The 72,089-nt window shown below is 38.6% G+C and overlaps 1 protein-coding gene and 1 pseudogene across 7 annotated transcripts in view; both read left to right on the top strand.

Annotated features, from left to right (window-relative positions):
* The window catches only part of LOC137032007 (NACHT, LRR and PYD domains-containing protein 12-like), a 34,199-nt gene extending 6,729 nt beyond the window's left edge, over nt 1–27,470 (top strand). For 4 of the 7 annotated variants that reach the window (XM_067403444.1, XM_067403445.1, XM_067403446.1 and 1 more), the window contains 14 exons: nt 1,574–1,678; nt 1,913–3,772; nt 9,011–9,184; nt 9,268–9,441; nt 9,527–9,700; nt 12,288–12,461; nt 12,554–12,721; nt 14,690–14,736; nt 14,820–15,396; nt 16,166–16,212; nt 16,295–16,871; nt 20,238–21,151; nt 24,113–24,280; nt 26,502–27,468. In XM_067403444.1, the coding sequence (XP_067259545.1) occupies nt 1,574–1,678; nt 1,913–3,772; nt 9,011–9,184; nt 9,268–9,441; nt 9,527–9,700; nt 12,288–12,461; nt 12,554–12,721; nt 14,690–14,736; nt 14,820–15,396; nt 16,166–16,212; nt 16,295–16,871; nt 20,238–21,151; nt 24,113–24,280; nt 26,502–26,521 (5,179 nt within the window). In that variant the 3' untranslated portion in view covers nt 26,522–27,468. Of the gene's footprint in view, nt 1–1,573; nt 1,679–1,912; nt 3,773–9,010; nt 9,185–9,267; nt 9,442–9,526; nt 9,701–12,287; nt 12,462–12,553; nt 12,722–14,689; nt 14,737–14,819; nt 15,397–16,165; nt 16,213–16,294; nt 16,872–20,237; nt 21,152–24,112; nt 24,281–26,501 lie in introns of those variants that run through there. The other 3 variants (XM_067403449.1, XM_067403450.1, XM_067403451.1) reach the window with 3 other exon arrangements.
* A 1,972-nt stretch (nt 27,471–29,442) lies between these two features.
* On the top strand, nt 29,443–50,367 carry LOC137032496 (NLR family CARD domain-containing protein 3-like; annotated as a pseudogene).
* The last annotated feature ends 21,722 nt before the right edge of the window (nt 50,368–72,089 follow it).

The following is a 72,089-nucleotide window of genomic DNA, read 5'->3' as shown; positions in this document are numbered from 1 at the left end:
AATTTTTACATAATTTTGAAGCAAAAACTCTAGCCTACAACCTCCAATACCCAGAAGTCTTGTAAACACAGATTTACTATACTTTTTTTAGCCTTATTTCAGTGACTTAAGTTTTTTGTTTTTTCAATAACCATGCATAAACGTTATTCCTTCAAAAACACAAACATGTGCATACATGTGCAATACATATTATTGTAGCCTAGTTTGTGCTGAATACAGTGTAATGACACCTTTTTCATTAATATGTATATGAACAACTGAAAAAAGCACAAATGTCAGGGCATGTCAAAACTTCTCCAGGCCCCAAATCAGCCTCAGACTCCAGAGGGTTAATTGTCATTGTCAACTGTCATTGATAATAACAGATAAAGTTTAAATAGTCATTTATTAGGTTGTACAACTTTAAGAAGTCTACCCACAATGAATGCAGCTTGTGTGGGCGGAGCCGGCAAGTGACTTGCTCAGAATTTCTGCATTTTTAACAAACTCCAGTGAAAATAAGCTCTTTCAGAGGGAAGTCATAAGGAAGAACATCATGTCATATTCCAGCGGAGCTGTAATCAGCTGAGCTCTGAAGGCGCCGCTGAGCTGCTCTTGTTGTGAGAGCACTCGTCCTCAATGAATGCTTCTTGTGGGGTGGACCCAGCAAGCGACATGCTCAGATGTGCTGCGTTTTGAAAAGAATGATGGCTAAAAGATGCTCTTTTAGAGAATTAAGCTCTGCTATACTCACCAGATACTAGCAGGAGCATATTCTCAGCTGCAGAGTCGGCGGAGAGCCCAGAAAATCACTATAGTGATCACTGGATATCCACAGGGAAACAAGAGACCTCTGTGCAGCACTGAGACAGCTCGATGGGAGAGCTGATAAGCAGGCTGCTGGAGCCAGACTGCTTGCTTGCAGGAATCGCTCGTTCCACTGCAGGGCTCGTTCGACATTGAGAAGCTTCATCAAAGAGTATCAAGTGAAGAAGATTGTCGCTGAAGGAGATGAAATCTGATTTCTATTGCAGATATAGCTGGAATGTATGGTGGGAAGTGGGTGTGGGTGTTAAGCTTTCTAAAGACATATCTCTCATGTCTGTGGGGCAAGTATTCACTGAGTTTCAGTTTTAACCGTGTTTTAAACGTTTCAGAAAGTTCACAGAGACTGAGATGGCAGAAAGCTCACCCTGATTGTTTTCTTTATTATAAAAAAGCACAAAGTTTTGTTATTGTCAGTGTACACACATAAAAGTAGACCACTTACAGTTTTGAATGATGTATTACTTATTTCTGAATGACAAAAAAATAGTATTTTAATTTCTTTTCACCATTATCAGGAAAAAAATGCAAGTGATGGCACCTCTGCTGATCCCAGGGGGTAAAAACTGCATCATGTGCTGTCATATGCATCATTATCACTAATAATGCCAGCACCAACTATAGTTCAGTGCATGTGCCTGATGAGTTTCTGTTCACGTCTTTAAAGTCGAAAGGGTTTAGTTCACAACATCAAGGACCTTTTTTTTCCTGCTACGACTGCATATCAAAGCACTCAAGTGACTGTTGTATGTTTTCTTTGTATCTCCAGCAGAGGGAGTCAGAGAGCTTCATCTCCAGAGCCCAGCTGTGTGTTCCTGAAGAGTGACAAATCACTGCATCATTCTCCTGATGAACCAGTGACCTCTGACCCAATGTGAGTGTGAACATGTAGCTAGTGGATGATTAAATTATAGCTACCTCAAATCTATGGACAAAATTTCAATGATGAAAAATGAACTTTGATCTCTAAATCAAGATATAAGACATCAAATATATGAAAAATACTGTAATGATTTACACTTTAATTAACTTTACACTTTAAGTTTATATTTTAAATTCTTTGTTTTCTAAGATTTTTACCATCTGTTTTTTTTTTTTTTTTCCTCAGCACTGTGTATGGAGATGATCAGACTGGAGACCATGATTCTCCTCAAAGACCGACACAAAGAGTCAAAGACCGACACAAAACCAGCATGAAGAACAAGTATGAGAGATTATTTGAAGGACTGAAACTCCAGGAGAATGAAACCCTCCTGAACAGGATCTACACACAGCTCTACATCATAGAGGGAGAGAGTGAAGGAGTGAATGAAGAACATGAGGTTTTACAGATGGAGAAAAAAGCCAGAACACAACACTCACAAGAAACTCCAATCTACTGCAATGACATCTTTAAAGCCTCACCTGAACCAGGATGTGAGGAGAAAGACCAAATCAAGACTGTTCTAACTAAAGGCATCGCTGGAATCGGAAAAACCGTCTCTGTGCAGAAGTTCATTCTGGACTGGGCTGAGGGAAAAGCCAATCAGGATGTAGATTTCATGTTTGTGCTTCCATTTCGAGAGCTGAACTTGATCCAAGATCATCAGTACAGTCTTCACAGACTTCTTCTGGACTTTCATCCTGAACTTCAAGATCTGGACTCAAAGATTTATGAGGAGTGTAAAGTTGTGTTCATCTTTGATGGTCTGGATGAAAGCAGAATCACAGAGTTTTCAGATGAATTTTCAGATGCTCAGAAAGTTTCTGATGTGACTGAGACTTCATCAGTGGGTGTGTTGATGTCAAACCTCATGAAAGGAGAGCTGCTTCCCTCTGCTCTCATCTGGATCACCTCCAGACCAGCAGCAGCCAATCAGATCCCCTCCAAATACATCAACCGTCTGACAGAGATTCAGGGATTCAATGAATCTCAGAAGGAGGAATATTTCAGGAAGAGAATCAGTGACGAGCATCAAGCCAGCAGAATCATCTCACACATCAGAAGAGCAAGAAGCCTCCACATCATGTGCCACATACCCGTCTTCTGCTGGATCTCATCCACTGTGCTTCAAAAGCTTCTGAAAGAAGATCTGAGTACAGAAATCCCTCAAACTCTGACTGAAATGTACATTCACTTCCTGCTGATTCAGATCAACATGAGGAATCAGAAGTATGAAGAAAGAGATTCAGAGAAACTGCTGCAGTCCAACAGAGAAGTGATTGTGAAACTTGCTGAAGTGGCTTTCAAACAGCTGATGAAGGGCAATGTGATGTTCTATGAGGAGGACCTGAAAGAGAGCGGCATAGACGTCACTGATGCCTCAGTGTATTCTGGGATTTGCACTGAGATCTTTAAGGAGGAATCTTTGATTCTTCAGAGGAAAATCTACAGCTTCATTCATCTGAGTGTCCAGGAGTTTCTCGCTGCTTTCTATGTGTTTTACTCACATGTGGTCAAGAAAAAAATGCCACTGCATGAATTCAGATATTATATATTGAATCAAGCCTCTCTGGATGATCTACTAAGATCAGCAGTAGATGAAGCCCTCTGGCGTAAGAATGGACACCTGGATCTGTTTCTGCGGTTCCTGCTGGGCATCTCACTGGAGTCAAATCAGAGACTCTTACGGGATCTACTGACACACACAGAGAACAGCTCAGAGAGCATCAGGAAAACCACACAATACATTAAGGGCAAGATCAAAGATAAATTGAATCGTTATCATCTATCAGCCGATACATCCATGAATCTGTTTCTCTGTCTGCTGGAAATGAAAGATCAGACTCTGTCCAGAGACATTCAGGAGTTTGTGAAATTAGACAAATATTCAGAGGAGAAACTCTCTCCTGCTCAGTGCTCAACAATCTCCTACATGATTCAGATGTCAGAGGAGGTTCTGGATGAACTGGACGCCACGAAATACAACACATCAGATGAGGGTAGAAGAAGACTGATACCAGCTCTGATCAACTGCAGAAAAGCTCTGTGAGTGTTAATTATTAACAACTGACAAATCATGATTAATAATGAATCTAATATCTTTTTCAATAATATATATATATATATATATAATTTCTATCATGTGTGTGTGTGTGTGTGTGTATATATATATATATATATAATTTCTATCATGACAACTTTTGGTTGTATCCATGATAATGGATATAACAATGTTAATGTGTTTGGTCTTGACGGAATAGATTCGCCACGCTGCTGCTGAATTGTTGCTGCTGTTGATTATTGCTGCTGCTGCTGCTGTACAGGAACTTGGTTAATTGAACATTTTACCTCTGACGATTAATGAATGATTATTTTGTTTCTTTCCTTTTTTTTGCCCTCATAGTTCACTTACAAGGTTTGTTCTGTAAATATGCTTGACTATTAAAGGTGGGATATTTTTTTCCTATTGAAAGAGTAATCTGACATAACAGCTCACTTTCAGCTGTTATTTTATCTGTGGTTCGTAACATTTCTTACCGATTTCTACTTGTTGTAAATCAGATAGTGATAAATTAGCACAGTATCAGTATGTAATGAGAGCGATTGCATGTGAGAATTAGTCATACCATCTCTCTATTAATTTTGAAGCTGAGGGTTGTAAATAGTTACTTCAAAAGTAGAAAAATATATGCTAAAATACCTTTTGAGTTTCTAAGCTACTTTAATGATAAATCACAGGACAGTTTGACAATGAGTTTGTGCTCCTCTCAGTTAGGGCTGTGCCGATAAACGGTATAGTATCGAATCGCGATATAATATGTTGATGATGATAAGCTCTAGGCATTTTTACTGAATATGGATTAATATAACAGCCAATCATACAGCAGAAATATGCGACAACAGCCAATCAGCCTGCAGCTTTTAACGTTCACGTCAAAAAACAGGGTCAATTTCCTACGGGACTTTGCAAAGCAAACTCGACACAAAGAATGATAAAAATTAGTGGAAGCAGTGACAAAAGTTATTATCCAAAAATTAAATTGTCAACTAAAAAGGTAGCAGAAATTCAGTTATATGGAAGTGGTTTGGTTATTGGAAAAGTGACCAGGCACAGATTAAAACGATCTGAAAAATATGTCACTGGACGATGAAAAACAAGACTGGCAACACAACCAACCTATTCACAGTGTTCCCCACACATACCCTGCGTCACAATCTACTCCCTAGCTTCCTAGGTTGTGAATCATTTATCATGTAAATGAATGTTGCCGACTCCCTGATCAGTGCCTTGACTACTGAACTAGGGATCTGATTGACTGTACTTGGGCTGGCCACCCAGGTATATTAACACTCTCGGGTCGGCGGTCACGCCGGCGTGATCACCGTGTTTTTTTTCTAACCAGTGTGAAAGAGACTCAAAATACTCTGTCAATGTTGCACATACAATAAAGAGTTATCCACCATTTTAATCTGTGGAATATTTTCTTTTATTTGTGTTCACTCAGAGTAAAAACAAAATGTTGTGCTTTTTGTAAAATAAAGAAAACTAACATGATGCGTGATCTCTCGTCTCCCTCTGAACAAAGTCCAATCTGATAGTTCTCAGAAAATGGACTGTAACTTATGAATACTAATGACAAAAAAATTAGACTTATGTCTAAAAAAAAAAACATTGAAATGTCAAGTTTTAAATCGTGTAAGTCAAATCGAAAACAAATATTCTGTGTTTATGTAATCTGTATGAAAAGAGAGCCATGACAGAAGTCTGTGATTCAGCTCATTACCCGCTAATGCGGCCACGCCCACAGAGTCAGTGCTATTTAGACGCAAATTCAGTCAATACATGCATTCATCGTCTCAATAGTGTATTTATTGTCTTGAAAAGTGTTTTGAATAGCCATAGTTAGCGATCTCTGGCCTCTGTTAGTTCGGTTAGTTCCTTGATTGCCTATTCTTCTTTAGTGCTCAGGCATTTGTGGACTAAAGGTGTACAGAGTGCCCTCCGGCTGCAAGTATGAATTCAAAACACAGTATCCAGCACTCACAGTGATGACAATAAATCCTGAATAAATATTACTCTTCTGTATAGAAAATTGATAAACATATGAGAATCCATCAGTATTTCTCCAAATGTGCATGCTTTTAACCCTCTGGAGTCTGAGGCTGATTTGGGGCCTGGAGAAGTTTTGACATGCCCTGACATTTGTGCTTTTTTCAGTTGTTCATAAACATATTAATGGAAAAAGTGTCATTACACTGTATTCAGCACAAACTAGGCTACAATGATATGTGAGGAACATGTATGTACATGTTTGTGTTTTTGAAGGAATAACATTTATGCGTGGTTGTTGAAAAAACAAAAAACTTAAGTCACTGAAATAAGGCCAAAAAAAGTATAGTAAATCTGTGTTCACAAGACTTTAGGGTATTGGAGGTTGTAAATTAGAGTTTTTGCTTCAAAATTATGTAAAAATTATGCTGCTTACTCCTTCATTTAAAACAATATATTGATTTAGTTTTTGTAAGACACTTTTTGCCAAGAAACACAGTATGCGAGGAGGCGTGAATCACCACTGAAAATGGGCCATTCTCACCTGAGAAGACAAAAGAATTGGATAGTAATGAGCTGAAATGACTTGCATATTAATGAGGCATTTCAGTCAGGTAGGCTGTGAAAAAAAACCTTCTGTGATGTCTCAAGCTCATTATGATGTATGAAACATACAGAAAAATATTATTACAATATAAAGTAATGGTTTTATATTATACTTTAAAATATTATGTATTTCTGTGATGCAAAGAGTCTGAATATCGGCTTTTAGTTTAAAAGCATGCACATTTGGAGAAATATTGGATTCTCAAATGCTTATGTCAATTTTCTATACAGAGGAGTTATATTAATTTAATATTCATTGGCATTACTATGAGCGCTGGTGTTTTCAATTCATCCTTGAAGTCGGAGGGCACTCTGTGCATTTTTAGTCCACAAATTCATCTAAAAGAAGAAGAGGCTATTCCATGAATGGAGTTTCCAATTCATACTGCAGCCGGAGGGCGCTAAAGAAAAAAAAACTCATCTAAAATTCATCTATAGAAGAAAAGAAAACAGGAACTAACTGCATGTCTTCTAGAGCTCCCTAACCATGACTTTTACATCCAGATAAACACTTTTCAAGACAATAAATACACGATTGAGACGATGAATGCATGTATTGCCTCTGAATTTCCGTCTGAATAGCGCTCCCTCCGTGGGCGTGGCTGCATTAGCGGATAATGAGCTGAATCACGGATTTCTGACATGGCTTTTCATACAGATTACATAAACACAGAAGGTTTGTTTTCGATTTGACTTACATGATTTAAAACCTGACATCTTAACGTTTGGTGAAACGTTTGTTTAGACATAAGTGTAATTTTTTTGTCATTAGTATTCACTAAGTTATAGTTCATTTTCTGAGAACTATCAGATTGGAGTTTGTTCAGAGGGAGATGAGAGATCACGCATCATGTTAGTTTTCTTTATTTTACAAAAAGCACAACATTGTGTTTTTACTCTGTGGAATATCTTCTTTCATTTGTGTGCACTCAGATTAAAATGGTGTATAACTCTTAATTGTATGTGCAACATTGACGGAGTATTTTGAGTCTCTTTCACACTGATAAGAAAAAAAACACGGTGGTATCACCGGCGATACCATCAGACCTCAGAGTGTTAAGCTAAAAGCCTATATGAAATGCCATAGAGGTAACATAATTGTTCAGACACTTTGCATCACAGAAATACATTATATTTTAAAGAATATAATAGAATACCATTATTTTAAATTGTAATAATATTTCACAGTATTGCTATTTTTTCTGTATGTTTGATTTACATTATGATGAGATTTGAGACATGATCAACAGAGTGTTTTTTCACAGCCTACCTGACTGAAAGAGCTCATTATTTATGCAGGTCATTAGAGCTCTTTATGCAATTCTTTTGTCTTCTCAGGTGAGAATCACCCATTATTCATGATTATTCACGCCTCCACGCACACTGTGTTTCTTGACCAAAGATATTTTAGAAAATTTAAATCTCTCTATTGTTTTATATGAACAAGCAGGCAGCATAATTTTTACCTCATTTTGAAGCAAAAACTCTAGTCTACAACCTCAAATACCCAGAAGTCTTGTGAACAAAGATTTAATATATATTTTTTTGGCCTTATTTCAGTGACTTAAGTTTTTTGTTTTTTCAATAACCACGCATAAACATTATTCCTTCAAAAACACAAACATGTACATACATGTTCCTCACATATTATTGTAGCCTAGTTTTTGCTGAACCCCTGAGGGTTAACAGCCGCCCAAATATATTTGGAGACACATCTTCAAATACTTTTGTATCCACCAAAGATAATGAAATCATCTGCAATCAAATCACTATTGGAAAATCTCCCCTCGCCCTACGTGTTTCGTACCTGCTCGTTATGTGTGCGTCAGAACTGTTTACTCCTGTTAACATTCCTACGTGCTTTGCAGAGATGCGGTGGATATTTCACAAAGTGTGCTGCATGTTACAAAGTCACAAGGCGGCGCTGTTGCGTGTTCTACAGGCTCATGCAACAGCCCTTCAGACTGCTTCAAAGTGATTCTCAATAAATGAAGAGTGCAGATATTGAAATATATATCGTTATCGATCAATATGGAAAACATTATCGAGATTACATTTTTGCCATATCGCCCAGCCCTACTCTTAGTGCATGATATTGTCACGTGATGTGCAGCTGCTGTCTGTAAGAGTGTTTGTGCCACAATGCGGCTGTGCGAGCATGGTGGATCAATATAGTAATACACATCCGATCGTCTAATCACTTGAATGTCCATGCCCTCACTGGACGAGGCGGACTCGAGTGGCTACATACGCGGTTGTATGTTTTTAAGTGGGAAGTATTAACAGGATTAAAAAATGGAATCTACGTTTGTTAGAGGTTCTGAATTTTGGTTTAGTTTACTTTTCGATTAATCGTCCAGCCCTAATATATGGCACTGTTGAGGAATTTAAGCATTTTAGATGATTCAGTGTAGACAATTTTTGGAAAACACTAGTGTGGAGAGCATTTTTAAATGTAAACGCTAAATTGTTGATTATATGCTATTTGACCACATATTTTCACAATATTTGACCATTTTATTTTTGTATTGTCAATTATTTACTCAATTTTTAAGGGGCCACTGCTGCCCATTTAAGGAAAATCACCATTAACCCCTACTTATTGTGCTGTATTTAATCTCTTTTAGCCTTACTGGCTGTAATATCACTGGTCAGGATTGTGAAATTATGACATCAGCTCTTCAATCCTCAAACTGTGTCCTGAGAGAGCTGGATCTGAGTAACAATTACCTGCAGGATTCAGGAGTGAAGCTGCTCTCTGATGTACTGAAGAGTCCAAACTGTCAGCTGCAGTTACTGAGGTATTAAAAATATGAGAGAATTTTTACAGTCTGCCAGCCATAATGTTAATGTGTGTCTGTAGATGATCTGTGTGTGTCTGTAGGTTGTCTGGCTGTATGATGACAGAGGAAGGCTGTGGTTATGTGTCTTCAGCTCTGAGTTCAAATCCATCACGCCTGAGAGAGATTGATCTGAGTAACAATGATCTGCAGGATTCAGGAGTGAAGATTATTTCTGATGGACTGACAAGCCCAAACTGTCAGCTGCACACACTGAGGTATTAAGAACATATGAGAGATTATTTGTAATCTGTCGATTATAATGTGGATGTGTGTCTGTAAATGATCTGTGTGTGTCTGTAGGTTGTCTGGCTGTATGATGACAGAGAAAGGCTGTGGTTTTGTGTCTTCAGTTTTGATTTCAAACCCCTCATACCTGACAGAACTGGATCTGAGTAACAATGACCTGCAGGATTTAGGAGTGAAGGTTATTTCTAATGGACTGATAAGCCCAAACTGTCAGCTGCACATACTAAGGTATTAACCCTCTGGGGTCAAAAAACGCAGCAGCACATTTCTGCTGCTTTAAGTTTTATATATGTTTTGTGTTGTTTTTATCAACCCTTTAAAAAAAATGCAGACTCTGAAATATGCAGAACGGTAGCTGTCCAGGAGCAGGGTTAGACACCCCTGCTCTACATGTTAGGCAGGCCCAAACGCTTTGTTTTTAAAGCAAATCTTAAAACCTACTTTTAAACTCTGGCGTTTAACTAAGAATGAGAGCTGCTTTTATGTTTTATGATTTGGTTATTGTTTAATGTTTTTATTTTTATGTGTAAATTATTTTATTCTGATTATGCTTGTACAGCACTTTGGTAAAGAATTGTTGTTTTTATAAAGTGCTCTACAAACAGTCTTTGCATTTACATTTACATTTAGTCATTTAGCAGACGCTTTTATCCAAAGCGACTTACAAATGAGAGTAGTAGAATCAATCAAATCAACATGAGAACAACAGTATGTAAGTGCTGAGTGAAGTCACAGTTATGTCAGTAAAGTTCTCATAGCGATTTTTTTTTTTTTTTTTTTTTTTTTTTTTAAATAAATACACAGATAGGAGAAGAATATTAGTCAAGGTAAGTGCTACTACTACTGGGTCAAGTGCTGACGAAAAAGATACGTCTTTAGCATTTTTTTGAAAATGGCTAGAGACTCGGCTGCTCGGATAGAGCGTGGTAGGTCATTCCACCAGCCAGGAACAGTCCCGGAGAAGGTCCGTGAGAGTGATTTTGTGCCCCTATGTGATGGCACCACAAGGCGCCGTTCACTTGCAGAACGCAGGTTTCTGGAGGGCGCGTAAGTCTGAAGTAGTGAGTTAAGGTATAGCGGTGCAGAGCCAGCGGTCGTTCTGTAGGCAAACATCAGAGCCTTGAATTGGATGCGAGCAGCTACTGGCAGCCAGTGCAGACTGACGAAGAGAGGAGTGACGTGCGCTCTCTTTGGTTCGTTGAAGACCAGTCTTGCTGCAGCATTCTGGATCAGTTGCAGAGGCTTGATAGTGCATGCTGGAAGGCCAGCCAAGATAGCATTACAGTAGTCCAGTCTGGATAGAACAAGAGCTTGGACAAGAATTTGTGTGGAATGTTCCGATAGGAAGGGTCTAATCTTCCTCATGTTGTACAAGGCAAATCTGCAGGACCGGGTCGTTGCTGCAACATGATCTGTGAAGGTTAGACAATCATCCATCACCACTCCAAGGTTTCTGGCTGTCCTGGAAGGAGTGATGGTTGAAGACCCAAGTTGAACTGAAAGGTTGTGATGAAGTGTTGGGTTTGCACCGATCACAAGCAGTTCCGTTTTTGCAAGGTTGAGTTGGAGGTGGTGGTCCTTCATCCAGGCAGAAATGGCTGTCAGGCAGGCTGTGATGCGACCAGCAACCGTCGGATCATCTGGTTGGAATGAGAGGTAGAGTTGTGTGTCATCAGCATAACAGTGATAGGAGAAACCATGATCCTGTTTGATTTGATACTATTCTGCATTGTTGTTAAACCCTACAAAACATTAAAAAGCACCATAAAGATGTTGTGCACTAGTTTTCTGAAGGTTCACGCAAATGCTTCCCTCCGCTGTTTCTGTCAGTGATTCTCCATTAAGCATTCAAACTGCATGTCGTGTTCAGTTACAACAGTCAACATGGTGAAACTCTCTATCTAAGATGATTCAGTTTTGTTATACTTTTAACGGCCAATACTGAAACCAGTGATGTAGTCTATGTGATACACATGTATATGCCGTATATCCACTAGGAATGTTCAAGGATTTCCGTAGACCCACTTAAAGCACGAGGATACATAACCATCCAATAATATCCAAGTCTCAAGTTTCATATTTTGCACTCTTTAATTTCTGTAGTTCAAGAGAAGCGGCAACCTGAAATGCATAACTATGATGGCAGACTTTTCAACCCAACTTGGGTTGTTTTTAACCAAGCATTTTTTTAGAGGGTAAAAATAGTTGCAACGTTCACTCTTAATTGTGCATTGAATCTTGCCAGCTGATAAAATATGTTCCAGGGACCATATTCAAATGACATCTAAGGCTATCTTAAGTGGCTGAGTTAGATGGTGATTGATACTAAACAGTAGAAAACCAATCTCTTCAGCTGTAAATGCCATTGGCTATTAAAGACTTTCAAGTCTCTCAATTACATATAGCCTAGATCAGATGCATAATACATGCATTAGTGAGTGTGGAGGTGCTTATGGGGTGTCGCTCTGGGACAGGTAAGTATGAGGCTGGGAGGGAAAAGTCACAGTATACTCACTACAAAAAACTAGACTACACCACTGACTGAAACCCAGGTATCGATATCGGAGACAAAAAAGCGTCCCTAACATAACATTTTTTTTCTCCTAAATACAAACATGTACATACATGTTGCCCACATAATATTGTAGCCCAGTTTGTGCTGAATACAGTGTAATATTTTTGCCATAAAAATGATGAAAAAAGCAGAATGGGTATGTCAAATCTTTGCCAGGGCCACAAACATATGACAGATAATTTACAGTCTGCGGGTCTTAATGTTGATGTCTGTCTCTAGATGATCTGTTTGTGTCTGTAGGTTGTCTGGCTGTATGATGACAGAGGGAGGCTGTGGTTATATGTCTTCAGCTTTGAGTTCAAACCCCTCACACCTGAGAGAGCTAGACCTGAGCAGCAATGACCTGCAGGATTCAGGAGTGAAGATTATTTCTGAAGGACTGAAGAGTCCAAACTGTCAGCTGCAGAAACTGAAGTATTAAGAACACATGAGAAATTATTTACAGTCTGCAGATTATAATGTTGATATCGTTTGTTGGTGATCTGTGTGTTTGTGTGTGTCTGTAGATTGTCTGGCTGTATGGTGACAGAGGAAGGCTGTGGTTTTGTGTCTTCAGCTCTGAGTTCAAACCCCTCACACCTGAGAGAGCTGGATCTAAGCTACAATCACCCAGGAGATTCAGGAGTGAAGCTGCTCTCTGACAAATTGAAGGATTGCTCACTGCAGATACTCAAGTATGTGGGTCAATAAGAGGGCTGGTTATTAACACCTGGTATTAAGATCTGCCTCAGGTGATCTGATCATATGTTGGTTGCTCCCATTTGAATGTAGTCATTCAAAAATTCTGTTTATGTAGTCTGAATAAAAAAGAGAGTGATTAAAGTCATTTGCGAGTCAGCTCATTATCCGCTGATACGGCCAAGCCCATGGAGCTCATGCACTATTCAGACAAAAATTCTGAGGCAATACATGTATACATAATTGCAATCGTGTATTTGTTATCCTCAAAAGTGTCTATCTACATGTTATAGCCATGGTTATAGCGATCTTTGGAAGCCTCTGTTAGTTTCTGGAATGTCAAATGGTATGCCTGTTTTTCATTATGAGTCATTTGTGGACTAAATGTGCACAGAGTGCCCTCTGGCTGCAAGTATGAATTGAAAACGCAGTACATCAGTGTCCAGCGCTCATAGTGATGACAATAAATATTAAATAAATACTACTCCTCTGTATAGAAAATATATGAGACAAACATATGAGAATCCATCAATATTTCTCCAAATGTGCATGCTTTTAAACTCAAAACCCAGATGGATGTTGTTTTGTCAAAAGTAATGACTCTTGACGCATATTAACAAATTACAGTCACTATAAGATTTTAAGAGTAAAAAAGAGGTCAAAATGTGAAGCTTGAGTCTTAGATCTTTTTAATGATGTATATGAAATGCCATAGAGGTAACATGAATGTTTAGACACTTTGCATATCACAGAAATACATTATATTTTAATGTATATTAAAATAGAAAACCATTATTTTAAACTCATCATTTTTAACTTAGAACCTTAGGTTTTTAATGCATCCATCATCATTACTTACAGTGGATGCTCCCAATTGAAATGATTCCAAAATCAATTTTTGCGCAAATATAGCCATTGTTCAAAACAATCTTCTTACCTTAGCCCGATTCACAACTGTAAGCTTGTAATAATGTTTTATATTAACATTGGTACTGGTGGGTTTCTGTGGGGAATTCGAGCATGCAGCCGTTCATCTTTGCATCACTACGTCACATCTGTAAACAGAAACAGAAACAGAAAGTATGAGTCCCAGCTAGTAGGCTATATGGCATGTGAGGATGCTGCTGGTAGCAGATCATTTATAGCCTTTTCTCACAGCAGCTGGAATAATTAAACATCATTTTGATGCCGGATTGTAAACCACAATGTTCCAAATGACAATGATCAGTGACAACTGAGATTCACCCGTAGTCAAAAGCAAAAGACCTCGGACTGCGGAGTGGCTACAGAAATTGACATCCACAGGTAATGCTAATATACACTAAACAGTCACACAATGCTGATGTTGTGTGTGTGTAAATATATATATATATATATATATATATATATATATATATATATATATATATATATATATATATATATATATAAATATAGGCCAGCATGGTTTGACAAACGGTATTATATACGTGTACATGTTTGTCAGATTAGATGTAACAAGTTGCGCCTGTGTCGACTCGACCCACACATGATGATAGCATCAGCTCTGCTTATTTGTGGCCCAACTCTCATTTGTGCTGCTCTTATTAGATTGCGTTGGTCATAATGTAAATGATTCGACTGCGACTGTGTTCTATCATTTGCACGTCAACAGTAGATCACGCGCAAAACTTGCCACTCCCATCGGCGCATCGGGACAAGTGTCGCTGGTATTGATGGTATTGATGTTGAAAGAAATTGTCCATGACATTTTAACTGCAGTGTGCCATGTTAAATTTTGTTTTTAATTTTTTTTTTTTTGTCTTATATGTTCCACAAAAAAGTCAAACAGTTTTGGAACAACATCAGACTAAATGATTGATTAATTTTTTGTGAACAAAGTTTGTGTCAGAATAGATTTTGTATGTGTTTTCTTTTTTTGACTGACCTTTAGAAAATTAATATGAATCATGTTTGTTTTATAGTGTGGATCACTGTGGCGAATTCAGAATTAGAGCAGGACCACAAAAATGTAGGTCTATACTCGCAATCATATAATGTTTTGTTGTTGATTTGTCTCATTTAATGAAATATTTCTTGTCGTCTTGTGTTCAGGGGCCTGTGATCTCACACTGGATCCAAACACAGCACACACTGAGCTCATTCTCTCTGATGAGAACAGGAAGATCACAAATATGAGAACAAAGCAGCCATATCCTGATCATCCAGAGAGATTTGATGAGTATTTTCAGGTTCTGTGTGGAGAGAGTCTGCCTGGACGCTGTTACTGGGAGGTTGAATGGAGCAGAGGTGCTGTTATATCAGTGACATATAAAGGAATCAGCAGGAAAGGATTGATGGAAGACTGTATGTTTGGATACAATGACAAATCCTGGAGTCTGGAGTGCTTTAATACTAATTTCTATGTCCGTCACAATACAAACGGCACTTATATACCTGTCGACCGTTCATCTTCTACTAGAGTAGGAGTATATGTGGATGTGTCGGCCAGGACTCTGTCCTTCTACACCATCTCTGACACACACACACTCACACACTTACACACATTCAACACCACATTCACTGAACCCCTCTATGCTGGATTTAGAGTTGATTATTATAAATCCTCAGTGTCTCTGTGTGACATTAAACAGCCTCCTGTGAGAAACAACAGTGATACACACACAACCAGGTGAGTGAAATATACTGTGTCTGTGTTATGGTTATGTACTTGCTCAAAAAATTGATTTTGGATCATTTTTAACCAAAAAATGTTACAGACTGCAGCTTTAAATATATTACATTTTTGATATTACATGTGATAAAGCTTTCAATATTTATATCATTTTTTTTATACATGGGATGTTCAGAATGTTTAATATTTTTGGTATATTGGCAATTATTGCTACATTTATAATTCCCAATAGGGATTGTTCCTGCGAGAGTCTAGGTTATAGACTTCTTTGGGGAACAGGCCCTAACTAGTTTGTCCCTGATATTTCTGACACTTTTGTAAGCAATAATTTGAGAATCTTGTTACCACATATGCACCAAAAACTTTCAATATAAATGAGGTGGGGAGAAATACTGGCATATTTTACAGGATGATCCGTCTTTAAAAGATACGTATACAAGACTTGATTTTCTCTGCTCCATTTTGTGACTGTTTTGATCTCTGCATTTCACAAATGTTGCTGGTATTGTCCCAAAATTATTTAAAAGAAATTGTCCATGACATTTTAACTGTAGTGTCCCAAGTTAAATTTTGTTTTGAAAACTTTGTTTTTTTGTCTTTTATGTTTCACAGAAGAAACTTAGTTATACAGGTTTGAAACAACATCAGACTAAATGATCGACCATTTTTGTGTGAACTAAGTTTGTGTCAGAACAGTTTGTGTGTGTGTTTCTTTTTCATTTTTGTCTTTTAGAAAATTAATGTGAATTATGTTTGTGTTTTATAGTGTGGATCATTGTGGAGAGTTCAGAATTACAGCAGAACTACACAAATGTAGGTCGACACACACAGTCATTTAGTGATTTGATGTTGATTTGTCTCATTTATTGAAATGTTTCTCTCTTATTGTGTTCAGATGCCGGTGATCTCACACTGGATCCAAACACAGCAAACACTCGTCTCATTCTGTCTGAGGAGAACAGGAAGGTGACTCGTGTGTTTCAGGATCAGTCGTATCCTGATCATCCAGAGAGATTTGTTGATGTTCCTCAGGTTCTGTGTGGAGAGAGTCTGATTGGACGCTGTTACTGGGAGGCTGAATGGAGCAGAGGTGCTGAAATATCAGTGACATATAAAGGAATCAGCAGAAAAGGAGAGAGTGAAGACTCTGTGTTTGGATACAATGACAAATCCTGGAGTCTGGAGTGCTCTAATAAAAGTTTCTCTGCCCGTCACAATAAGAACAGCACTAAGATACCTGTCATCAGTTCATCCTCTAAGAGAGTAGGAGTGTATGTGGACGTATCGGCCGGCACTCTGTCCTTCTACAGCGTCTCTGACACACACACACTCACACACTTACACACATTCAACACCACATTCACTGAACCCCTCTATGCTGGATTTGGGGTTCATTATTATAAATCCTCAGTGTCTCTGTGTGACATTAAACAACCTCCTTTGAGAAACAACAGTGATACACACACAACCAGGTGAGTGAAATATACTGTCTTAGTGAAGGATTTTCCCAGACTGTGATAGCTGATAGCAGATGCCAACATCAAGTCTCTCCTGTGCAGGGGCTATAAACAAGTTAATTTTCATATTAGTTTTGAGCAAAAGCTATTTTTTCAGTTTCAGAGTTTGGAGGTCTCTGATTTACCAGTATTTCTCACAAGCTAAAATTTAATTTGCTATTAATTTTCTGTAATTTTCTAGCTGTAGTGTGATCTTATGTTCTATTAATATGCCTGCAGGTGAGGAATAAGACAAAAATAATCAAATTCACTCAGTATTACTTGATCTATTCCAGCACTCCCTCAATTACAATCAAGCACAATTAACTGTAGACAGTTGTGTTTTAAGAACTAAAACAGTCCAGTTCTTTATAGTCAAACTCATTTATTATGTTTGGATAATGAACATTTCTGTCCACCACAGACTGCTTGCTGGCCTTTATCTGTCCACCTCTGTGAAAATATCCTGCTTCACCACAGTTAAAAACACTGATTTATACAATACTTGAGACAATTTTGACTTGAGCTCATTGATGGATGTAACACCGTTCGTATATATGGGAAGAAGGGGGCGGGAACCGGCGAACATTCAACAAAACTTTAATATATAAAAAAACAAAGAACAAAACGAAAGTAATGCCGGCAGACCCTCGTGGACGTCTGCCGGCCACACAAAAATAAAATAAAGTCCAGGCCTGGTCCTCTCTCATCCTTCACTGTTGTCGCTCCTCCTTTTATGCTCCTGGAGCTCCTCCGTGAGAGACTCGAGGCCGGTGCGTCCCAGGTGAAGCTCATTAACTCTCACGCCACCGGCCTCGCATCGTTCCCTCACAGCTCTCGCCCGCCCTGGTCGCCACATACCCCCATTGCCCCTTGCAGGCCGGGGGGTACTCCCGCGACTGTGCTTACTCCCCCCCCCGGGGCCTGACTCAGTGGCCGCAGCACCTGGGGGTAAGGACAGACGAGACGAGAGAAGGAGACTGAAGCAAGGGGAGCGACAGGACGAGAGAGGAAAAAAAAAAATTCTGGGTCCGGTTCCCAGACACACTGCCGCTCGGTCCTCAGCCTGCCGAGAGGCTCTTCCTCGCGGTGCCATGCGATGGCACTGGACGCTCAGTGGACGGCCCGATCCTCGACCGCCTCCTGGCGGCCAGCGATGGCTCCTCCGGTTGAGGGCAGCTGGCAGCGAGTCCACCGTCCCCTGCTCCTCCCCTTCATGGCGGACTGTAGCAGGCTCCAGCCCACGGCAGACGACGGCACTCCTCCACTCCCTCCAGGATGGCAGCCACCCCACCTCGTCCCAGGAGCACGGCATCTGGGTCTCCGTCCCATAATAAAACATAAAATAAAGTCCAGGCCTGGTCCTCTCTCATCTTTCACTGTCGTCGCTCCTCCTTTTATGCTCCCGGAGCTCCTCCGTGAGAGACTCGAGGCCGGTGCGTCCCAGGTGGAGCTCATTAACTCTTGCGCCGTTCCCTCACGGCTCTTGCCCGCCCTGGTCGCCACAATGGAGAATATAGATTTCATGTAGACTAGTTAAACAGAGCCTACATAAAAATAACTTGCCAATGAAGTTTAGGCAAGGCAAGGCAAGGCAATTTTATTTGTATAGCATATTTCATACACAATGGTAATTCAAAGTGCTTTACATAAAGAAGAATAATAAAAATAGAGCATAAGGAATAGAAATAACAGTAAAAACAGAGAATTTTGTTATCTGGATGGATGAGCTAGGAAGTCTTAGGGTTGTTGTTGTTGTCCATCAGAGTGGATCTAAATGGATTTTCCTCACGCGACAGGACTGCTACCTGTTAAGGCACTTCAAACTGATAAACACAGTTTCAATCTCCCCTTTTGCCAAGACACCTCAAACTGCGCCACACAGCCCAAATCCACCTTCCGGAGATATCTTATCTATGCAACGCAGTTCAAATTTCCCCTTTGGAAATTTCCCCCTTTGGAAAGTGTCCTGACTGTAATCTAGAGATATCTTAACCATGCACTACACCTTAAATTTCCCCATGGTTTGTCCCCTTATCCAAATTTACCAAATTTTAACCTAATCACAAATGCCTTCTTCCTAATTCTCCCAGCTCTTTCAACCAGACAGCAATATTTAAAATGCACTAAAAGTCAGAAATAACAAGATGATACATAAAAAATATAAAATACATTAAAAATGAAACAAAAACAGGAAAAGGAATTAAAAGAATAAAAAGATAATAGGTATAAAATAAAATGCAAACAGTTCGGACATAGCACAGTGCTCAATTAGCAAAGGCATAGATAAAAAGATGTGTTTTGAGTCTGGATTTGAACGTGGCTACTGCTGGAGCACACCTGATCTCTTCTGGAAGCTGGTTCCAGCTGCAGCTGGCGTAACAGCTAGGGGACTGAGGACTGGTGTGATGTGTTCATGTTTTCGTTCTGCTCAGAATCCTGGCAGCAGCGTTCTGTACGAGCTGCAGCTGTCTAATGGTCTTTTTGGGAAGACCAGTGAGGAGCCCATTACAATAATCCACCCTGCTGGTGATGAAAGCATGAACAAGTTTCTCTAAGTCTTGACTGGAGACAAAGCATCTAATTTTTGCAATATTTTTGAGATGATAATATTCTGATTTAGTTACTGTCTTTACATGGCTACTGAAACTCAGGTCTGACTCCAAAATCACACCAAGATTCCTGACTTGATTTGTAGTTGTTTGACCCCTAGAGTGAAGGTACATGTTCACTTTGAGAACTTCATCTTTGTTTCCAAATGCAATGACTTCAGTTTTGTCTTTGTTTAACTGAAGGAAGTTTTGGTACATCCAATTTTTTAATTTCATCAATGCGTTGGCACAGGGAGTCAATGGGGCTGTAGTCGTTAGGTGATAGGGCTAGGTAAATCTGTGACAGATTTACTCTATATGTTTTTATAGTAGACTGTTAGTGTGTTGTTGATTTTGAATTGTTGATAACACTTTACAGTAAGATCCCATTAGTTAACATTCACTAATGCAGTAACTAACAATGAGCAATACCAATACACTTGTTGAGGCATTAATCTTTGTTAACATTAGTAAATAAAAAAATTGTTTATTGTTAGTACATGTTAGTTCAGGTCCATTAAATAATATTGACAGATACAACTTTTGATTTTAATAATGATTTAATAAATGTTGAAATTAACATTAATTGAGATTAATAAACACTTTAGTATTTTTCATTGTTATTTCATGCTAACTAATGTAGTTAAAGTCACCATCATTTATTAGTTTATTATTAATTTTGTACCTTGGTTGTGCATAAAAAAACCTCTCACTCTTTTTTTTTTTTTCTCCTTCATCTGGTTCTTCCCAGGTTCTCTGACTCCAAACCTTCTGGGCTCAATATTCACCCACTGCTGAACTGCCAGTCTTGTGTCCATATTGCTGATTCTGATCAGTGGGTTCAGATTGAGCCGTTGGCCTGTACAGATGAAGGAGGGTCAAAGTTTAGGGTCAGCACTGACCCAGGCCATTACGAGTGTGTCCGGACCAGAATGCGATGGGTTTGTGACTATGAAGTTACCCTTCAGTACTGTACTGTAGACGGACACTTCCTCAACAAAGAGCTGGAGAGGCTGCAGTGTAACCGGATCGGTCCAGTAATTGACGTGACGGTGATCTCAGGGAAACTGGAGGAAGTTCATCTGCCCCATTACGCCTGTTTAGGAGAGTCTGACCCCTCTCTCAAAGATGCTGTGAAAGTCCTCAGCGTAAAAGACGAGGGAATAACCACAGAACCTGTGCAGTTGACCCGATTCCATGCTAAGATTGTCCAACCATCCTTCTCTCTTAAAACATTAATAATAAGTTGGATAATGCAAGTAGATGAACACTGTGATCTTCTTCTCTACATGCATTCTAAAGTTCCTCTCATTCTACATGTCTACTTTTTCCCATTTGATGATTGTGCAAAAGAAAAAGTTGAGAAGGAGGAAAAGTCAAGTTGTCCAATCCCGCATCCCAGACCTGACAGGCCATTTCGGATGAAAACGCCACACATTCTTGACATTTCTGGTGCCTTGACTATCCATCCCAAAGAAGGGATCACACTCAGAAGAGAAACTCCTCCAAACTACTTCAAAGTCACAACACGTCTGGAGAATGATCTTCAAATGACTCTTATCAGAGAAGAGGATAAGGAGGAGGTCTGGACTGCAACAATTTTGAAAGATGAACTTGATCTGATAAATCCAAAGAGAGACGAGCCAAATTTGAATAGCGAAGCAGGTAAAGCACAATTTACTACTGGCCAGATCTCATTCAGGGGGTTAAAAATGTCCAGATAATTGCAGATAAACTGTGTCAGTTGAAACTATTTCATCAGGAACATTCATTTTTAGGTCTTAAGCCCTATTCGGATGGGATTAGTTTTACATTGGGTTGTGGAGTAAAGTAATTTTACCTCAGGACATCTGTAATATTAATTGGCCAATTCGCACGGGACAAGACATCTCAGTAAAACTAGCAGAAGTGGGAGGGGTAACGTGATTTACGCACCACCGTCACCTCACTGTCGTCATGTGGGTATGCGTTGCTTCCTGATACCATGTGCACAAACACATATAATCTAAATATATAAACTAATTATAACAGTTGGGTCCGATTTATTAATTAAATTCTGATTGGAATATGATGGTAATAGCCAATTAATATTACAGATGTCCTGAGGTAAAATTACTTTACTCCACCTCCCCATGTAAAACTAATCCAGTCCGAATAGGGCTCTAGTCTGTAATGATTACTGAGATGGCATATTTGGATGGGACTAAAATCACTGAGAAGCTCTGGTAATAATTACTTAACCCCCACCTCCCCATGTAAAACTAATCCCGTCCGAATAGGGCTATAGAGTCTCTTCTAATAAGCTGATGAGTTGATTCAGGTGTGTTTGATCAGGAATAGTTTGAAAATGTGGTGTTGGTGTGACTCCAGGAACAGGCATGGGAAACACTGCTTTTGTGTGTGTGTGTGTGTGTAACAATATAGTTTAAAAAATTAAAGTTAGACATGTACATGATATGAACAACCACAGCGCTAAACATAGTTACTGAGTGTGAGTCACAATCATGTAAATGGAAATCATACTGCATTTAGAAAAAGCCCGCTCAAGAGAATACCATACACTGTTGAAGCCTCTGATCTGATTCTTGAACGTTTAATGGTATCATGCTACTACTTTGGGTGAAAATAATTGGTTTCCAAAAGCTTTTAGAGCAAACAGTGTGGAACTGTTTTTTTGTCATTTTTTAAATGAATTCCAAAAAAAAAGGATTAGTTCACTTTCAAATGAAAAATTAGCCCAACCTTTACTCACCTTCAAGCCATCCTAGGTGTATATGACTCTCTTCTTTCTGATAAACACAGAGATATATTAATAAATATCCTGACACATCCGAGCTTTATAATGGTAGTGAACAGGGGTCACGAGTATGAATCTGAAGAAAGTGTCTCCATCAGGGGCGTTTCCTCCGAGTAGGCAAGGGAGGCAGTGTCTCCTCAAAAAAAATAGGATGGGAAAATAATCCATATTACGTATAAAACAACAGAAATATTACAAATTATGACATTAAAAAGAGCGCAAGTCACACGTATTTCTTAAGGAACACTGCCCAACAGCGACACCCGCAGATGAAGTTACACAGAGGAGTCATGCTTTACAGTCTATGGAGTCATGTCTCCCTTTCCTCTCATAGAAAATCATAGAAAACCATTTGATTCCCGGCGTGTGGTGGGTTTTGTGGGGGGTGATTGAGAATGAATGGGGGAAGGTCACGTGAGAGGAGGCAATGTCTGCATCGCGCTATGATTGGATGTAATTGGTTATGATTGGATATGATTTTATGTTTATGATTTTATGGATATGTTTGTGCTATAAATCCCGCCTCTTGTTGACGTGCACGTTCCGCGCGTCAGTTTGACTGAACAAATAATGTCGTCAATCGGAAGACTAATTGTTTACTTACTTTTCAGAGTTAGATATCACCGCTTTGTCATGTCAAAATCAAACTTGAAATGGACTGAAAGCTTTTTTTTGTTTTTTTTAGTGCAATCAGCTTGGTGAAATTAAAAATACAATTTGTGTCTGTGACAGACTGTGTTTACGGAACATGACTGATGATCCAAAATAGCCTAAATTGACAATTAAAAAGAAAAAATGCAATACACAAAATAAAATATATTGTTTAAATTATTATTGCCTTTAGTTATTATTTTGGAATGAATGTAGAAATGCTTAAAACACTAACTTGATGAGATTGACTTGGTTTTGATAAATAGAACATTACATTGTTACATTGTTCTTTTTTGATGTACTGTAAAGTAATGTTCATTTAACAAGGAAGAGTAAGAGTAATGCACATGAATTTACATTGATTCATAAAAAAAATGTGCCTCCTCATTTCAGAACACCACTGCACGCCACTGGTCTCCATCCACATCCATCCATCATAAACGTACTCCACACGGCTCCAGGGTGTTAATAAATGCCTTCTGAAGCGAAGTGATGCGATGCGTTATTGTAAAAAAATATCCATATTTAACAAGTTATAAAGTAAAACTCTTGCAGTTCAAAATGCTTACGCTACATCCTACACCTTTCCCATTCAACTCACGGAAAAAGATTTACTGACTGAAGTTGAATAGGGAAGGTGGTCTGGTGGAAACTAGATATTTAACTTCATAACTTGTTAAATATGGATTTTTTTTTTTTTACACAAACTCATTGCTTTGCTTCAGAACGCCTTTATTAACCCCCCGGAGCCGTGTGCAGTACGTTTATTATGGATGGGTGTGGATGGAGACACTTTCTTCAGCTCATACTCGTGACCTCTGTTCACTGCCATTTTAAAGCTTGGATGTGCCAGGATATTTATTAATATATCTCCGATTGTGTTTATCAGAAAGAAGAGAGTCATATACACCTAGGATGGCTTGAGGGTGAGTAAAGGTTGGGCTAATTTTTTATTAGTGAAGTAATCCTTTAAGACACTAAAATAGATAGATGTAGATTAACACGGCTGTAAAAATCCTGATCGGAGCATAAAAGCAGAGTGTGGTGAGACATTCAACTGAGGAAGATGAACTAGAACAATATTCCTGAACAGTCAGCAAACAAACACAAGGATGGTAATAAAGATGTCATGAAATCACTTTAAGAAGCTTATATATGTGCCTTTGTCTCTATTTCAGTGCAGATGAGCAATAACACTCCCACTGGAGACAGTGTTGGTGTAACAGCTGACACAGGTGCAAGTGTAAATGCTCCTGTACTCACTAGAAACACTATCACAGGCCCAGTACACATCAACTACATCTTAAACCCTGCAGTACACAATGAGGCAACAAAGATCAATGAAGGTACTGTATAATTTAAATAGGAACTTTAAATAACTGACTTTTAGCAGAATGTTTGTTTACAGCTGTCAGTATTTAAACAGGGATTCTCAGAAAGTTCTCCAGTGCTGCTAATTTTGTATGTCTCTCATCTACCACACCTGATTCAACTCCTCATCAAATTAGTAGAGACTGCAAGAGCTGAATTGGTTGTGTTAGATAAAGAAGACAAGCAGAATGTTCAGTGCTGTTGATTCACAGCTCAGCTCCAGGACAGGTTTGAGAAGCACTGCTTTAGAGAATAACTTAAGCTGCTTTTCCACCATCGAGCCAAACAGTTCTAAGGACAGTAAGGAACGGCTCCAGTTATATTAACACTTCAGCTTAGTTCTCATGATTACAAACCGTTCTCAGCCCAGAATTCTCAGCACACTTAGCCAACTGGTAGAATGCATGTAGTGACGTTCAGGATTGGTCACATGTCTGTTGCCTGGCTACCAGTTTCTCTGTAGCTGGCCAAGTATGCTATATGAGTGAAGTAAACTCAAATTATTAATAATATAAAAATAAAAAAATCTGATCATTCGCCATAATATGGTTGCTATTTACACCTTATACTATGGGCTGTTGAATGCTTGAATTTGATGAATGTTCTAAGGTGTGCAATTATTTACAGCTACAGTAGTTCCAGGAAGGTCTTGACCGCATTACAGTTCCATATCACTTCGCCAAATTATTTCAGTTCTTTCAAAGGTCCTTACAGCCGACAATAGAGTGCCTCAGGGATGACGCATTTTTGTAGGCAAAACCCGGAAGCGAGTTAGCATTTTAGGACTTCTGGTTCCAACGCCGTCAAGTCTATGGGTTTTTTGAATGGGTTTTTGCTAAATCGCCTGAAATAAGGTCTGTGGTTAACAAAGCCTCTAAATACTTTCACGTTTTGATCTATGACATAAAACACACCAGTTATAACCCACTTGTGATTTTTTTAGACTTTTACTGTGTCTTAAAATCGGCGGTTGCTAACAAATTGCTAAAAGGGACTACTTCCTTTGGCGGGGACTTTAGACGTCATCATTAAAAACGGGAAATTTGGACAGCATTTCTCATGAAAAAGTGGATAAGTATTCATAAACAGCGCAGATCATAATCAGCGAGCATGTTCATAAATAAAGTTGTTTTCTAAATAAAGTTTGAGGAAGCTTGGTGGTGACGACGTTGATCCGCGACCATGGTGTGCTGTAGTCCGTTTATAGCCTATTGTTAGCCTTTTATATCTGACGATTTTATATAGGCTTCAAAATCTATAAATGTTGTGTTAACTTGTAAAGATTATCTTGATAGACAAAACGTGTAAGTGTCATAACCCTTTGTTAAACACAGAGCTTATTTTCTGCGATTTTTCCAAAAGTCTATGGGAAAAATGCATAGGCTTTCAACCGAGGGAACCCATGCGCCGCTAACTTCCGGGTTGGCCTACAAAAACACGTCATCCCTGGGGCACTCTATAGCAAAAGAAACAAAACTCACAATGACACTGATCAAGCTAATAAATATAGTAAACAATTTTGTGGGAAAAAACATGGAAATAATTTGTCGTTTTTATCGTATTATGTTTTACTATACGGAAAGCACATACTGTCTTTCTCTCACTGAAACGCACACACTCGTACAGTACGGACACACACTCATACAGACGTGTGTTGACCACGTTGCTCTGACAAATTCATCAGTAAAATAGTTTAGCAACTTTAAAGATAGATGACATTTCTCACTAGTGAGGTAAAAACACTACTGTTTTTGAAGCAGATAAGCTTACAGTTTCACTATTAGAGAGGCTGCTGTCGAACACTGTTGAGAGACACACAGACTGAGGTCATTCACACATGCCTCTCTCCAATAACTGTACTAATAACTGCATTAGTCTTCTATCAGTGGCTCAAGCCTCTGTTACTAGCTCTGACATTTTGTAATTAGCAACGGAAGGCATTAGTCCTACACATAAGAGAGCTTTAAGGACAAAAACCTGACAAATGTCTTGAAATACAACATCTGAACAATGTCTTGTGTTGTGGGTACCGTAGAATAAGTGGAAAGATTCACTCTGGTCCATTGAATTATTAGTAAATAATGCACACCTGAGATGTAACAGCATTTCAGTCCAAACACAGTTCATAGTTCTGAATCCAGAATACGTGAGATCTCTTACTCTTTGACCTATTATCGCTTTTCCTCTTTCTCAAAGACTCAGCTACAGAAAACTGAAAACTGAAACCATCCTCCGTCACATCAGGAAATCCAGGAGTACATCATGTGCCACATCCCCATCTTCTGCTGGATCTCTCTCACTGTTCTTCAGCCTCTGCTGGCTCGAGAGACCAACAACTCTCACAGAGATGTACACAAACTTCTTGTGTCCAGTGGCACAACACTTTTTAGAGTTAAGACTTGACTTTGCAGTACATTGGTGTTGAAGATGTTAAACTTCCTCGAAGAGGGGTGATATATATATAAAAAAATATTTTAAAACGTGAAGCATATTGGATTTACACTTTGAATCCATTATAATCTAATGGTCTCAATGAAGAATTTGATATTCAGCCTTTTCTTTAATTATGTTATTGATCTGTATGTGTGGATTTATTGCATTATGTTCGTTATGTTGTTGGTATTTTCTTTTGTTTTCTTGCAGTCAGTCATTTTCTGATTGAAATTTTTTGATTGATTCATATTTTCAGGTATTTCTTGATATGTATATGTTTGTTTTCAGCTAATTGATGTTTTCACTTTTATTCTAGTTATGTGATTTGTTTGTTCCCCTTTTTTTTGTCATGTGGGATCATGTGATACAGGTTTGTGTGTATAAGGGCGTATATTCATATATCCTCTCCCATGGCCTCATGGGATAGGAAAGTGTCCATCATTTGCAAACTTCAGAATCTCGCCAGATGTAGCAGGTCATCCGTGTACATTTTGATATTGTTTTATGAGTACAGTGAATTCAGACACACTTCTTTTGTCTCAGTGTTTTTCACCTACTCAATAGTAGGGAAGCATGTGATTTTAGATGCAGCTCTTGTGTTCATTGACTGATGAAGAGCCATTAGGCTCGAAGCATCACCTGTAGTGAGAACATAAAATAAATATTTTTCTATTTTTGGTGAGCCAACTTTTCTGTTTCATTTTGTACATAAATTATGAAATGAAGAATTTTACTATAAAGTATAGTTGTGGCAAATATAATCCAGCTTTTTTTTTTTCTCATATAATTATGTTCCTCTGCAAACACACAGAGTTTGATGAAATACAATGTTCTGTCATGAAACTCTAATGGGCAGGCTAATAGGTCCTTTAACTCAACCTGCTTGTAATCACATCATTATCTATAGGACACAGATGATTGGTTCCTGCTGTATTAGTAGCCAATGAGCTTGCATGCTCAAACTTCAAATACATGAGTAGCATTTGCCTTAGCAGTGCAGCAAGCTTCAGAATACCTCCCTTCCCCAGCTCCACCTGTATAGAGTCACATGTCTTGCAAGTCCTACACTTGCTCTGCAGCAGCAACAGCAATAATCAAGAACAGCAGCAGCGTAGCAGATCTATTCTGCCAAGACCAAACATATCAACATTGTCATACCCATTACCATGCCAAAAACTCAGAGAGTTGTGACAGAACTGCAATGAGGGAACATTTAATATATTCTTTATCAAATGAAAGTTCTTTTTTGTAAACTTTATTTTGTTGTCTCAGTATTTAATTTTAGAATAATTTAGATATTTGCAATGATATTTCATGGCAAATATTCTGAATGGTAGACATTCTGAATAATGTGCTGTAAAGTAAGACTGTCATGGGATAATGCACAAAAACTAATATTCTATTTTTTTTTAAATTCAAATTCCCCATACATACTTTAGCCATAAAGGATTAGTCCACTTTCAAATAAAATTTTCCTGATAATTTACTCATCCCCATGTCATCCAAGATGTTCATGTCTTTCTTTCTTCAGTCGAAAAGAAATGAAGGTTTTTGATGAAATCATTCCAGGATTTTTCTCCTTATAGTGGACTTCAATGGCCTCCAAACGGTTGAAGGTCAAAATTACAGTTTCAGTGCAGATATAAAATAGTTCAAGTTCAAGTTCAAGTTTATTTGTATAGCACATTTCCAACAGCCCCCAGGCTGACCAAAGTGCTTTACAGAAGAGAAAGAATATCACACATACAACAAAATAAACCAGAAGAAAAAAGAAAAAATATATATATATAAAACCACCTATTAAAAGTTAACATATCATGGAGATCAGTACACTAAAGAAAATAAAAACGTTTTTAGCAAGGACTTAAAAATAGGCAAGGAAGGGGCCAGTCTGATCTCTAAAGGTAGAGTATTCCAGAGTCGTGGCCCTGCTACCGCAAATGCACGCTCACCTCTACGCTTCAGTCTAGTGCGTGGAACGACCAACAAAGCCTGATCACAGGAACGGAGGCTTCTGGGTGGAGTATAGGAGTGAAGGAGTTCAGATAGATAAACAGGAGCTTTGTTATGTAGGGATTTGTAAACGAATAGGAGAATTTTAAAGTCAATTCTCTGACAAATCGGCAGCCAATGAAGGGATCTAAGAATCGGAGTGATGTGTTCATGTTTGCGACACTTTAAGAGAAGTCTGGCAGCAGCATTTTGGACTAGCTGAAGTCGGGCAATTTGAGATTTAGATATACCGCAATATAAGGAATTGCAATAATCTAGACGCGACGTAACAAATGCATGAACAGCCATTTCGAGAGTTTTTGGGGTGAGAAAGTTTTTGATTTTAGACAGTAAGCGAAGCTGATAAAAACTGGATCCAATAACAGAGGAGATATGTCTGTCAAATTTTAAATGCTGGTCAATAATAATACCTAGGTTCTGCACCCGTGTCAATCTAAAAGCAGATAAACTTTCTAGCTCAGGGCTTGTACACTGAGAGTTCTCATTGGGACCGAATACAATTACCTCAGTCTTGTCTTTGTTTAAGAAGAGGAAGTTTTGTGCTAACCATAGTTTAACCTCCTCTAAACATTGGAGAAGAGAGGTGATTGCAGTGGAATTGTTTTTCTTGACTGGAAGATAGATTTGAGTGTCATCTGCGTAGAAATGAAAGGACACACCATGCTTTCGTAGAATAGAGCCCAAAGGGAGCATGTACAGAGAGAAAAGAGAGGGAGCTAAGATAGAGCCTTGTGGAAGGCCACAGGGCAGAGGAGCAGGGGAAGAGGAAAAATTACCCAGTTTCACTAAAAATCTTCTGTCAGATAGGTATGACTGAAACCATTTCAGAGCGTTAGCTTTTAGACCTACCCAAGACTCTAGTCTAGCTAATAGTAAGGAGTGGTCTATGGTATCAAAAGCGGCTGATAAATCTAAAAGAATAAGAATCACAGAGTCCCCAGAGTCAGTAGAGAGGTAAATGTCGTTTAGCACTCTCAGAAGGGCGGACTCAGTGCTGTGAGCAGACTTAAAACCAGACTGAAAAACCTCATAAATAGAATTGCTAGTCATAAAATGTTGAAGTTGATTCAGCACAATTTTCTCTAAAACTTTTGAAATAAAAGGTAAAACAGAAATAGGACGAAAATTTTTCAGGACAGTGGGGTCCAGTGAAGGCTTCTTGAGCAGAGGAGTGACTGTGGCGACTTTAAGGTCAGCAGGAACAGAGCCAGTTTGGAGACACTTATTAACAAGAGATAACAGACCAGGCCCAATCGAGTCAATAATTAATTTAAAAAATTTGGGGTGAATAATATCACTCGGACAAAATGAGGGTTTAAGATTGACAATCACCTCCTTCAATTCCTGGAGATTAATGGGTTCAAAAGCATCCAAAAATGCAGAGGCAGGTGACAAAATTGGAGAATTGGTTAACGTTAAGGTGGGACAGACACCAAGTCTCAAGTTCGTAATTTTGTCACTAAAGTATCTCAAGAAGTTTTCACATAGAGCATCAGAGGCAACAGGCAAAGTGTTAACAGAAGGATTGGTAACAGATTGAATAATTGAAAACAAAACCTTTGGTTTAGAATGATTAGTTTCAATTAGGTTAGAGAAATATGCAGCTTTTGCAGACTTAGCTGCAGTCTGGTAAGATGTAAGTGAGTCTCTGAACATTAGAAGAGAGATATGCAGCCTGTCTTGTTTCCATTTACGTTCTGCCTTTCTGCAGTTCTGTCTTAAGAGACGGGTATCAGAGTTTTGCCACAGATCAGATTTAGATTTCTGTTTGTGGGGCTTAAGAGGGGCAGTTGCATTTGCTGCCTTAAGCCAGGCAGAGTTCAGGAGACTCAGATGTTGATCAGCATCCAAGTCAGATAATGGTTGATCCAAGATCAATTGTGAGCCACATTCAGCAAAACACAAGTTAAAATTTGTGCTAAACTGAGGAGAGTAGAAACGAGAGAGACTTACAGTTGTATTAGAAGAATGAGAGAGCTCTGGAAGAGATACTGTGAATAATATAGGCTTATGATCAGAAATCATAAAATCAGAGAGCACAACATCAGTCACATCAAACCCATATGAGAGTACAAGATCCAACGTATGACCCAAAATATGTGTAGAGTCATTTATCCACTGGGAAAGATTAAAAGGATTAATAATATTAAGAAACTCATGTGATAAGGGGTTAGACGGACAGCAGACATGGATATTAAAGTCGCCCACCAATAGGAAGCGGTCGTAATTTGTGCCAATATTGCCAATCAGTTCAGTGAAATGCTTTATGAAATCCTTAGTGGAGTGCGGAGGACGATAAATCACCACTAGACATACAGGACCGTTCCAGTCCAAATGAAGAAACTGAGCCTCAAAGCTGGAGAAGGCCATTCCAGGGACCAATCGACAGCGTGCAGAGAGGGAGTTCTTTAAAATAGTTACTATGCCACCCCCGCGTCCACTCGGACGAGGAGAGTTAAAAAATGTACAGTCAGCAGGGATCAGTTCAGAAAACGGAGTTAGATCACCAACCTTTATCCAGGATTCCGTGATGAACATAAAATCCAAGTTGTGAGCTGAGTAAAAATCATTTAGTAGGAAGGTCTTGTTCACCAAAGAACGGGCATTTAATAATGCCATCTTCGGTGGAGGGATGATAACAGGAGATGAGGACGCTCTTTTTAGCGTGCGCAGATTTCTGTGAGTCACTCCCCGACGTCTGGAGCCGAGGCTCCGGAACGAGGGACCGGAACGAAAAACAGGGCTCGGGTGCGCGGGGAGAACATGACGAAGCCACCGGTATGCCACGTCCCGCGGGCGCCAGATAGTAGAACCGCCGTAAGGCGATTCGCGGGAAGGATCCGAGAGAAAGCCAGCCCGCAGGTGAGCCTTTAGCTTCACGATATAACCTCCGCGGTTTCCTCGTTTCCTCCTTCGCTTTCTCCGCGGGATGCTGAGGGGCCACCGGCGGATATGTCCCGGGACAGCCGATATGAACGGCTCATCTGCCTTATTAAAGGAGCAGTCCACAGCTAAAGTGTAAGAGTTTGTAAATGAGGTCGCAACCGAGTTGCGGATATCCAAGAGTGCTTGGCGGTCGTAGGTTAAAAGCGTGTAACAGTTTAATAATAGAGCAGACAACCAGACAAGCGACCACAGGAGCGATAGACGGCAGGCCCAGCACACAGGCGCCATCTTGTCTACACCATCTTGTCTTAGCTAAAAATAGAAGTTTTGTATGAAAGAAATAAAGTCATACTGGTTTGTAATAAGTGAAGATGCTGTGCTCTAGAGAGATCTGGTAGTATTTAATGTTTTGTTTCTGTTATCGTGTTTTGTGGGTCACCGTTGTTCTAAGGAGAGTAGAGCCTACTTCAGTCAATGATGAGCTGAGAAACACTGATGTTGATTTATTTAAAGGCAGTAACAGTGTAACTGCTGATTAACTCATGCATGTGTGCTGTAAAGACTTGATTGCAAGAGATTGGCATTTCACAGACAATGTTTCACAATAATAATCCTGATTAATATCTGTAAAGTAATTGTTTTTGTAAAAACATTTAAATAAAAATAAAAAACAAAACTTAAATTTTAAATGACCTTAATTTTACAGTTTGGGAGATGCTTCTGCCAGTCATTGACTGTTTATTTTTTAACGATCATTAACCATTATTTTCATTAAACAATTAAACATTAGGCTCCATGTGCTGCCATGCATTTCACAGTTTTTTTATGTGTTTTTTTTTATGTGTGTGTTTTTTTACAGAGTAGTTGCCCTATTTGGGAATATTCCAGGGCCCCACATGAGACTCTCATGGTTCTACATAGCACCATTTGACAACGGTACTGTATAGAAACTTTAAAGATAGGTGCTATATAGCACTTAAAGTTGTTCCCCTATGATTACAAGCCAATGAACCACTTTTAGTGCTATTTAGCACCATTTTTGTTTAAAGTGTACATGTTGTTGATTTTGATGATTTAACAAGTTTAGAGAATTCTTGCTCTCCTATAGCAGTGAATGAATTAAATTTTTCCTCAGGACACTACAATCCACTATCTGACACGATACCATACCCTTGAGCAAGGCACCTGAACCCCCAATCACTCCCCAGACACCGCTCACATTGGCTCTGGGAGTGTGTGGGCACATGAGACAAAAACCATTAAACGTCAATCACGCAACACACGCAAAGAGAGTCTGACAGGAGCTTTTCTGAGGTCATTTAATCATAAAATCTGTTAAATTATAAAACATAAGATAGTAATGTCCTCACTTTTAGCTGTATAAGACTGATAAAATATGACCTATTCAACCTATTGGTAAAGATTGAGATTTATTAAGTGCAGAGTGGACCATCCTGTTTAAAACACAATACATCTGTCTATGTAATTGAATATATACAGGACAAGGACATTCAGTCCGTCTGTGGAAAGTGAACTGTGAAACATTGTTTGTCAAGTGGTGTGATTGCTGGATAAACTCCTCTAGTTAATAATTTTCTAGAGACTGTTTAACCTATATTGATGAGAAGACGTCATTCAGAGACTGAACTGTCACGGTAAGTTCAGATAGTCTTCTAAAGTCTTCTCATAGTATTGTATAATATGTTGTCATATGCATTGTTATGAAGTCTAACTTGATAAATTTAAACTGCATTGTAATGATATTAAATGTTGAATTTTATGACTCGCATGATAGTTCTATTTTCATTTCTAACACGTTATGGCCTCTCACCTACTGGAAAAGGGAAGATTAGATTTGTAGAAGCTCAGGTTTAATGATGAGATGAATTATGATCCACAGATTTGTTATGAATATGCTTTACCCTCTAAGTTTGAAACTCATGAAAAAAAAACATTTTAACTGAAGATCACTGAGATCATGTGACACTGGGTGTGTTATCTGGCTCAAACCTAAAGTCTGTGTATCAACACTCAGTACAATAAAACAGTTCACTACAGTTCATCTATCTGCTGCACTATGAGGCGAAAACTAAATTGTAATATCAACTGTAGGACTTGAATTTATATTTCACAAATAATTCAGCCCTGCTAGTTTTGCATTTTGATTTCATCACTTCATCAGTGTCACTGCTGTGATAATCTTTCACAAAATAGATAGGCTTGTCAGGAAATATAGCCTACTAGGCTTGATGTCAGATTGAGATTAAAGTCCATTAAGTGCAGTGAAACTTGATGAGACACATTTGTGCATTTAATTATTGTCTTTTTTCATTTGTGTAGTTAGTGTTATTCATTGTCATTTTGTCTTATGTGTGTTTAATTAACCAATTCAAAATAGTTCATATAGATGTGTTTTATTTATAGTTGAATTTCTTGTCTGGTCATTGTGTTGGATGTTGGAAATGATGGTTGATCTGGAGCTTTAATGAGGGGTAAAGACTCTCATTAGGAACAGTTGAGTTGGACTGAACAGTGGCTACTGTAAATGCTGTAAATTAATGTTTAATAAAGATATTTGTAGTATAAACCGCACTGTAACTCATTATTATTTTTCTCATGCCAGACAAAGACTGAGACGCAATTAAGTCATCGGTTAGCTTCACTTTGTGTTTAACCTTTAGCTGGACTCATATGCTGACAGTCAAATCTGATTTGATGCGATTCATAGTTGTTGTTTTTTCATCTGATTGTTTAACTGCATCACTTGAATACATTGAGATTTGTTATTTTGGATGGAGAACCACTATTAAGCATTGGAAACAGACTCTTCATCGAAGCGTTCAGAGAGTTATTAATCAAATGTGATTATCAGTTAGTTTGATGTGAGGGCTGGCACAGAGAATCTGTCAGTGAGTCACTTTACAGCAGCAGAAAACACATGAACCTCTGAACAGGGAGAGATACAGGCTGTTGAAGTACTTTATGGACTTCAGAAAAAAGGATCCTCCACAAACTGCTGCAACTACAAAATCTGAAGCACATAAATCTTAAGAATGTTGTGTGTGTGTGTGTGTGTGTGTGTGTGTTTTACTGTACTTACTGGAATAATCAAAATGTTATGTATGGTTTGTTCTCATTGTTTCCATATGCAGGTCTGAAGTTAATTTCTTATTATGGGGCCATATGGAGCAGGGAGAGATCTTCATCTCCAGAACTCTGCTGTATGTCAATGGAGAGTCACAGATCATTGCCTGATCGTCCTAAATTCTGGGATGAAGTGACCTCTGATCCCAGTGATAAAGCAGTAGGGTTTAGGTGGTGAGATAAAAATTCAGTATTAGAGACAACAGACTGACTCATTATAAATGTAAAAAATTATTTCTGTGTTCTGTATTTCTGTCTGGATAGACTGTTATCTTCATCTGTAGACTCCAATGTGCCTCTAATGAGGTTAAAATCACTGCCTAATCTTCCTAAATTCAAAGATGAAGCAGTGACCTTTGACACCAGGTGAGTAGGGATGTCACTAAACATTATTTTGATAATCGAGTAATCACTTGGTTATTTCTACAGTTATTCGAGTATTTGAAATCAAATCCTTTAATATTCAATATTGGCCAACCAACATTTAATTAAAATGTTAACTTAATCTTTAATATTTGGCCACTTCTTTACGAAAGAAATGATACAGCTACTGAAATATGTTGGCACAGGTTTTATAAATAATTTACCTTACAAATCTGATTAAATGGTGCACATTGTGTTCCCAGATGAACGTCATAAGCGACACAAACTCACAGTATATGCAGTTTGAGACACTCCACTCACGTAAACGATAAAAGTTCATGTGGAGAAGCAGTTACTGTGAATGAGCCACTCAGAGATGCACATAACTAATATTGAAAAAATATTGATTTAATTGAATCACAGCCTTTGTGAATTCACAATACCGCTATACTATAATATAGTTTTTAAATGCTTTTAATATATTGTGCAGCCTCAGAAAAGTGTTTAATAATGCTGTTCATGGATTATAGTCCTTGGAATGTGCCACTTACGTTTCATTGATTAATTTCCATTGTAAAAATCATTAGTTTAACTTAACTTACATGACACCTCAGCTAAAAACAGAAAACTTTTTTGAGAAAACTTTTAATGAGTTCTGGCCGTCACAAACTTTGAAATAGGGTCCAATGTGCAAGCTTTTGAAAAGATTTGAAAACGATACTGTAATCATCTCTGTGTAAAGTTTAATAATGTTAATCTGCGATAATAGTGACAGCATGCACATTCATAATACCTGTTTAGTCTATAGGTATGCACGTTTGAATACATATGTGCGCAGGCATATTTCTTTACAAAGTGACATTGCCAAATGTCTAGTATACACAATCTCTGCTAACACTTTAGTGTTGTGTTGTCATCATGATTATGCACAGGTCCTACATCTGATCTGGATACGTTCTGGATCCGGCAGACTATGATAAAACTCGGGATAAACAGAGAGAGACTAATATTAGCGTAGACGCCATTCTTCTTATGATGTAGCGAGTACATCAGGTGTTATGGGAAGTGTTCTTGGTTCCGGGTGACAATTTATGCAGCCTAACAATTTACATTATTTGAATTATAGAGGTAGATAATGTGTTATGTGTATGTCTTATGTGTATGTGTATTTTTATTTATTTTTTTTATTTATTTCTTTATTTGAAAGGGGACAATGTACATTAATAAACATTAAAACAATGTAAATGTACCCGAGTTAGCTCAAAAGTGCTAATTTTCATCGGTAGTCCCCCAGCCAGATTTAAACAAGGCAACCTTTAAAAATAATCACAAATACAAAATCACACACACACACACAAAAAAAAAAAAAAAAAAAAAAATTACAACACATTATGGTTAATAAATACAATACATATAAAAATAATATAATATTTAAATACACACATAAAAACATTAGTGCTCACATGTTTGGCTCTCTACAAGCCATTTTTTTGCATTCTTTTTGAATGAAAAGAATGACAAAGACTCTCTAATGGTTACCGGCACTGTGTTCCATTGCTGAACTGCTCTTACGGAGAAGACAGCCTGACCAAAAGCTGTTTTTCTCAGTGGTATGATGCAGTCTTCCCTCACTGCCCCTCTAGTTACCTTAACCTCACTGGATCTAAAATGTATAAAATCACATAGTGGAGGAGGTGCTAAGCCATATCTAATTTTATAAATTAAACAAATATTTTTAAATTTAATTAGATTATCCCAAGTAAGTAACTGATATTTCCTCAGAATACTACAGTGGTGGTAGTGATATGGTTTTTTATCCAGTATTTTTAATGCTTGTTTGTATAATCTTTCTAATGGTTTTATTGTTGTAGAGTGAGTATTGGACCAGCTTATTAAGCAATATGTTATGTGGGATAAAATCATGGAAAAGAAATATAATTTAGCAGCTTCTGTTGACATGAAATCTCTAATGAATCTGAAATTTGCTAAACTGAACTTAATCCTATTACTAACTTTTTTGATGTGAGTTTTGAAATTGAGATTTCAAAGATGGTAACTCGTTAATGTATAAACTAAAAAGAATTGGACCTAAAATTGAACCCTGTGGAACACCAGTTGATAATAGTAAGGGGGTAGAATTATATTGGTCAATTCTTACACTTTGTGAACGAGATAAAAGATATGAGTTAATAAGACTAATATATTTTGAAGAAAAATTAAATGCATGAAGTTTGTGCAGTAAAACTGAATGGTTGACTGTATCGAATGCTTTACGAAGATCTAAAAATATTCCTCCCACTATCCCTCCTTTGTCTATATTTGATTTAACCTTTTCCAGAAAATAACAATTTGCTGTCTCTGTAGAATGATAAGCCCTGAATCCAAACTGCATTGAGTGCAAAGGAAAAGAACTGCAATTAAGATGATTGATAATTTGTTTAGCAACCAATTTTTCAAACACTTTAGATACTGTTGGCAAAATGCTAACCGGTCGGTAATTAGATGTAAGAAGGGAGTTGCCACCTTTAAATATAGGAATGACACTAGCAATTTTCCATGACTCAGGAAATTTCCCTTGATCTAATGACACATTGATGATATGTGTTAATGGACCCTTAATTGACTGACCTATTTGTTTTAGCATAAGTGTATCCATCCCATACACATCTTTTGCTCTTGAAGACTTAACCCTTTAACTGCCCCACCAAGAAAAAAGCATTTGAAAAATTTTTTGTTTGCATTTTTTATCTCATTATGTCACTAGTTATCACACTCACTGCATTTTTTTTCAATACATCCCATAATTTTTAAAATATTGGCCTCTACCAAATGGTTGAGATGGCACTTAAAGGTAATATAAAAAAATTCATACACATACTATGAAATTCAGAAAATATGAACTATAATACTAATTTATTTAAAACATAATCAAAATAAAATAGTTTTATATATTGAATCTTGTTTATTTATTGAAATATTCTATAAAATATTTCAGATTTTCATTTTATGACAGAAAATTACATGTTTTCTTGTTTTTTTTAACAATAAACAAAAATAAATAACACAAATAACTAAAAGTAACAAAACTAAAGACATTACATTCTTTCTGCATTCAAAAACTAAAAACAAAATAGCAAAAGATAGTAATATAATGGCATTTTAGGCTTTTATGATTCAAGAAACGCCATCAAGTGTTGTAGTGCAACAGGATTTTTCTCTTTTTTTTTTAGACATATGAACATTTCTCTTCTCAGACAGGGTGATAATTTGGATCCTCTATTGGGTCATCATCATCACTGAGCTCAGCATCAGAATCTGGGGGGTTTTCTGGGGCAAGGGCCTGAAGAGTGCATGTTCTTGTACCATAGAAACTGTTGACATCCATCTAGTAACTGTAAAAAAAAGCAACAACAAACAAATAAATAACAATCTCTTACAATTTTAGTAATGTTAGTTCACCAGCATGTCATTTAAGAAGTAATTGCCTCTGATAATTATGATTTCCACACATTAATTCAATGAATTCATTATATTTACATCAAAAAATATGCAAAAGTGGCAAAAAAATACATATTTAAGAAATTATGTCAGCATATTCATGAAGAAATAACAATAGCTGTCATATTCATAGCTAATAATGATCAGAAGTTTATATTTCTCAGCAAATAGTCCATTCTGACTGCAGAAATGGATGATCTGAAAACATTACATTAGCTTTTCTGCATTTACCTTTAAGTGTCAAATCAACCGTTTGGTTGAGCATGTTTTTGAAAAATTATTTGAAACATACTTAAGTGTTTTAATGGCACCAAGTAACATAATTTTGTAAAGTTAGGGCTCTTACAGTGTAATATGTCAAAAAAATTTGCTTACCTTGCAAATTTTCACCAAGAACAGTTCACATGGCAGGAGTGATTTCTTTGTTTCTGACATCCATGTTTGAGGAAGTGTTGTGACAAGTGCTGTTGATTGACACTCTGACATCTAGTGGATTTTTTTGGCATAACATACCTCAACCAGATGGTAGAGATGGCTCAATCAGCTTGAGTTAAGTTAGGTACTCCTCTCAGTGAAATATAGTGACTCAAAATGTGCTCTACCATTTGGTCGAGCGGGCAGTTAAAGGGTTAAGCTCTATAATTGCCTTTTCCACATCAGATATAGATACAGATTTTGGATATAGTGGTGGCTCAATTAACAAATCTGAAGTAATGACAGGTAAGTTGTTATATTTCACAGGGAAACTTTTAGCTATGGTATCCACAGAATCAACAAAATACTCATTTAGTGTCTGTACCACAGCAGATGGATCCTGCAAAAGCATGCCAATAATCTTTAGCTGTATTGAATTATTACTAGAAGAAGTTTTACCTGTTAATTTATTAATCTGATCCCAAGTCGCTTTTGAGTTTCCATGACAATTTTTAATAATTGTGATAAAAAAGTCTGCCTTTGCTTTTCGTAGTTGTCTTATAACTCTATTTCGTAATGAAGCAAATTTTTGTCTCTCACACAATAGTTTTGATTTTATGGCTTTTTTAAGAGCATTGTCTCCGTCTTTCATTAACTGTTTAATATCATCACTGAGCCAGGGAAGTGAACACTTTCTGTTTTTATGTTTAACTGTCACTGCAAATTCCTTAATTTTTGTTTGTAAGCATTCAGTAAATTTCTGACTAATTATTTCCAATTCATTGTCCAATAATAGAGTGTCCCAGTTCATATTTCTTATTGCAGAGTAAAATTGATCCTGTCTGCTCCTTGGAATGCCAATGAACTCCTTTTTTCCGGAATAAGCTGCAAATCGCTTACTGGTTAATTTTCTTGTTATAAGCACCATGTTATGATCTGAAAGACCAGTTAACATATTGTACGATTTTGTAATCCATTCCGGGTGATTGGTGAAGATTAAGTCAATTAAGGTGCTAGAATTGTTTGTAATCCGTGTTGGTCCTTTAACCATCTGGACAAGATTAAATCCATCCATAATTTGCTGCAGTTTTTTCCTTGTACTATTATCGTCCCAGTGTAGATTAAAATCGCCCATCACTATAACCTCCTTTTTAAAATCACACTGCTTTAACATTTCCTTAAACTTGTCATAAAAATCTATGTTAGCAGATGGTGGTCGATATAAAACTATTAAAGTGAGAGACATCTGAGGTGCAAGAGATAAATTTAACCCAACACATTCTCAAATGTCAAAAAAAAATTGAAAAAAATCAATTGGGGATTTCCACTGAATTTCACTGCACTGTATACTGTCTCTCACATAGATCATTACCCCTCCCCCTTTAGCATCAGCTCTATCTCTCCTGTAGGAGACGTACCCCGGAACTAAAAATGCAGCAGTAGGGGAATTTTTATGCAGCCAAGTTTCAGACAGGCAGAAATAATCCAGATTTGATTCAGTCATCATGTGGATAATTTGATCGCTTTTTGATCTTAAGCTTCGAATATTTAAATGTCCGCCAAAGAGACCTTTTGGTTTGGCTTTTTGATCCCAGATTAAGCGTGCATTGTTTACAGTATGAACAACCTTCCACTTCCGGTTCAAGCGTATTGCTTTATTTACTGTAAAGCGTTTGTGGATATTAGCGGTGCTCACCCCGCCGACTCCGTGAAGACCGCCCTCGCTTGGGCCTCCCACATCCGCGGTAGCCTCTCCTGTCGCCGCAGGACGTCCACCCGGCGAACCACGGCAAGGCCCCGGACCGTCCAGACCCAAGTGCCGCATAGAAGCATCACCAAGCTCAGAGCTGACAATGGCAGCTGCAGGTGCACTCTCCGCGGACGCGAATCGCTGCCCCTCCGGTGAACCACGCCGCAGATCCAGCACACCATCCGCGCAAGAGCCAACCCCACCGGACCATCTCAGCTCAGCGCAAGGATTCACCCGAGCCAACGCCGGATCCCTGTAGACACCGCCCGGGAGCACCGCCGCCAAAGACGCACCGGAGCCACAAGTAGGCGCATTAGGAAGGTTTGCTCTGTTTGTTCGGCCAGTTGGACCAGGGCACTGGTGGATGTCACCCGACAAAAGTAGGCAAATGCATATTATCATGGCATTGTTTGTTGATTTCAGATATACTTTTGTCTCTGCCACAATTAATAAATCAAGTAACAGGCCAAAAGCATTATTCAATACAATAAATAAGCTTACTAAACCTCCACCTCAAGACTCCATAGCTTCTAATGAGCTTTGCTGTTCTTTTCTGGATTATTTGCTTGAAAAGATCGATGCTGTCCACCAATGCCTACTGATACAAAGCTCAACTATCCACCAAATCTATCCAGTCAAACTCTGTCTTGTTTTTCTTTGACAACCCCATCTTCTGTCTCCAAGTTAATCTTGAAATCCAACTCTTCTTCCTGTCAACTTGATCCTGCTCCTACTTCTCTCCTGAAACTTTGCCATTCTTCCATCTCTGCTCCTATCTCTCACTTCATCAATACATCTCTTACCTCTGCTTCATTTCCTCTGCCACTCAAAACTGCAATATTTCTACCAATTTCATCTGTGAAGTTGCTGGTTCTCACATTAAAACATCCAATACTGTTAAAAATTTACGTTTAATCATTGACTCTACCCTTTCCTTTCAGTCTCATATTACCTCTATTACCAAATCTGCATTCTTTCACCTACGTCGCATTGCCCAACTCTGTCCCTTCATCAGTACCAAAGACACTGAAACTGTCATACATGCATTTGTCTCATCACGCCTTGATTACTGTAATGCCCTTTTCATTGGTCTACCTGCCAGCTCCATTTCCAGATTACAATACATTCAAAACTCTGCTGCTAGAATACTCACCCACACCAAGCGTTCTGCTCACATCACCCCAATTTTGTATGATCTCCACTGGCTTCCAGTTGCCTACTGTATTAAATTCAAAATGATCCTGCTCACTTTTAAATCTTTGCATGGCTTGGCTCCCCCTTAGCTCTGTAATATGGCATCATCTCTTTTCAGTGGTGGGCAGATCATTTAGTACTATCACTCCCAAACTCTGGAAATCTCTCCCCCGCTCACTCTGTTGTGATAATAATATCTCTGTATTTAAATCATTACTCAAAACTCACCTGTTTTCTGAATGTTATACCTCTGATTTGATTAATTGATTGCTCTGCATTATTACTAATAGTTATCTGAATGTTGTTATGTCTCTTAAGTCCTGTTTTGTACTTTTGTACTTGAATCTATTTTTCTGTATACTTCCCTCTCCATTATTGTTTCTCACCATTGTCTACTTGTATTATCTCTTCCTTGTTAATTGTATCCTTTAAAGCGTCCTTGAGCTCTGGAAAGGCACTATATACATAAAACAATATTATTATTATTATTATTATTATTATTATTTAGTGCTTTGTAAGTAATTAGCCAGGTTTTAACAGGGAGCCAATGCAGTGTTGACAGAACCGGGCTAATATAGTCATTCTTCCTGATTCTAGTAAGAACTCTAGCTGCTGCATTATGCACTGACTTTAAAATGAAATTGAAATGTATTTTCTGTATAATTAAATGTCTTACAAGATTAATATATGCATTTATGAAATATGAAATTGTAATTATTTCAGTCCAAACTGAAGGTGAGATGATGAACCCAATTGCAGTTTATTGAATCAAAAGTGAGCATGCAAATAAAGCAACCTACTTGACCTGAGCATACTTGACCTGACCAGACTTGAATAAACTTGACTTGAACAGACTTGACCAGAACAGACATCAACAGCAGAACTACATGAACTTAGTGAACACATAATTAAGACATTGGGCAAGTGACACAAGGGACAAAGGAACCAATGACAGAACTGAACTTAAAACAACATGACCATAACCAACCAATCAGAACATGACACATCGACTAAGGGAGAACATGAGGAGCAAGGGAAGCATGACACAAACAAGCAACAAGAATCAAACTACAAAATAAGAGAGATGAACCATGAACATGAAACATAAGCATGAAAACAAGACCATGAACCAAAACAGGACATTACAGAAATGTGACTTTTATACATTTAAATAATTTATTTCATTTATTTTAAATCTGTTTGTTGTTTTTTCAGCAGAGTGGATCGAGACTTAAGCATCTCTGGAGGAGACTCCTCAGTCTTCTGTCGGGACAACATGACCATTTCAGCATCCCTGAATAGACATAATCAACGATTGAATGAGGAATTACAGAAAGTCAAAAACCAGCACAAAAGCAGCATGAAGAACAAGTTTGAGAGATTACTTGAGGGAATGAAACTCCAAGAGAATGAAACCCTCCTCCTCCAATGCTCACAAGACACTCCTATTGACTTCAATGACATCTTTAAAGCCTTACCTGAACCAGGATGTGAGGAGAAAGACCAAATCAAGACTGTTCTTACTAAAGGCATCGCTGGAATCGGAAAAACCGTCTCTGTGCAGAAGTTCATTCTGGACTGGGCCGAGGGAAAAGCCAATCAAGATGTAGATTTCATGTTTGTGCTTCCATTTCGAGAGCTGAACTTGATCCGAGACCATCAGTACAGTCTTCACAGACTTCTGCTGGACTTTCATCCTGAACTTCAAGATCTGGACTCAAAGATTTATGAGGAGTGTAAAGTTGTGTTCATCTTTGATGGTCTGGATGAAAGCAGAATGGCACTGATGTTTTCAGATGCTCAGAAAGTTTCTGATGTGACTGAGACTTCATCAGTGGGTGTGTTGATGTCAAATCTCATAAAAGGAGAGCTGCTTCCCTCTGCTCTCATCTGGATCACCTCCAGACCAGTAGCAGCCAATCAGATCCCCTCCAAATACATCAGCCGTCTGACAGAAATTCAGGGATTCAATGAGCTTCAGAAGGAGGAATATATCAGGAAGAGAATCAGTAACGAGCATCAAGCCTGCAGAATCATCTTGCATATCAGAAGAGCAAGAAGCCTTCACATCATGTGCCACATACCCATCTTCTGCTGGATCTCATCCACTGTGCTTCAAAAGCTCCTGAAAGAAGATCTGAGTGCAGAAATCCCTCAAACTCTGACTGAAATGTACATCCATTGATTCAGATCAACATGAGGAATCAGAAGTATGAAGAAAAAAAGTCAAAAGAACTCCTCAAGTCCAACAGAAAAGTGATTGTGAAACTTGCTGAAGTGGCTTTCAAGCAGCTGATGAACGGCAATGTGATGTTCTATGAGGAGGACCTGAGAGAGAGCGGCATAGATGTCACTGACGCCTCAGTCTTTTCTGGGATTTGCACTGAGATCTTTAAGGAGGAATCTGTGATTCATCAGAGGAAAGTCTACAGCTTCATTCATCTGAGCTTTCAGGAGTTTCTTGCTGCTTTCTATGTGTTTTACTGCTATTTATCAAAGAACAAGGAACCACTGCAGTTGTTTTTGTATAAATTCAGATTATACAGATATGAGAATGTCTCTCTGTATGATCTACTAGCATCAGCAGTAGATAAAGCTCTTGAGAGTGAGAATGGACAGCTGGATCTGTTTCTGCGGTTCCTGCTGGGCATCTCATTGGAGTCCAATCAGAGACTCTTACAGGATCTACTGACACACAGAGAGAACAACTCAGAGAGTGTCAGAGAAACCACACATTACATTAAAGAGAAGATCAAAGATGGACATGGACTCTACACTGAAAGATCTATCAAACTGTTCCTCTGTCTGCTGGAAGTGAAAGATCAGACCATGTCTAGAGAGATTCAAGAGTTTGTGAAATCAGACAAACACTCAGAGGAAAAACTCTCTCCTGTTCACTGCTCAACAATCGCCTACATGCTTCAGATATCAAAGGAGCCGCTGGATGAGCTGGACCTCAAGAAATACAACACATCAGATGAGGGTAGAAGAAGACTGATACCAGCTGTGATCAACTGTAGGAAATCTCTGTGAGTGTTTAATCATTAATAGCTAAGAATCCTGATAAGAAAAAAAGCAAAAAAGTGTCAACGTGAGTGTTAAACTCTGTTGCAGTTCAGCTAAAGGAACTAGATTGCATTTAGTGTGCAGAAACTGCAATTGTATTTGTTGCACTCATATTGCATTGAATTGTAACTGTTGCTATGGTACCATATAGCACCATTTTTCTCGATTGCTTGCTGCTGCCACAACAAGAGAGATCATATTTTTGGAACTGATCACTGCTTTTACAACTTTGTTTTTGTAGACAAACCAACACCTCAGAGTGGAAGACTTGTTTACTCAGTTTTAAGTGGCGACCATATTTGTATAAATTTCAAAACCTTTTTTTTTACAAGTTTTCCTTCCATCCACAATGAGACAGTAGCTATGTTTCCATCCATATCACATAAAAGATTTGCAAATAAAGTACTGTTTCCTTCCAGTGAGTTGAAGAGAAAAAAAGTCACTTCCTGAATAACTTGAAGAAAAATTTAAGAAATGAAAGAAAAACGTAAGTTGCTGCAGTATAAGCTTTCCTGTATCTCAGTGGTTAGAGTGTGTCACTAGCAATGCCAAGGTCATGGGATCGATCCCAAGGATTGCACATACTCAGATACAAATGTAAGTCGCTTTGCTGTCATGCTGGCATAGAATTTATGCGCATCTTGGCGTTTTCATCCAGCCTTTTTTTATGTGATATCCCAAAATGCACAAAAATAGGTGGATGGAAACAGCTAATGTAATTGTCCAAGTGAAGAAACACATTTACACTTTTAAAAAAATATCTTGTAAGGCAATGTGCACCCTTTTTTATTAATTGTTGATAGCTGGAAAATCCCAGGAAATATGGTAATAATTTGCTTTTTTGCATCTTATTGAGCTTTTATGATGTTCTACTCTGGCACTGTGAATGGATTTAAGTATTTCAGATGATTTAGTGTAGACAAACAATTTTTGGAAAACAGTGTGGACTGAAAGCATTTTAAAATGTTAATGCTGTTTACAAATTGTGGATTATATTCAGTTTGACCAAATATTTCACATTATTTTACTTTTTTATTGAATTATTTTGTATTGCCAATTATTTACTCATTGAATTTTTCTAGTTGTTAAGGAGCTGCCCCTTTAAAGAAAACCACCTTGAATCCCAACTTATTGTGCTGTATTTACTCTATTTTAGTCTTGCTGGCTGTAATCTCACTGGTCAGGATTGTGAGAGTTTGTCATCAGCTCTACAATCCCAAAATTGTGTCCTGAGAGAGCTGGACCTGAGTAACAATGACCTGCAGGATTCAGGAGTGAAGCTGCTCTCTGAAGGACTGAAGAGTCCAAACTCTCAGCTGCAGATACTGAAGTACTAAGGACATATGAGAGATTATTTACAGTCTGTCGGTCATATTGTTGATGTTTGTCTGTAGATCATCTAACTGTATGTATCTGTAGGTTGTCTGGCTGTATGGTGACAGAGGAAGGCTGTTGTTATGTGTCTTCAGCTTTGAGTTCTAACCCATCACACCTGAGAGAACTGGATTTTAGCTACAATCACCCAGGAGATTCAGGAGTCAAGCTGCTCTCTGACAAACTGAAGGATCCAAACTGCTCACTGCAGATCCTAAAGTAATGTGGGGAAATAAGAGTCCCGGTTTACATCTGGTATTAATATCTGCCTTAGTGATCTGATCAAAAGTTGGTTACTCTATTTTCGATACAGTTCAACTTTTATTTATTTTTATCGCACAATTAAAAAACACATTGTTGCCCAAAATGCTTCTAAATTAGTTTAGAAGATGAGTATTTAAAGAGTAAATAATAAAAGGTAAAAGGCATATAATAAAACTATACCAAACATCAATTAAGAATTAACATGCCTACACACAAATAGCCAATAACATGTATTGTGCCTAGACACACAGAGAAAATTACTCAAGATCCCCTACCTTCAAAATCTAGTTAAAAAGATATGTCTGAGACCTAAAAACCTCTATAAATGAAGTCTGTAGTGATGGGACTGTATCAAATTTTCATGTTGCAATAATTGCTGAAGCTTTAATCAGATTATACGGTATTATTACTTGAAATAAGTTGCAAAAGTGTTGTCATAGTAAAAGAGGTTTAAGAACTCTTTATTTCTTATAATTTATCTCTTTCTTACATCAAAAAGAACTCTGTTTAAATACAATAATGCAAAACACAAAAAAAATATAAAGGAAAATTTTTCATTGTAAAGAACAACACTTTACAATAAGGTCTCGTTTTTAACGTTAGTTAATGCATTAACTAAGACTGAGCAATAGCTAAATTTGTCACAGAAGGGTTTTTTTTTGTTGTTGTTAATGTTAAGAAATACAACTGATCATTGTTAAATTTTTGAAGTTGATTGATAAGTTCTCAAAAGACAGCTGAAAACTCATCTCTTTTGTGAGCACTTAACCTCATCTTAAAAAAACTTCTTATAGCTATCCTTTCACTTCCTCTAATCCCTCTCTATTGTAGTTTAGAATACTTTGAGCACTGCCTAAAACTTGTATTGTGAGCACTTCTTGTGTCTATTTGCCTCGTCATGACGACTCGCTTGTATTCCTCACTTGTAAGTCGCTTTGGATAAAAGAGTCTGCCAAATAAATAAATGTAAATGTAAATGATCCATCTAAAATCCGTCAAAATTATTTATGGTATTTTGAAGTGCTCACAATAACAATATTGTGCATATTCATTATCATGGTGCACTATATTGCCAAAAGTTTTGGCACGCCTTCCTTTATGTGCACATGAACTTTCATAATATCCCATTTTTATTCTGTAGGGTTTAATATGGAGTTGGCCCACCCTTTGCAGCTATACCAGCTTCAAATCTTCTGGGAAGGCTTTCCACAAGGTTTAGGAGTGTGTTTATGGGAATTTTTGACCATTCCTCTAGAAGCACATTTGTGAGGTCAGGCACTAATGTCGACGAGAAGGATACACCTGTGGCCATGGAAGTGAAAGGAGAACCTGAATTCAATGATTTGGAGGGATGTCCCAATACTTTTGGCAGTATAGTGTACTTTAAGTGAAGTTCTTCTTAGTTTTTTGTTTTGGGGTAAAACGATGTTTGAAATCCATGAGCAGCGATATACTGTTATTGAACATCTGACACCAACCACATTGCTGAGCACGATGGTTAGATGAATATGTAAATATATGCAATTTCCTCTCAGTAACAAAATAAACACAAAAATCAAAAGATTGGACGCATTACTATTATAATGTTTTTAAAAGAAATCTCATGCTTATCATGCTGTATATCAAAAATACAGAAAAATACAGCAATACCGTTGAATATTCTTACAATTTAAAATAATGGTTTTCTGTTTTAATATACTTTAAAATATATCAGCGCACACCTCCTATTATGTTATCGTCATAGACCAATGGTAGTATGTTTTGCTGTAGTAGTGTTTTGCAGCTGAAGCAAACTTTTCCTGAGAGTTTGCTTTGGCAAGCCATTTCAAACTCTCAATATGAACCCAAACTTAATTTTTGCCTGATTTTGTCCAAAATTGTGCTATATCAGTTCGTTCTTCGATTTCATTTGAAATATATTTGGAGCCTTTACTCACCCTCATGGAACAGAAAACCTGTATGTCTTTAGTTTTCACAAAAGGATGTTTTGAAATGTCTGTTTTTTTTTGTTGTTGTTGTTCCACTGAAGAAAGTTAGTCATACAGGTTTGAAACAACATCAGGCTAAATGATCTATCATTTTTGGGTGAACTAAATTTGTGTCACAGAACAGATTGTATGTGTTTATTTTTTGTCTTGACTTTAGAATACGAATATGAATCACGTTTGTGTTTTATAGTGTGGATCATTGTGGAGAGTTCAGAATTACAGCAGGACTACACAAATGTAGGTCTACACAACAATTTGGCTTTTTGTTGTAGATTTGCCTCATTTAGTGAAATGTTTCTTTTTTTTCTTATGTTCAGATGCCTGTGATCTCACACTGGATCCAAACACAGCACACAGCAAACTCATTCTGTCTGATGAGAACAAGAAGATCACATATGTGAGAAAGAAGCAGCCATATCCTGATCATCCAGAGAGATTTGATGATGTTCCTCAGGTTCTGTGTGGAGAGAGTCTGACTGGACGCTGTTACTGGGAGGCTGAATGGAGCAAAGACACTGAAATATCTGTGACATATAAAGGAATCAGCAGTAAAGGATTGACTGACTGTATGTTTGGATCTAATGACAAATCCTGGAGTCTGGACTGCTATAATAACAGATTCACTGCCTGTCACAATAATTACAGGACTGATATACCTGACATCAGTTCATCCTCTAAGAGAGTAGGAGTGTATGTGGACATGTCGGCCGGCACTCTGTCCTTCTACAGCATCTCTGGCACACACACACACACACACACACACTCACACACTTACACACATTCAACACCACATTCACTGAACCCCTCTATGCTGGATTTAGGGTTTATTTTTATGATTCCTCAGTGTCTCTGTGTGACATTAAACAACCTCCTGTGAGAAACAACAGTGATACACACACAACTGGGTGAGTGAAATATACTGTATCTCAGTGAAGGATTTTTCCAGACTGTGATTAATAGTTCAATCCTCTGTTCTTCATTCATCACTAAACACTAGGGGTGCACTATATTGGATTTTTGCTGATACCCAATATACCCATAATTTTCAACATATTTTCGCCAATAACAAATACATTAGCTTTTACCAATACATTAGTGCTGTCAATCGATGAATAAAAAGAACTAGATAAAAAAAAATTTCTGTAATTAATCGTGCTTAATCGCAATTAAAAGTTACTTATGTTTTTATAAGCTTTAAATAAATTTTTGTCATTTTTCACAGTTACTCTCCAAATTAATGAAGAAACAACATAAAGACAGTATATATTAAATACTTGTTTAATGGCATCTCTTTATGAATGAAGGCCAGTATCACTTATACCAATACAGTTACTGATGTCTCAATGAAAATGATTTTCCCACCCAATTTTAAACATTAATTATAGCCACACAACATTAAAGTATAATTGAAAGCTATAATTTTTTTAATATTTATTAGGCTTCAAAAATTAAATAACTTTTAATTTAAGTGAACTTAAAATAATCCTCACATAAACCCATAAATGTCATATTAACCAGAGCATGTTCTCTTTTGATTTAAAAGCATTTGCATGACTAAGAACATGATCATATAATGTAACGCTAGCCAAAGGATGACAAAAAAATGGATGTTGCATTAATTGTGTTAAAGAACGCATTAAAGTGAAAAAAAGTTGAATGCATTAACGTGTTAATGTTGAAAGCACTACAATAAATATATATGTTTCCCTTTGTTTGGAAACAACACCAATTCTCTCCTGTGCAGGTACTACATACCAATATTTTTCATTGTAGTAAGTTTTGAGCAAAAATGTCTTGGTTATGTATGGTAACTCTCATTATCTGAAGGAGGGAATGGGGAGGCTTCTTCCTGAAGAAAGACTCTTCTAGGTACAACACTCAGAATAATTGCACAGCAGTTATAGTTGGACTATATATGTCAAAATATAAAGTTCTGGCTCAAAACAACAACAGATATTCAACACTCTAAAAATTGTATGTTCTAGAAGAAATACTATTTCAGTCTTTTCACTTCAAAAATTCACATTTAATTCAGTTACTTGCCATTTTTGTAATTATTTGTGAAATTTACCATCAAATTCTGAAAGAAAATAGTTTTAAAGTAAATCCTGACAGATGTGACAGATTTACTCTTTAGGTTTTTTATAGTAGACTGTTTGTATGTTGTTGATTTTGAGTTGGTAGTAACACTTTACAATAAAGTCCCATTAGTTAACATTCATTAATGCATTATCTAACAATGAGCAATACATGTGTTGCATTATTAATCTTTGTATGTAGGTAATAAAAATTCAACTGTTCATTCTTAGTTCATATTAGTTCAGGTCCATTAAACAATATTGACAGATACAACTGATTATTTTAATAGTGATTTAATAAACATTGAAATTAACATTTAACTGAGATATATAATAAACACTTTAGTGCTTTTCATTGTTAGTTCATGGTAAGTGACATAGTTAAAGTCACTGACCAACTATTGAGTTTTATTTATGAGAATTGATTTACCTTGGTTGTGCATAAAAATCATCTGACTCTTTCATTCCTCCTTCTTCTGGTTCTTCACAGGTTCTCTGACTCCAAAACTTCTGGGCTCAATATTTACCCACTGCTGAACTGTCAGTCTTGTGTCCATATAGCTGATTCTGATCAGTGGGTTCAGATTGAGCCGTCGGCCTGTACAGATGAAGGAGGGTCAAAGTTCAGGGTCAGCACTGACCCAGGCCGTTACGAGTGTGTCCGGACCAGAATGCGATGGGTCTGTGACTGTGTCGTCACCCTTCAGTACTGTACCGTAGACGGACACTTCCTCAACACAGAGCTGGAGAGGCTGCAGTGCAACCGGATCGGTCCAGTGATTGACGTGACGGTGATCTCAGGGAAACTGGAGGAAGTTCATCTGCCCCATTACGCCTGTTTAGGAGAGTCTGACCCCTCTCTCAAAGATGCTGTGAAAGTCCTCACCGTAAAAGACGAGGGAATAACCACAGAACCTGTGCAGTTGACCCGATTCCATGCCAAGATTGTCCAACCATCCTTCTCTCTTACAACATTAATTATAAGTTGGATAATGCGAGTGGATGAACACTGTGATCTTCTTCTCTACATGCGTTCTAACAATCCTCTCATTTTACACATCTACTTTTTTCCAGTTGATGATTGTGCAAAAGAAAAAGTTGAGAAGAATGAAACGTCAAGTGACCTAATCAAGCATCCCAGACCTGACAGGCCATTTCAGATGAAAACGCCACACATTCTTGATGTTTCTGGTGCCTCTATCCATCCCAAAGAAGGGATCACACTCAGAAGAGAAACTCCCCCAAACTACTTCAAGGTCAAGACACGTCTGGAGAATGATCTTCAAATGACTCTTATTAGAGAAGAGGATCAGAAGACTGTCTGGACTGCAACAATTGAGAAAGATGAACTTGATCTAATAAATCCTAAGAGAGCCACGTCTGAATAGTGATCCAGATAAAGCAAGATATTTTGATAATCATTGGCCAGATCTCATTCAGGGGGTTAAAAATGTCCAGATCATTGCAGATAAACTGTGTCAGCAGCAACTAATTCATGAGGAACAATATTCAGAAATCACACAGAGTTTAACCAGTCAGGAGAGCATGAGAAAGATCTGTGACATTATACGCAAACACAGAGATGATGTGAAAGCTAAATTCATCTCAGTTCTTCAGGAAGAGAAGCTTTACCACTTCTGAACATTGGTCTGATTCACACTTTGAGCTCGAGGAGCATTTTTTTAAACTGCTCTAAAACAGCAACATCTGATAAACCCAAAGCTTCTCTAGTGATGATTGTCACAGTCACCTTCATGTTCTGTTTGTTTTGGTTCTCTCTCGTCACATGTGCTCATTTGTTCTAAGTTCCCGCCACTCATCAGTCACCATGGACACTAACCACCATCACAGCTGCACGTCATTAGTTAATCTCCCTTTGTGTATATATGTTGCTGTTCGGTTTCAGTTTCTTTCCGATCACCATCATTATATGTTGTGTTGTTCCTGTCTGTCTGTTTGTTAAAATTTAGTTTTGGTTTACTTTGTGATTGAACTGTTCTTCTTTCTCTTCCTTCGTGAACACAGCCGTGACAGATTATCGGACCGCCCGAAATGGACGAGAGGGCAATAATGCTTGTCTGGGCTCAGGAAAGCCATGATCTTTTTTCATTTGTTAAAGACTTTATTTATTTGGCCATCACCAACTTCCTGGACGACGAGACCCTCAAGACCTTGTTCTGATTTGGGGCTACTTTCCACCAATGCCTCGACCTCCCAAACACCACCGGACTGAACTGAGAGAAAATGTCATTTGGTGTCTGTAGAGCGTCACGCCCTGATATGGAGCACAGCCAGACATGGAGCCCATAGCAACACCCTTGACCACGGAGAACTTGCGTGTGCCCCCCGCAGACGGTGAGCCAGCACCCGCCATAACGCCTCAGCCAGCTGACCCTCGCACCGGACGTGCAGCCCTACCACAAGTGGGGTGTGAGCCAGCGACATCAATGGACGAGGGAGTCACGACTACAGAGGATGAGGACTGGCTGATTGACTTCAGTGAGGAAGTTCCATATCCCACTCTTTCCCACTTAGTATCTTCATCTTCATCATCGTTTCTGAACAATATAAATGATTGTAAAGACTGTATATTACTCCCCGTTATGTCCGATGTCCTCACCACCTCCATCACCCCAGAGCTCAGCCAGAAGTTATCATAATATACATTACTACTTTCAAAATATTAATTTATAGTTGCATTACAATCTAAGTAAATGTTCTACAGGGAAGGTAAAACGATTTCAGCGTCAAAGCAAATTTATTGCAGTTTTATATTTGTCTAACTGTGTATTTGTACTTGTTGTCAATTGCTGATGTACATTTTGTATATAAATTATGAAATGTAGAATTTTACTAAAAGGATAGTTGTGGCAAATATAATCCAGCTCTTTTTTTCAAGTGATTATATTCCTCTGCAAGCACACAATGCTTGAATATAATGAATATAATGAATTGCATTAATATTTTCTTTATCTAATAAAAGGTCTTTTTTTGTAAACATTATTTCGTTCTCATTTATGTATTTTGTATATTTCACTCATGTAAATATTCTAAATGGTAGATATTCTGAATAATGTGCTGTAAAATAAGACAAATATTTTATTTATTGATTCAAATTCCCCAGTGACAACATACTTTACACCTAATGTTGGGTAAGTTGTGTCACTTCTACTTCACTAGCACTATTTGTGTCCTCATGATCCTTTTTTTCCCCTTTATCTAGAAGGTTTTAAAACATTGAAATATTATACCTCTGTCTTTATATTGTACTTGTCAATATATTCACACCTATATATACCATTGTCCTGTACTTTGTTGTCTTGTTTATTTCTTCTGTATTTTGACTGCTTGCTGCTTTATTTATTTTTCTTAATTAAAAAAACAAAACAAAAATCATCTGGAATAGACTGACGCTTTGAGACGACACCTGCTGTTCAAACTGAGCAATGAAAGTCTCAGCCCAAACGTGTGTAATGTTGATATACTGTATATATAAGTGATAGATCATGTGCAGTTTATTACCAAAAACATATTACAATATTCATAATTCAATAAAACTGAAACCCTTCAGAAACAGAAGGCATCACATTTAATAGATTATAATATATTTCTCATGGATAAAACAAACACAGAAAAATAGAAATAAAAAACCCACTAGAAAACTGTAAGAAGAATAGAGATGGGTGGAGTGTACTTGTTGTTGACACCTGAGCCCTCTGCTTATCCGCATTCTGAGGAAACACCTGTGTGTCGAAACCTAAAGTATCCTTAAGAAATCTACATTCACCTTCAGAAGTCTTGAAACAGACATAAATATCACATGACGGTAAGTTCATTTATCAGCATATCATGTCATATTATTGAATGTTTTCTCATTCGCGTCACTATCATATTAAACTCGATCTTCAAATATTAACAGTTTATTTGAAGTAAAACTGCAAAAGTTCATCTTCAGGATTATAACGATATCGAGCTCTAGGGATTCTGCTTTTATCTGAGATTAATGTACGGATTCTTCACAATCACAGATATACAAGCTGGAAATGTAAAGATTTACAGTAAAAACTAAACCTTAATCTTGCTTCTATAAGCCAGACTCGATCCACAGACCATCAGCTTCAGTGAAAGATCGATTATGACTCACTGATGTGTGTTTGATAAAAACTACTCTCCAGTGAGGTGTTATTGTGTTATTTAAAGGATAAATATTAATAATATAACAAGATAAATAATATGCTGAAAAAAACAATCAAACAATAGAAATCATTACAGAAATGCTGATGATTTCCACTACAAAACCATTACAAACCATCAGCCGTTAAAGGGTTAGTTCACCCAAAAATGAAACTTCTGTCATTAATTACTAATCATTTGTCGTTTCACACGTTCATCTTCAGAACACAAATTCAGATATTTTTGATGAAATCCAATGGCTCAGTGAGGCCTCTTTTGCCCAGAAAGCTACTAAAGACATATTTAAAACAGTCATGTGAGGGAGGTCACATGACCCAGAGCGAGATGGCTGCTTGAGTTTTCAGCTCCGCTCTAATATTCATTTATTTTGAATTTTCCCTCCAAATTTTTCGTTCTAATTAACTTTATGGACTTTCAATTATGTCTGATTCCACTTCGGACAAAGATTTTCCAATTTTCGGATCAACATGCTCGCAGAAATCCAAAGAAAAAGACAAAAAGAAGACCACTCATCCCTCGCCGCTAAAAGAAGCTAACGCCAATGCAACAGAGGCCCAATAAGACATGCCGCTGATCCTTTCTGAGATAAAAGCCAACGGCTCTCGTCTTGAAGGAAAAACTAATCGGCTGGAGGGAATAGCTGGATCCGTTTCCTCTCTACAAAATTAATTCACGGCTCTCACTGATAGGATTGAGGGCATTGAGACCCGTCTATTAATTTTAATTTTAATTACGTATTCTATTTTATAGTTTATGAAGGAGCGACTCTTGAGGGCGTACTTTTCTGGGGTAATTCAGTGTTCATTCTGTGGTACTGTTCTGTTCAAATTTAGTGTCTTCTTTGTGCAAGATTTACGTTTGTCAACTCATCAGCATCTTAGCATTTTGTTTGCATGCATGATATAGTCAAGTTAGTAACTTAAAATGTGAAGGATATCGGCCACGTTATAAAGAGGGAAATTTTTTTGACATTTCTCAAAAAGGAGCGTGTATCCATTGCTCTCTTGCAGGAAACCCACTTATCGGATAATGAACATTGTAAGCTTAAAAGAGACTGGGTGGGTCAGATATATTACTCTTCTTTTACGTCAAATAGTAGAGGGGTAGCAACTTTAATTCACAAGAACATCCCATTCAGTCTGGATTATGTAGAATCTGACTCTGAGGGGAGATTTGTATTAATCTCTGGCTATATTTTTGGAGTACATCTCACTATTGGAAATGTATATGCTCCAAATCTTGACTGCCCCAGTTTTATATCTCAGACAGTTTTGCAGTTTAACCGGTTTTGCGGAAACCTGGGGTTCTTGGGTGGTGATTTTAATTGTATAGTTGATAATAATTCGGATAAATCCACCCCACAGACCATGACAGGCCACAAATCCTCCCATATTTTATGCAATGTCTGTAAAGATTTAGGCCTAGCAGATATTTGGAGGGAGCTACACCTGAAAGACAGAAACTATACATTCTATTCTCACCTTCATAATTCGTATTCCAGGTTGGATTATTTTTTCGCACCGTCCGAGTGCATTCACCAAGTGAAATCTTGCTGTATTGGCCCTATTGTTCTGTCTGACCACAGTCCTGTCTGTTTAGACCTTGATGTCAATTTGCCTATTCCAAAATCTAATTATTGGAAGTTTAATGTTTCACATCTGAATAATGATGATTTTTGTATGTTCCTAAAACAGAAAATAATTAATTACTGGCAGGATAACCAGAGCTCTCCTGTTTCTTCAGCGACAAAGTGGGATGCTGCTAAACCGGTGTTACAGGGCCACATTATCTCCTATGCTTCTTTAGTAAGTAAACTCAAGACCAAAAAAAAAAAAGGAGAGAATTAGAAAACGAAGTGATTCACCTACCAACACAAACAAATGCCAAATCAGACCAATTGGATTCAGCTGAACAGAGCCAGAGTGAAATTAAATTTAGACCACACGGAGCACATTAAGAAATTACTGTTTTTTAGTAAGCAAAAATATTATGAATTTGGAAATAAACCTAGTCGTTTACTTGCATATCAACTCAAAAAAGCACAACAAGAAGTTGATTTACCAGAGGGCAGGGTATCTTTTAATCCCCAGATAATTAACGATACTCTTTCCAATTTTTATAGGACTTTATACAAATCTGAGGGCTGTGGTTTGAAGGGGGATCTATCAGACTATTTGTGTAAAATGTCTCTTCCTGTTGTTTCTGAAGCAAACAGAACTTTTTTAAATGCCCCCTTCACTAAAGAGGAAATCTGGCAAGCTATTCAATCCATGCCATCAGGCAAAGCTCTGGGCCCAGATGGGTTTTCACTTGAATTTTACAAGCAATTTTGGAAGGATATTAGATCTTAATGCCTGCGATTAATGATCTCGTTGAGTTAAATTCAATGCCTGACTCTTGGTCCTCTGCTGTTATCAGCCTAATTTTAAAAAAAGACAAAGATCCTTTGGATTGCTCCTCCTATCACCCCATCAGTTTATTGAATGTAGATTACAAAATCATGGCTAAAGCAATGTCTCGACACCTAGAATCCATCCTTCCTTTTATTGTTTCGCCAGATCAGACCAGGTTTGTAAAATCTAGATATGGCTCTGACAACATTCGTAGATTACTGAATATTCTAGATTATGTACATATGACCAAAGATCCCACATTAAATGTTTCACTTGATGCCGAAAACGCGTTCGATTGGGTGGAATGGCCTTTCTTTTTTGCTGTATTAGAGAAGATAAATTTAGGGCAAAATTTTATTAATTTAATTAAACTTACATATTCCCAGCCTATGGCGGTGGTTAAACTTTTTATTTCAAAGTCTGCCCTGTTATTTGATTGCTGCTCTCTTTAAAAAGTTAAATTCTATTACATCAAAATTAATCTGGAATAAAAAAAAACCTAGACTCAAATTTTCTATCTTACTGAAACCCAGGGAATTAGGAGGGGTCACACTCCCTAACTTCCAGTTATATTTTTGGTCTGCCCAGATTAAAAATATGATAAATTGGTTTCTAAATAGAATGGATTCTCGGTGGGCATGGATTGAGGCTTTGAGATGTTTCCCAAATTGTTGTGTACCCTATCATTTATTTACAGTGTACATAAAATTGAATCAGTGTCCAATATTTTCATGGTATCAAACACTCTCCTGGCTTGGAAAGATATTTTGAAGTATTTGAATATTCCATGCATTCTATCTCTGAAGTCTCCTATTTCGCTCAACCCTGTCTTGAATGTTCTATTCAGAACATTGGTCTTCGATCATGAAGACTGAGAGGAATTCAGGAGCTGACAAGGGCAGCTTGAAACCATTTCAGGTGTTAAAACAAGAATTTAATCTACCCAATAAAGATTTCTACAAATTTTTGCAATTACGACATTTTCTGGAATCACTTCTAAAGGACAAGAGAATACGCTTGGATCTTTCTGACATAGAAAAACAATTGTACTCTTCATTTTCTCTCAAAAGGAAGATCTCTGTTTTTTATACTATGCTATCTTCTGTTGGCTCCTCCTCCTTTGACCCTCTAAAACTGGTATGGGAAAAAGACTTTGGAACAAATCTCAGTGACGAGAAGTGGCTTTCCGCATGCTCCGGCGTATACTTTAGAGGTGCATCAATATCGAGTCATGAGCAAAATCTTAAGTTCATTTACAGAACTTATTTAACACCAGTTCGCCTCCACAAGATTTTTCCTAATGTTTCTCAATTGTGTTTCAAGTGTAAGTCTAATATTGGTATGGTTATGCATGTATTTTGGGACTGTGACATGATCAAGACTTACTGGAAAGAGATACATAAAGTTGTACAGAGGATCATTGGTAAATCTTATATATACTATATATATATATATATATATATATATATATATATATATATAAATAAATAAATATATAAAACAGTCATGTGACTGAAGTGGTTCAACCTTAATGTTTTGAAGAAACGAAAACTTTATTCAACAATATCTGGTGATGGGCGATTTCAAAACACTGCTTCATGAAGCTTCAAAGCTTAATGAATCTTTTGTTTCGAATCAGTGTACAACATCTGGTTTGCCTACTTCATTTGGCTGTTGAAGTGTTGATTACAAGAAGACAATAAACACCACATTTTGAAAATGTTAATTATACATGCTTTATTGTTCATTCAATACTGGATAAAGCATCAGCACAAAATGTTCTTAAACTGTAGATGGACACAGTGGAAGTAAACAAAGTTGCATAAATGTCAAATGACAGTATTCTAGTGTGATCATCAGCACATTTCTACACTACAGTTCTGCACGAGAATCAAGCGAGCTCTTTCAGATTGGATGATTCTCTGTGAATCTCAAAGCAGTCAATAATCTCTGCTACTCTGTGTTCAAACAGAGAGACATGATTCAGTGTAAATCATCTCCGTCTGCCCGTACAGCTGAAAGCTTCAGGTTTACATCTAGAAATGACACAATTTCCCTGAATGATCTGAAGACGGTCTTTGAGGAAACATGAGAGAGAAGTGTTGTGCAGACAGATCAAATCTGAGGAACATGAAGCTTCACAGAAGCATTTGAAATGGATTTTGAATGTTCTTCTCATCTGGAATCAGAGGAACCAAAAAATGTCATAAAGGTTCCCAGGTTCGGCAGAGCCGTATATTACATCATCATCATCATCTCCGACACAAACATCAGATGTCCTGCTCTGATCAAGTCCATGCTGCAGCTGTCGGTTTACTCCTGCAAGATCTACAGATCAGCATCTCCTCCTACGTCTTCTCAATGTCAATCACTTTCTAGAGCCTGATGGACCATAGTGTCAGCTGACTGTGTTGTGTTTGTCCTCACTTAGTGTCTGTGTTCATTGTTCAGCAGTCAGGTTTCACTCTCGCGCAGCCTTTTTTGTAACGTTGTGAGCGGCTCCTCTTCCGGCTCCGCTTCTGCTGTGTTGAAAACCCTTTAACACTCGTGTGTTCTTAGTCAAAAATAACCACTGTAGTCACATGGACTATTTCAACGATGTCTTTAGTACCTTTCTGGATACTTTACAGCAGCAGAAACACATGAACCTCTGAACAGGGAGAGATTCAGGCTGTTGAAGTTCAGTGAGACACAAGAGCATCAGTGAGGTCAGACACTGACGGAGAGTAATGGAGTCTGAATCACTGATCCAGTTCATCTCAGAGGTGTGTCAGACCAGTTCTTCCACAGGAAACCAGTACTTCAAGAACAAGATCATCCACAAACTGCACAGACATCTCTAGAGTGTTGTTGTATGTGTAGCACTGGGAATTTTTTGTATGGTTTGTTCTCATTGTTTCCATTTGCAGGTCTGAAGTCAGTTTCTCATTATGGAGAACAGAGAGAGCAGTGAGAGATCTTCATCTGCAGAATCCAGTGATGAACCCGTGACCTCTGACCCCGAGTGAGTTTAAACCTGTAGTGGAAATATGCTTGGAAATGCTTTCTAACATTTATGGATAAGGATATAACTGTAAAATGTAAGTGAAGCTCTGAGGAAAACACGTCTTAAAGGCATTAAACAGCACACGCATCTGTCAAAGCACAACAGACACGCTAAACGCTTATAAATATAAAGGATTCTCATGTTTCCCGCAGAATCTCACTCTGTTTCCTCTGATATTTTCCATATGTGTTTTGACCATGGAAATTTGTTATTCTAGTGTAAAACGACGGGACTGGCTGATGGTTTTTGTGCACAGTGTGCAGATATGACTAATTGATAATCAAATTTATTATCTATTTTATCAATTAGTTGTTGCAGCCTTATTTATAATAAATGAAACAGCAGACAGAACTAAAGGAAGAATTATTTCTGTTTTCTCAGTGACTGGAGTCTGACATCTTCATCTCGAAGACCTAAAAGAGAGTCTGACAGTTACACGAGTTGTCTTCATGCTGAAGCAGGGACCTCTGACCCCAGGTGAGATTTAATCCAGTATTAGGGACTACAGACTGATACACAAAACCGCAGACAGAACTGAGGGATGAATTATTTCTGTTTTCTCAGTGACTGGAGTCACACATCTTCATCTCAAAAACCTAAAAGTGAGTATCTGATGATGGACAGAGCTGAAGCAGGGACCTTTGACCCCAGGTGAGAATTAATCCAGTATTAGGGACTACAGACTGATAAACAAAACCGCAGACAGAACTGAAGGAATAATTTTTTGTGTGTTTTCTCAGTATCTCGAGAAGGAGTCCTTTATATAGAAGATTCATCAGAAAGCCTCTGAAGAGTGACAGATCGGTGACCTCTGACCCCAGGTGAGGATTAATGTGTCGTGGGTGATTTAACTGCTCTATGAGATTCAAAAACACACTGAGTCACACAGACAGGATTTGAAGCTTACTTTCTTCCCAAGAAGCACATGTGCTCCTATATGAAAAGTTTAGGTATGAAAATGTAATAAATTATTATGAAATGAAATGTAATGTAAATGTCAAATAATGTGTTTTTCTTTACAGTTTTTTATGATTGCTTAAGCACAATTTTGAAAACAGGGCCTGGTTTGTCAAAACACTACACACAATTAACACAACCCTACACCATATAGCACAACACTTCAGATCATTTGCAAAATGGAACACTTTTGTCAAAACTATACACAACTTTATATAAAACAATATTTTGTTACTATACGAAACACACACATTTCATATGACTTTAATCTTTTTGAACCAGTTATACAGTACACTGCTGTTGCTAACCTAAAACACTTTTAGCAAGTCTAATTCTCAGTGATTAGAGTACTGTAAATGAAGTACACAGAGAAAGTGCAACTATACAATAGTTCACCAAACACTACACAAGTCCAATGCTGCAGACTGAGGAAAATATCATTGATTTCCCTCCATATACCCAAATCAGTCAACATGGAGAATCACAACAAAACATGTCCCAGTTGTCATGCTACTACAGTAGTGTGCATAACAACAAACAACAGACAAACGTAAAATACTGTATCCAGTACAGGTTACAATTACAGTAAATAACAACAAACATAAAAAATAATCTGAAAAAACGGACAATATTGTACAGAAAATACTACAGTAAATATACTACACATTATCTCTTCGCCTAGCTGTATCTGGCCAGAGAATTTCATCAACATCACAAGCAATATCCTCATTAGCAAGACAACGCGGGAAGAACCGTCTTGAATGTCGAATCCATCCTTGCACAGCTGCGGCGTCGACTTGGTCACAGGCGTCCTCCATGGCCCGAATGAGGGGTACCTGAGCCTGGGGCTGGAGATCTTAAACCTTCCACCGCAATGCAGAGAAAAACTCTTCAATAGGGTTTAGAAACAGAGAGTATGGTGGAAGGTATAGTACTGTGGATGGATCAACTGTGGATGGTGTTGAAACCAGTTCTGGACCAAAGCAGAGCGGTGGAATGACACATTGTCCCAGATGACAGTGTATTGTATCTGGTGCATTTCATTACCTGCTGTGACGATGTGTTGCAATCGGTCCAAAAATGCGAGAATGTGAGGTGTGTTGTAAGGGCCCATTTTGGCATGATGGAGGAGAACCCCATGCTGTGAAATGGCAGTGCAAAGGGTGATGTTACCCCCACGTTGCCCTGGGACATTGATTATAGCCCTGTGGCCAATGATATTTCTGCCTCTCCTTCTTGCTTTTGTGAGGCTGACATATATCAATATATATGAATTCATGCAGGATTTCCTCAGCATCCATCTGTAAAACTCTCTGAAATACAGTGAAAGACAACATTGTGTAGTTCAGGATAGGTCTAATATATTACAGTCAATGTAAAAAAGTAATGTGTGGAGTATGCAACATCACAGTGCTAAAGTGAACAATACAAACCTCCACATACTCATGCCACAGCCATTTGACCCTCTCTGAATTCCGCTCAAAAGGCACTCAATAAAGTTGTTTCATTTGAACCTGATGTCTTTCAGGATGCGTGCCAGTGTTGACTGAGAGACCTGATGGACATTATTGAAAATGGCATGGTCACCGATAATGTTCTCTGAGCCTGATAGCATTATTGGCCAAAACCATGTTTATTATCTCTCTCTCTTGTTTTTGCGTGAATATGGGCCCCCTTCCTCCTTGTCGTTCCCGACCCTCAATCCTATGTAGAGAAAAATACATGTAACTTACTGTACAATGTCACCGGTAGGGGTATCACAAGTGCTGATATGGTGCATACGATAAGCGGCTGATTACTGTAACTGTAGACAGATCTTCTTTTACCCGTTTTCCTGTCGAAAAGTCCTTATGACAGATGCCACTGTATATCTGCTAAGATTTGGCTGAACTCTCCGTCCAGCCTTCCTCAGCATCAATCCGTGGTTCACAACATGGTCCACTAGTGTTGCACGAATGTCATTTGATAAGTTTGGTCCTCTTCTTCTTTGTGCACGTTCTCCTCCTGCGTCAGGTCTGCTCTGCCTCTTCCTCTACCTTGGCCTCCTCCTTGGCCTCCTCCTCGGCCTCCTCCTCCTCGGCCTCCTCCTCCTCCTCCTCCTCCTCCTCCTCCTCCCCCTCCTCCTCCTCCTCCCCCTCCTCCTCCTCCTCCTCCTCCTCCTCCTCCTCCTCCTCCTCCTCCCCTCCTCCTCCTCCTCCTCCTCCTCCGCCTCCCCCTCCTCCTCCTCCTCCTCCTCCTCCTCTGTGTACTCCTCCTCTCACCCTCACTCTTCTTCTGACTCCTTCCATTTTGGTTGAAGGCAGGTGAACCTACCTGCTGCATTTTTATAGTACTTAAACCTGATTGGTGTGTCTACAATTTAGCAGTCATGTGTTTGTGCACCTGATGGCTGTGTTTAACAGATTGACTCATAGGTGTGGTAATTTGACAGTCAGTGCTGTGGAATTGCAAGGAAGTGACATCATGATATACTTCTGTGTCTGATGTATACAAGTGTGTTTAGTGTTTTGCAAATAGTGTGAAGCTGACAATGTGCTTACAGTTGTGCAAATCTAGCCTTGTGTTTTGTAAGGTTTTGCTAATTGTGGGAAAAGTTTAAATTTTAGTGTGTAAGCAATCGTAAAAAACTGTAATTGTCACGTTCCCGTTCATTCCAGACTCCAATTCCCATAATCCTCCCTGCCAGTCACCTGCACACACTCCACACTAATCACTAATCACCACACCCAGCTGCAGCACATTAACCGGACTATAAAAGACTCTCATTCACCACACATCATGGTGAGGTCTTGTTTACTCCTGTGACAATTCTGAGCGTTTGTATCCCGTCTGCCTGTCTGTTATTATCCTGCCTGTTTCCTGTTTATGATTCTCTGCCTTCGGACCGTTTCTTGTTATCTGGACTGTGAACGATATCTGCCTGCCCTGATCTACTGCCTGTATCCTGACCACGATTTTGCCTGCTCTCTGCCATACCTGTTTGCCCCTGCCTGAACCCTGCCTGTACGACCACGCTAACTTTATAATAAATTTTTAATTTATAAATAAAGCTTGCAAATGGATCTCTGCCTGAGTCCCGTCTCGTTACAGTAATAAAGAAACACAAGAAGACATTTAGAAGCAAAAGTATTTAATTCAGAATAGAAAAATTACACAAGTTTTTAAATATTTCTACTTCCCCTCATTGACATCCATGTGACACCCCTCCAGACCGAGGGAGACGTGTAATTTTCTCACTCAAACCTTCTTCCTCTGCTTCTGATGTCTTTTAGAGAGAAAAGCTGCCCATGACTGCTGCTCTGTTTTCTTTATATTAATAACATAATATAGAAAAATAGTTGGCAAACGATCCAGTGTGAATCTGTGTTTGTGATCTGGAGAATGTCGAAAGTTAATAAAGATAACGTTAATAAGTTAAATTATTGTTGTTATTATTTCTATTATTATTATTATTATTATTGTAAGTTAAAAGTGAATTTAGTGTTCTTTAGCATGCTGGTGCCATGCCATGAAAACTGCCCCACAGCAAACCGAACCGAACAAACCATGATATGAACCTAGGTATTATTTTTGACCAGCATTTAAAATTTGACAGACATATCTCCTCTGTTATTGAATCCAGTTTTTATCAGCTTCGTTTACTGTCTAAAATTAAAAACTTTCTCACCCCGAAAACTCTCGAAATGGCTGTTCATTGACTTCTTTTAAAGTGTCGTAAACATGAACACATCACTCCTATTCTAAGATCCCTTCACTGCTTGCTGATTTGTCAGAGAATAGATTTTAAAATTCTCCTCTTCATTTATAAATCCCTACATAACAAAGCTCCTGTTTATTTATCTGAACTCCTTCACTCCTATACTCCACCCAGAAGCCTCCGTTCTTGTGATCAGGCTTTGTTGGTCGTTCCACGCGCTAGACTAAAGCGTAGTGGTGAGCGTGCATTTGCGGTGGCAGGGCCACGACTTTGGAATACCCTGCCTTTAGAGATTAGGCTGGCCCCTTCCTTGTCTATTTTTAAGTCCCTGCTAAAAACTTTTTTATTTTCCTTAGTGTACTGATTACCGTGATATGTTAAACTTTTAAATAGGTGGTTTTATATTTTCTTCTGGTTTATTTTTATGTATGTGTGATATTCTTGCTCTTCTGTAAAGCACTTTGGTCAGCCTGGGGGCTGTTGGAAATGTGCTATACAAATAAAATTGAACTTGAACTTGAACTTGAACTGGACTGTGGCATTGGTGTATCGTTACACCTCTAATCATGTGCTTGATAACAAAAGGCTCTTTATGTTCCACAGAAGAAAGTAAGTCATACAGGTTTGGAACAAAATCAGACTAAACGATCGATCATTTTGGGGTAAACTAAGTTTGTGTCACAGAACAGATTGTGTGTTTCTTCTTCTTTTTTGTCTGACCTTAAGAAAATGAATATGAATCATGTTTGTGTTTTATAGTGTGGATCATTGTGGAGAGATCAGAAGTACAGCAGAACTACACAAATGTAGGTCTCCACACACAATCATTTAGTGATTTGATGTTGATTTGTCTCATTTAGTGAAATGTTTCAGTAACACTTTACAATAAGGTTCAAATTCCATTAATAAATGCTTTGTTGAATGTAAGTAATGATAGTAATGTGCATATAAACATGAACATCATATCTGTTAATGTTCAGATGGTTTCCACTTCAGAATTATGTTTACAGCCCAAATCAATGCCTTATTAATAAATAATGCTGATAAGGTACATAATGGCATTTTTACCTTTAAACTAATGTAAATATGTACAGGAAGTTAATCTTAAAACATATTTACAGGCATTGTTCAGGATTAATTCATGTTAACTAATGTTAACTAGTGGTGGTGTTAACGTGAATAGATGCATTAATATATGAGTGAATTAACATTAACAAAGATTAACTAATGCTGAACAGAGTTGTTGTTCATGGTTAGTTCATGTTAACTACCGTAATTTCCGGACTATTGAGCGCACCTGAATATAAGCCGCACCCACTGAATTTTAAAAAAAATATTATTTTGAACATAAATAAGCCGCACGTGTCTATAAGCCGCAGGTGCCTACCGGTACATTGAAACAAATGAACTTTACATAGGCTTTAACGAAACACGGCTTGTAACAAAAATAAATAGGCTTTAACGAAACGCGGCCTGTCACAAAAATAAATAGGCTTTAACGAAACGCGGCCTGTCACAAAAATAAATAGGCTTTAACGAAACGCGGCCTGTCACAAAAATAAATAGGCTTTAACGAAACACTGCTTGTAACAAAAAATAAAAAATAGCAGTAAACAGTAGCCTACCAAGAAAGTCATTGGTCACTATCTTCCTCCTCCTGTGCACTGAAACCACTGAAGTCATCATCTTCGGTGTCGGAGTTGAATAGCCTCAGAATTGCTTCATCCGATACTGGATCGTTTTCATTGTCGCTCTCGTCAAGTCAAGTCAAGTCAAGTCACCTTTATTTATATAGCGCTTTTTACAATGCAGATTGTGTCAAAGCAGCTTTACAGTGATAACTGGTACATAATTTGGCTGCACAGCAGCTCTTAAATAATAGTGTCAATGCAGGCAGATCAGAAGCACTGTTGAATAAATGTCAAGAATACTGTTGAATATCAAATGTCAAGTCAAATGTCATGTGTCCCCAACTAAGCAAGCCAAAGGCGACAGCGGCAAGGAACCCAAACTCCATCAGGTGACATCAGGTGGCAAACAAGTGGCAAATAGGTGTTAAAATGGAGAAAAAAACCTTGGGAGAAACCAGGCTTAGTCGGGGGGCCAGTTCTCCTCTGGCGAACAGTGCTTTGTTACGAATCAGGTTGCTATCATAAGTCTGATAGGATCGCAACATTCAAAGTATTTATTTCAGTTCCATCCAGTTGAGGATCGTATTCATCACGCCGGTATGGACGGTTTGTTGAGGAACTGTGGCACTGGCTGTCGTGTTGATGTCTTCACAATGGATGATCTAGTCGACTCAATCTCTGCTGATACTTCAGGGCTGCGTTGTGGTCATGTCAAGGCACCGGTCCTTGGTCTCAGCTGGATACGGCCCAGATCCGGTTGACTACGGTAAACCTCGGGATAAACAGAAAGACTAATATTAGCGTAGATGCCATTCTTTTTCTGATGTAACGAGTACATCTGGTGTTATAGGAAGTGTTCCCGGTTCTGGCTGACCTAATTTATGCAGCCTAATAATCCTTTAACGGATTTGAAAATATAAATATATAATGTGTTATGTGTATGCCAGGTTAAAGAAATGCGTTTTTAGTCTAGATTTAAACTGACAGAGTGTGTCTGCTTCCTGAACAATGCTAGGAAGATTGTTCCAGAGTTTAGGTGCCAAATAGGAGAAGGATCTGCCACCTGCAGTTGATTTTGATATTCTAGGTATCATCAGCTGGCCTGAATTCTGAGATCGCAATAAATGTGAAGGACTATAATGCATTAAGAGCTCACTCAGGTACTGGGGAGATAAACCATTTAGTGCTTTGTAAGTAATTAGCAAGATTTTAAAATCTATACGATGTTTAACAGGAAGCCAATGCAGTGACGACAGAACTGGGCTAATATGGTCATACTTCCTAGTTCTAGTAAGAACTCTAGCTGCTGCATTTTGTACGAGCTGTAGTTTATTTATCAAGCGGGAGGAACAACCACCCAGTAGAGCGTTACAGTAATCTAGTCTTGAGGTCATAAACGCATGAACTAACTGTTCTGCATTTTTCATTGAGAGCATATGTCGTAGTTTAGATATATTTTTAAGATGGAAGAATGCGGTTTTACAGATGCTAGAAACATGGCCTTCAAATGAAAGATTGGTATCAAAGAGCACACCCAGGTTCCTAGCTGACGACGAAGACTTAACAGAGCAGCCATCAAGTGTTAGACAGTATTCTAGGTTACTGCATGAAGAAGTTTTCAGTCCAAAAATTAGAATCTCTGTTTTTTCTGAATTTAGTAGTAGGAAATTACTGGTCATCCAGTTTTTTATATCAGCTATACATTCTGTTAATTTAGCTCTCGTCACTTTCATCCGGAGGCAAATCCCCCGCTGAGCCCTCTTCAACACGCAGCAGTCCAGCCTTTCGAAACCCGTTGATGATAGTGGATTTTTTGACAATGCTCCACGCTGTCAGGACCCACTGGCAGACTTGACCATAAGTTGCTCTTTGCATGCGGCTCGTTTTAGTGAAGGACTTATCCCCACTTGTCATCCAAGCCTCCCACTGAACACGGAGCGCCACCTTAAATGCACGATTTACACTGATGTCGAGTGGCTGCAAATACTTTGTTGTGCCTCCAGGAATCACAGCTGAAATTGAGTTTGTCCTCTTGATGGCTTCTTTCACCGAATCGGTTATGTGGGCCCTCATGCTATCCAAAACGAGCAATGCCTTGTTCCTGTGAAAGAATCCTCCCGGTCGCTTGCCGTAACACTCCGTATGCCATTCATGCATTAGGCCTTCCGTCATCCATCCTTTCTTGTTGACTTTCACAACAATTCCTCTCAGGAATTTTTCTTTTGGCATCGTCGTGCGTTTAAAAATCACCATCGGTGGAAGCTTTTCTCCCGATGCCGTGCAGCTCAGAACACAGGTGAAGTGCGTTTTTTTATGCCCGGTTGTTTTCAGCGTGACGGATGATTCGCCTTTCCTGTTGACAGTCCGAGTGAGAGGCAGGTCAAACGTCAGAGGAACCTCATCCATGTTTATGATGTCGTGCGGGCCAATGGAATGCTCCACTATCTTTGCATCAGTGAATTTGTGGAAGTTTGAAACTTTTTCCTCGTAGTCGGGAGGGAGCTGCTGACACAGACTCGTCCGTACCCTGATGGACAGGCCTTTACGTCTCATAAATCTGAGACACCACGATGGTCCACCTCTAAAATCCTCAAACTTCATCGCGGTGGCGATTGTTTTGGCTTTCAGTCGGATCTGCACAGTTGAAACACCTCGGCCGTCTGCTCTCTGTGTGTTGACCCAGTCTTCGAGCTCATTTTCTAGTTCGGGCCATCTGCTTTTCTTCCCTCTGAAAGCTTTAGTTGTCTTTTTGCACCGAGTCAATTCCTCACGCTGCTGTTTCCAACGTCGTATCATCGACTCATTAAGACCAAGCTCCCGTGCAGCAGCTCTATTTCCTTTTCCAACAGCCAGATCAATCGCCTTCAACTTGAAAGCTGCATCATATGCATTTCTCCGTGTCTTTGCCATGATGAGGGTGACAAAATGACTACCGTAATCAGAATGATGGGAGAGCGCGCTCGATTTAATCTAAACAGTAAACAAAAAAGTTGTTTGACCTTAACCCGTTTGGCTATTTCATTGGTCTAATGAAAGCTTCATGCCGCCAAAAAACAGAGCACGTCACAGAATGTTTTTTTGAAAAAAGAAAAAAAAATTGATAGCGGGAAAATTTCATATATTAGCCGCGTCATTGTTTAAGCCGCAAGGTTCAAAGCGTTGGAAAAAAGTTGCGGCTTATAGTCCGGAAATTACGGTAATGCATTAACTAATGTTAACTAATACAACCTTATTGTAAAGTGTTACCAATGTTTCTTTCTTCTTGTGTTCAGATGCCTGTGATCTCACACTGGATCCAAACACAGCAAACACTCGTCTCATTTTGTCTGATGAGAACAGGAAGGTGAAACATATGAGAATAAAGCAGCCGTATCCTGATCATCCAGAGAGATTTGATGATGTTCCTCAGGTTCTGTGTGGAGAGAGTCTGACTGGACGCTGTTACTGGGAGTTTGAATGGAGTGAAAGTGCTGAAATATCAGTGACATATAAAGGAATCAGCAGGAAAGGATGGAGTGACTGTAGGTTTGGATCCAATGACAAATCCTGGAGTCTGTACTGCTCTGATTACAGATTCACTGTCTGGCACAATAAGAAATTCACTGATATACCTGCAATCCGTTCATCCTCTAATAGAGTAGGAGTGTATGTGGACGTGTCGGCCGGCACTCTGTCCTTCTACAGCGTCTCTGACACACACACACTCACACACTTACACACATTCAACACCACATTCACTGAACCCCTCTATGCTGGATTTGGGCTTTATCCTGATTCCTCAGTGTGTCTGTGTGACATTAAACAACCTCCTGTGAGAAACAACAGTGATACACACACAACCGGGTGAGTGAAATATACTGTGTCTTAGTGAAGGATTTTTCCAGACTGTGATTAATAGTTCAATCCTCTGTTCTTCATTCATCACTAAACACTAGGGATGCACGATATTGGATTATTGCTGATTCCTGGTATGCTCATATCTGTCAGCATATTTTGGCCGATAACAGATGCAGATTCCAGTAAACATTGAGTCTTGAGTCTCAAAGTAAACATTGAGCGCAAAGTGGAGCCCACACTCCTGCAGAATCAGTTAATAAAGCAGAACAACTCATTATGTCAGTGTGAAATAAACAGTGTGACAATGAGCTCTTACCAGGATCAACTAAACACTGGATTTTCAAAAGTATGTGAAGTTTGCGGCTATATTGTTGCAGTAAACTTGCACAACGTTCTTGAATGAATAATTTATTAGATGCATGCCGCTCTGTTATTGTAGGGACATTGACTTTACATTTTCACGCCCCTAAACATGACGTGGAACAAAACAAACTGTGATTGGTTGCATTACATGTCAGTCAAACACTTACAGATAAGGGTGTAACCATAAAAAGAAAGTTTTACGCTGAGGAAACGTATCACACATTGTGGCGACCAGGGCGGGCAAGAGCCGTGAGGGAACGGCGCGAGGCCGGTGGCGCGAGTGTTAATGAGCTTCACCTGGGAGGCGCACCGGCCTTGAGTCCCTCACGGAGGAGCTCCGGGAGCATAAAAGGAGGAGCGACTACAGTGAAGGACGAGAGAGGACCAGGCCTGGATATTATTTTATGTTTTATTATGTTTGTGTGGCCGGCAGACGTCCGCGAGGGTCTGCCGGCATTACTTTCGTTTTGTTCTTTGTTTATTTTGAATTAAACTTTTGTTGAATGTTCGCCGGTTCCCGCCTCCTTCTTCCCACATCTACTGACCACATTACATTGGTGCCGAAACCCGGGAGGAAGGAGGGACATGCTGTCGGAGAGCCCTCGCTGCTGAGGGGGATCGCGGTGCTGCGGAGTTCGGGCAGCGCGGGAGTGTGAAGACCGCGAGAGGCTGCCCGAGGCGGTGGTGCTGGAGCCTATGAAAGGTGGGACGGAGACCCGGATGTCGTGCTCCTGGGACGAGGTGGGGTGGCTGCCGTCCTGGAGGGAGCGGAGGAGTCGCCGCCGTTCGCCGTGGGCCGGAGCCTGCTGCCGTCCGCCATTAAGGGGAGGAGCAGGGGACGGGGGACTCGCTGCCGGCTGCCCTCAGCCGGAGGAGCCATCGCCGGCCGCCAGGAGGCGGTCGAGGATCGGGCCGTCCACCAAGCGTCCAGTGCCATCGCATGTGGCACCGCGAGGAAAAGCCTCTCGGCAGGCTGAGGACCGAGCGGCAGTGTGTCTGGGAACCGGACCCAGCATTTTTTTTTTTTTCCTTTTTCTTTTTCCTCTCTCCCCTCTCTCGTCCTGTCGCTCCCCTTGCTTCCGTCTCCTTTCTCTCGTCTCGTCTGTCCTTACCCCCAGGTGCTGCGGCCGCCGAGACAGGCCCCGGGGGGGAGTAGAGCGCAGTCTCGGGAGTACCCCCCGCCCTGCGAGGGGCGATGGGG

Source organism: Chanodichthys erythropterus, chromosome 12 (genome assembly GCF_024489055.1).
Source record: "Chanodichthys erythropterus isolate Z2021 chromosome 12, ASM2448905v1, whole genome shotgun sequence".
In the NCBI taxonomy this organism is placed as follows: domain Eukaryota; kingdom Metazoa; phylum Chordata; class Actinopteri; order Cypriniformes; family Xenocyprididae; genus Chanodichthys; species Chanodichthys erythropterus.
The sequence above is the reverse complement of the archived record's forward strand: the minus strand, read 5'-3'. Positions and strand labels throughout refer to the sequence as shown.